General features: G+C 40.7%; 1 protein-coding gene across 3 annotated transcripts; it reads right to left on the reverse strand.

Moving 5' to 3' along the window:
* Nucleotides 1-5,865: 5,865 nt before the first annotated feature.
* On the reverse strand, nt 5,866-48,118 carry POLD3 (DNA polymerase delta 3, accessory subunit). Of its 3 annotated transcripts, none has more exons than XM_008526141.2 (12): nt 47,871-48,118; nt 46,521-46,576; nt 38,378-38,480; nt 33,902-33,941; nt 31,997-32,129; nt 28,045-28,309; nt 26,266-26,338; nt 23,434-23,599; nt 20,883-20,989; nt 13,695-13,807; nt 12,415-12,493; nt 5,866-7,847 (listed from the first exon to the last, which is right to left on the reverse strand). In XM_008526141.2, the coding sequence occupies exons 1-12, from the start codon at nt 47,928-47,930 to the stop codon at nt 7,645-7,647; spliced, it is 1,398 nt and encodes a 465-aa protein (XP_008524363.1). In that variant the 5' UTR covers nt 47,931-48,118; the 3' UTR covers nt 5,866-7,644. The 3 variants fall into 3 exon arrangements, with proteins under 3 accessions (XP_008524363.1, XP_070480275.1, XP_070480276.1); XM_070624174.1 differs by lacking the exon at nt 47,871-48,118 and adding an exon at nt 47,555-47,688; XM_070624175.1 differs by lacking the exon at nt 47,871-48,118 and adding an exon at nt 47,321-47,505.
* Nucleotides 48,119-72,089: the final 23,971 nt, after the last annotated feature.

Below are 72,089 nucleotides of genomic sequence, written 5' to 3' on the forward strand. Positions count from 1 at the left end.
TGACCTGAATCACTGGCAAGATCATCCCCATCTGGGACTGACAATTTTAAAGGTATAATTCACGCTGCTCCTTTTGTTCTAACCTCCATGTTACACTCATCTGACAGGGAGTCAGCTTCCTATACAGGTTTGCTAATTGCAACCATTCAAGTATTCTAGTTCCTCCAATTTTTCATTATAAATTTGTTATTAAAAAAACACATCTCTTGAGGCCAGCCTGGTGGCTCAGCAGTTAAGTGCCCACATTCTGCTTCGGTGGCCCAGGGTTCGCTGGTTCGGATCCCAGGTACGGACATGGCACCGCTTGGCAAGCCATGCTGTGGTAGGCATCCCAGATATAAAGTAGAGGAAGATGGGCACAGATGTTAGCTCAGGGCCAGTTTTCCTCAGCAAAAAGAGGAGGATTGGCAGTAGTTAGCTCAGGGTTAATCCTCCTAAAAAAAATAAAAATAAAAATAACACACCTCACCTTTGTCACTTATTGGGCAAATCATTTAAACTCTCTTACCCTCCTTATCTTCATATATAAATGAAAAGTGTTGTAAGGATTACAGAAAATATATTTAGATACCAAGCATAAATTTTGGCATGTGACAAGCACTCATAAATATATTATTATTATAGCACATTATAATTATTTGTCTATGTCTCACCCTCCACTAGGTAGTAAATTCCTCAAGGGCAAGAAATTCATCTTTGTATCCCCAGCATCTAGCACAACAGTGCTGGGCACAAAGGAAACTTTTAACAAAAGTCTGAAATGCAAACATGCACGTGTTTTGCCAAGAAAGGCAGAGAATCTGTCATGTGCTTCTCTTATATCTTTCACAGCAGCCACTATGGTTGTTGAGCAAATCAGCAAGCATTCATTCAGGGTACACTTAGGAGTTGACAAACACATCCTTCTTCTTAGGGGTTGCTTCCAGTGGAAAAGTCACGTGATGTGAAGTCTGAAGACCCAGGTTCTAGCCTGGTTCACTCCCTTACTGTGAGATATTGGGCATACCAGCTAAATAACCTGGGCTTGTTTTCTGCAAAATAGGGGAGAGAAAAACCTTGTGGGTTATCACAAGGATGAAATAAGATAAAGTAAAGCACCGCATAAATAAAGGTAGAATATAACTAAGAGGGACAAGGGAAACACTCATAGCAGGCTTTACGGTTTGCAGGAAAATGGTTCTGCTTCCTGTACATCCCATTCCAGGATAGAATAAAAAAGCACAATATCATGATTATGCTATGTTTATGTAACCTTCACACATCTTTTAGGAAAAACTGGTTTTGATAATCAAAATGCAAAACACTGCCTTGGCTAACCCAGTGCAATCAGTGGGCAACCAGTGCTCTGGGGCCACTTTTCTACCTATGAACCTGCAGCGTGGCGCAAATAGGGCAAAAAATGCCAACTTTCCTCTTGATTTTCTCATGAAGGTTACGTCAAAAGCAAGGCCAAAAATTGGACAGTCTCTTTCAAGGAAAAACAGTGTTCTTGATAGAAACTGGGGCCAATTAAATGGACTGCTTAGGGAACTATGCTCTATTTAGAAGAGTTTCCTAGTGATCTAAAATTAATCAGAAAACTTAATTTTAGTCTAGCCTCTCTTTAAACTCTTCTTAACATTTATTAGTCTACTTATGTAACTTTCTAAGTTAGTAAGTATGGTATACTGAACATAAGTGAATCTTTGTTTATAGATTCAGACCACTTGGCTGGGATGCTGTAGAGAAGACTCAAGCAGCAGATGAGTGGTTGAGTTAGATAAACATTAAGATCGCCTTCAAACCTGACAAGCTAGGATCTGAAAAACTAGTTGTACTTTCACTTATAAAAACGAACATCAATCACCATTGCGCTGTATGGAAGTGTGAACTAATATGCAGCCAAGAGCAGTATAGCATCATGGTTAAGACTGCAGGCACTGGAGCCAAATTGTCAAAATTTATATCCTGGCTCTGTCACTTGCTAACTCCGTGACCTTGAACAAGTTACTTAACTTCTCTGCCTCAGTTTCCTCATGTGAAAAATGGGAATAAAAGTATCTATCTCATAGGGTTGCTATGAGGATTAAGAATTAATACACCTCACATACTCGGAACAGTGCCTGGCACATAGTAAGTGCTCAAAAAATGTGGGTTATTTTGCTTTGTGTTAGTTTAATATACGTCAGAATACTAAGGGCTGCCCATGTAGTATTTCATGAAAGCCTTAAAACAATCATTTAAGGTAGGTGGAAGCTCACTGTAAAGATGCAGAAACTGAAGTTCTCAGAAGATGAGTACCTTACCTAAGGTCAGTGCCCTAGGTAGGGTCTGACTCCGTCCCAAGCCTGGTTTGCTTCCATCACAGCACCCTACTTCCCCAGTACACCAAAACTGTTGAGTGTGTACAAAACTGAGCTGAATTTATGCTGATCCAATATATATCCTATAAGCTGCCTTTTGGAATAACTGTTGGTCCCTGCTTGCTATGTTGTCAATATTCTTAAGGTAGGACAGAAATAAATCCATTGAGGGTTCACTTTATCACGGTTTACTTACACCACGATTGTGTAAATGGTGAGTGACGTTCAAACAGCTAAATAAAACCTGCTAAAATGGTCAACCTTCCTCAGCCTGTTTCTTGTTTTAAATCCTTTTTTGTTCTTTGCACAGGACTATAACATTTTGTCCATTATGATTATCCCAGTTCTTTTCTGAATTAAGTCCCTTGTCTACCACTCATCTAAACATTGTCTCAACTGCTCTGCAATGCTATTCAGTGTGTACGTCCTGCCACTCTAAAGTGGTAACCTCTCAGCTCTTGCAATCTCTGAAGTATCTCATCCAGGACTAAACATAACTAGCATTCAACAACTGCTTGACGCTTTGGATTTGAATGATCCAAAGCAGATACTAAACGTGGTTTTTCCATTCTTCAAAAGCAGTCCAGTAAAAGACATGAAATAAGAAGTTTAAGAAAGCCTAAAAGACCAAAAGACAGCAGTTAAAGAAGGACTAGCCATGAAGAACTTTGAGTATTAAAAATAAGAGGGGGAGAAGCCAAGGAGAAGCCTCAAGAAACAAGGAATCTGGCAAAAGCAAATGAGAAAAAAGAGGGGAAGAGGCGTAGAGGAGCCAGACAACATTCAGGGTCTGAAATGAAAGGGGAATTCTAGAGTTAAGGTGGGTTTGGATCAGAAGCGTTACCAAGTTTCTCTAGCTAAAGAGCCTGGGTGGCAATCTGTGGGTGGCCCACACTTAAGAACACAAAAACTGGACACAGATACAAGTGGTGAGAAGTGTCATGCAGCAGGGAGTGGCAAGAGTCAATCCTACATGCAGTCATTTGGGTACAATGTGCCCTTCAGAAAGGGCATGGTGACAGCATGGACTAATTTACAGAGCCGCCAGGGCAATAACTCAGAAAGCAATACTGCCTTCTCACAACGAGGCAGCCCCAGAATGTTTCATGGTGGTAAAAAGCTGCATTACAGCATACTAAGATCCCGGAACCAATGAAAGGAGACAAGTTTACCAAAACGAGTCTTGACACAGAGTACGTTTTTGGCAAATACATTATTATGCACTCATTCTACTCAGGTCCTGGAGAAACTATTTCATTTCCTTATATGGCCCTTCTCTTCAGCTCTCTCCTGTGTAATAACTAACGTCTTCTTAGAGAAACAAAGATAGAAAAGGAATAGAACCGTTCCACTCATCCCCCCCACCCTTAGTCTTTTTCAGGGAGATGAGTAGAGGCTCATATCATTGAGGGTGTCGGAGAAGAACTACCAGCTTTTGAAATCACTTTTTAAAAACTGAAATAATTTCTGCTGGAGAAATCTAATGTTGATGGGGGAGTACAAGGGAAACGCTCCAATTGTCTATGCTGGCTGCCAGAATTAAGCAGCCTTATTTTAACCACGACATTTTTCTTTAATCCCATTAGAATTTTCACTTTAATACTACCAGAACTAAGACACAATATGCATGTACGGGTAGAAACACCAACTATTTGGTACATAAAATCAAGGAAAATGCCAGATGTCACTCTTAAATGAGACCCGACTTCCAATGTTACTCCTCTTCTTAAAATCCTTCACTTGGCCCTCACAGTCTTCAAATAAAATCCAAACTCCTTAGCAGGACCCCAACTTTATTTCTCAATATATTGCCCTCCCTATTCCAAAATTCTACAGTCCATTTCCTCCCCAAAACTATGCTCCTCTGCCTGGAAAGTCCTTCCCATTCCTCCTTGCTTGGTAAAAATCCTACTCATCCTTCAAAAAACTGCTTGGCTTCCCGTCTCCTCCAGGAAGACTTCCTTGACACCCACTCTCATATTGTAACGATGGGCCCTCCAGGACCAGTTCAACTGACCCCATCTTATCAACAGAATAATTAAGAGTGGTTTTTCAGGAACTAAGACATCTTGTCCAGTTCAGGCCAGGAGAACCCACCAACCCATCAAATGAGCCTATGAAAATGCTTGACAAGTGACCTTTTTGACATCAAGGAGCTAAAAACTCCACTCAGATCACAGTAATGCCGCCATTTTGTAAACATGCATCCTATGAAGAGGCAAGAAACTTGACTATGCTTGCGCAGATCATTAATTACCTCACTCTTCCTTACCTTCAATCATCAATCTCCACACTTCAGACTACCCTGCCCTTCATCCCACAAATTGTACCCCAAGCCCTGGACCGGGGAGGCAGATCTGAGCGCATGTATGCCCCTGTTTCCTTGCAGGTCAATCTCACAAAATAAAGCTACATTTCTTGTCCCAAAAGCTGATGCCATAATAACTGGCTTTTTTTACGTGCATCTGGTAGGAGAACCCCATTTGTGCGGTAACACTATGAGCTCTCAGAGGACCCTGTGCTTATTTGCCACTGTACTCACCGTATGACGCTATAATTTCATTTTACTGGCTTGTCTCTTCCACTAGATCCAGAGGACAAGTGCCAAATTCTAGGATTCTATTATATCTTTGAGTGCCCAGGTCAGAGGCCTGACACATAGTACATACACAATAAATGTTTTAGTGAATAGTAAATATAGCCATCTACAAATCTCCCTTTCTTTCAATAGGAAAATACTCTCTCTAAAGCCTTTCATAGAAGAGGACAACTATTTTCCCCCGTTGACCACATTTACAGTCAGAATGATGACTGTGAGAGAGGATAACATTTGGGTCACATCCTTGATAACATTTCAGGAAGTTGGTAGCTGACTGCATCATTAAGACATCAGGAAGGAAGCCACCATTTGGAGAGCACCTATGTGCTGTCAAAGTGTACCGAAATTATGCTATATCTATTACTTCAGTCTTGACAACCCACAGTAACTCGTTTTAGCTCTATTTTGAAAAAGAACTTGAGGTTTAGAAATTTGCCCAAGGTCACACAGCTAACAAGCGATGAAGCCAAACTAATATAATGTGCAAGATCAGGACTAGATTTCCTTCTAAATGAACTAAAAAATGAGGTTGGCTGAAACTAAGATTTCCCACAAGGCTGAAAAAATGATGAAGGCAGCAAATAACTTGTCCATCTCAGACTATGGGTATGCACTTTTAACAATATAAACTGAAAACCAGCCTTGTTCCTGTTGAGAGTTTAAATAATTGCCCACACTGCTGCCATCCTGTCAAATGACAGACTCATCAGACATTTAGTTTGAAGCACTGTATTAAAACAGCTTCTCAAATTTATTTAACTCATGTGGATAACATGGTAGAGTTTTGTATAAAAAGAAAAAAAAGCCACCACTTACTACTTCCTAAGCCTTGCAGACAGCTCAGAATTTAGGCAGCATATTGGGCATACTAACCACAGGATTTGCATTATCCTTTCAAAGATGGAACTCCACCGGCACCAGAGATTTCCAATTCAAAATTCAGTTTTATTAGAGATCCCAGCATAATAATTTTTTTAAAAAGACTGGATTGTTGCTTTTTTCTTTAATTTTGTAGTCCTAAAGGCAATGACAAAAATAACCATTTAAAAGGGATTCCTCTCCAGAAATTTTTTTGTAAAGGTTTAAGTCCACGCTTTCCATTCTTCTCTTCAGCCTTTTACATTTTAAAAAGAAAGGGGTTTGGAATATGTCAACCTTTACTCAGCTTGCTACAAAAAGCCTCTGCCTTCTCTGCCTAGACATTAACGCCAGGACTCATCTCCCAAACCTCTGGTCTTAATCAAGTCCGTGGGGTGCCTGGCTGGAGAGCCCTGGGTGACGCTTGCTAAAGAAGTTCCTCTTAATCCAAGGCCAGTCACAATCTTAACCTTAAACAGTAGACGGCTGACTGCATCACTTACGACATACACCAGGCTAAGGCGGAAGGAGCAAGTCAGACATCCCTCGTCTGTTAGTCATGAGTCACGCCAGCATCCGAGCCTGTGTTCCTCTCCCCAGAGCTCACTGTGCAAGATCACCACCACACCACCTCGATCCACTGAGTTCATTGTCCGGCCATAACGGAACTCACTTAAAAGTTATCACTGGAATAGATGATTTTCCATAAGTAACAAATGAAAATGTTTTATTTGCGTTTAGATTACCAACAACTCAGTCTCTGCATCTCTTCTTGGACAGTCTGTACTTCTAGGCAAATGAGAGAGTTAAAAATACAGAGGAGGAACATCTGTATGTAAAGGTGTGCTTTATCTCTTCCTATTACCTTCCTGGAAAATTGTTGTTTCTGAACGTTCCGGTTCCTTGAGAAGCAGAAATTTTACTTAACTGGGGTACACTGGATATAGGAAGGGATTTCTTTTTAGCCTTCATTTCACTGTATGAGTTTCACTCTCTAGATACTGAGAGTGGGAAAGGGAGACAAGGAAGGAGACAAAATCATGAAGAGCAGTATAAAGCATGCCCTGTGTCAGCAACACGACAAGTCCTCTAATATCATCAATGCTGACTCTAAATAATTTCTGGTGGAGTTGAATACATCATTACATTTCTATTTGTGCTCTGCCTGAGGCTTTTCCCTAACCACTAATTGTGAATGAAGGTCTAGTGAGAGAGCTTTTGTGAAAGGGGTAGAACACTGTAGCCTGGAGTCAGTGTACTTCATAATGGAGGAAAAGAGGATTACAGGGAGATTTTTGTTTCAGCCTTTAGTCCAACCAAGATTTAAAAGACTTACGGAAAATGGCTTCACACAGAAGTGTGGTAGCGGGGAAGGGATGATAGGGAGAGTGGCAAACACATCCAGTAAAATTCAGGGATAAAAGAATACCCACACAAGTCCACAGAATACAAAGGAACAAGGAGGAAGACTTCCTGAGCCATAACAGATCAGGGCATAGGGCCGGTAGGGTGCAGTGGATTAGCCACTAAACGGCTTCAGTGATAACTCTGAAACCTGTTCCAATTTATTTTTGGAGTAAATTCTTCTCCTGGACAGGTCAAAGATTGTGCTTAAAAAATGTCATTAGAAGTTAACAGCTTTTTAAATATTCTTTTGCCTCTTGCTTCCAGGTGATTTCCTTTTGGTTAAAACCAGAAGCAGTATAAACCTTACAGGATGGAAGAACGGTCTTTTGACACAGGCAAGGTGAGGCGCTGGATGAACTTACACAGTAAGTGAGAGTCCGTATGTCTTGGTCTTCTCCCTTGACCACTCTACGTCTCTGACCCAACAGAGACAGCAAGTCACTTCTTCTGGAAGAAGCCAGTAATGGATGCTTGTCTGTTGGCCTTGCCCAGAGCAGCAGTCCCTTTCTTAGCGCCCTTTCGTTCCTCCTTGGGTTCTTTTTTCACAGTTGTGGCTGGGGGTCTGTGTACAGAGGATGTCTTCATCTTAAGCTCCTCTTCACTATCTGTGCAGGATTCACTCTCATAGACTTTTTCAGTCACTGGTAGAATATGGGAAAATGGAATATGAGTGGATTGAGTCATTCAGAACACTACTCTATCAAGAAATTGACATGCCTTACTCACCCCTCAGACCCTCTGATCAAGGGAGGTGTGCTCACCTACCACCTAAGCTTTCTCCCACTGGGAGATCTGATCCACCTTCAGATAGGAAGTATGCATCTTGAGTTCACATAGCCTCTAGCTAGGGCTCTGAATCAACATTCACCCTTACTCCCTTACTGCTGTGTCCCAAGCCTTTAAATGGGCCCTCATCATTTGATTGCCCAAATCCTGTATTTAGGCACTGGTCTATGCTAGCTTACCCTGTGAGCTCTATATTGGTATCTCAAATACCTACTTCTACCTCCATGCTTTGACTGACTTCTTCAGTCTTACCTCCCTGACCCACAATGCCTGCTTATATACATGGCTGGTTTTTCTGGTCTTAATCTCCGCTTTACTTACCAGTCCCCAAGCTATCTAGCTATGCTCACAGCCATGGACCCTCCTGGCTAGCGCTATCCTCACATCACCCACTCTCTGCACATCCTAACTACAGAGAATTGGAGATCAGTTACTCAATTGTTCAGTTCCTAGCTCTGAGTGACACAAGATTTAGTAGTAGTCCACAACATGAAGATAACTGTCCCAAGCAAACTCAATCAGAAGACAAACCTGATAGTTTTAAGTAAGGATGATGATAAAATGAGAAACAGTTACCAATTCTCGTACTCCCTATAAGCCACAGGCATATTTTACCTTTTCTCCTACCAATAAAATTCACTGAACCCTCTCCAATGGCAACTTTGAAAATAATTACATCAGGGAGGAGTCATTACAAGGAAGCCCCGAAGGGCAGGGACAATGGCTTCCAACAATGATGTCACAGAACTGATAAGAACTCTTCAATATTACTGGAGTGCGTACACCAACCACAAGAAACAGCACAATGCCACCTTCCTGTGACTTTAGAGAGCTGCAGCAGCTGTGTAACCAATGTCAGTTAAATTCTTTCTCAGCATTCCTGGTTGCAGCAAATGACGGAGAAACAGGAAAGGAAAACACCTTTTCTTAGCTGAACAGAGTAACCTAATATGCATAATAAATGAAAGGTATTAAACTGAAAGGTATTTTTCCATTAAAGAACAATGACAGTTTTAAGCTCTTACTTATTGATCATTTCTTTCTAATAAAATATATTATCAAAGTGTTCTAGAGGCATAGGCTTTGGAATCAAATAGATCTGTGTTCTAATACCTAGTCTGCTGTTTCTATAATCTCAAACTTTAACATGCGTCAGAATCACCTGGAGGGCTTGTTAAAACACAGACTGCCGGACTCTATTTCCAGAGTTTCGGATTCAGTAGGTCTGGGGTGGACCCAAGAATCTGCTTTTCTAACATGTTCCCAGGTGATGAAGATGCTGCTGGTCTGGGGACCACACCTTGAGAATCTCTGTTCTTTCTTCTCCTATAAAATGGGGATAGCACTGCCACCCAGAATGTATGGATGCACCTAGCAATCTTTAGCAAGTACTTTTCAGTGCTATTTTTCACCCTTACAATGGGCCATGCTGGAGGTCAACTAGCTATTACCAGTGGAGCATTCCTTCACCTTGACCATCTAATCCAATTAAAATTGCATAATTAATAGGCCCCTCCCTAAGAGTTCCTAAGATTTGTCATTACTTTCAAGAGCCTAGAATTCACTTTGCTGACTCCTGCCAACTTAGAGGCTAAAAAAACACAAATAAGCTTCGAATATATATTAAGGGTTCTCGAAAGCCTTAAGGCTCCACAGACCAGAGGCACTGGAATCTCCCATGAGCCCATTAGAAATGCAGAATATCAGGTCCTACCTGAGGCCTACTGAAGTAGAATTTGAATTTTAGGGAGATCTTCAAGTAACGCACATAGTCAGTCAAGTCTGAGAAATGTTGCTGTAAGATACTTAGGGAATTTCCATGGCATACCTATTAGTTCAGCAATTAATAACCCAGAACACCATCCCCATCTCATATACAACTTCAAAAGCACTATGTAATTGGATTATTGGAACAAATTATGTGCTGTTATTTACTCAATATCTCAAATTAGGGAAGTCTGAACAGCCATCTGCAGATATAAAAAAGAAAACTACTTACTACTAGATGGTGGCATGACTTGCTCCTTCTGTAAGCTATAAGCTATATTAAGATATTAAGCTATATAAGCTATATTCTGTATTCAAATGACAACATGTCTATAATATTAAACTCCAGCATCAATTAGCTCATTATTTCATTACTTATTAATGAAACCACTGGTTATCTCACTGCCAATTTTGTGGAGTGCATTGCTTGGGGGAGTTAAAAACCAGTCAGGGAAGCACCAACAAAATTTCTTAAGCAGCACACTTGGTATACCTTAAGAGCTAAAAGGAACATTTCTACATTCAAAGCTGTAGCTACTTCAAAGTATAGGAAAAAGGAGATTTCAACTTAAAAACACAGGACCTTTATTTTAGCTAAACATGATGCCACTTTTCTGGGCTGCCATAAAAAAAGGCCCAGTTTAAGCAGGTAACATCAGAATTCTTTTCCATCCAACCATTTAACTCTTAGAAATGCACCTTGTCCAGAAGTCCAGCCCAAGCTTATCTCAGGGGTCCAATTCCCAGTCCCTGTAGCAAACTCATAGAAAGGCAAAGATCAACCTTTAAACCACAGACCAACTCTGACCCAGCACAGGACAGGGCAAGCCCCCTGCACCGGGACATCTGGAATGGTCTGAGCAGAGAGAGGAAAGCAGAACTCCTTTGTTGGTAACAGGAGCCAAGATTCATTAGGTTGAGCTTGGACTAAAAACCGTAAAAAAAGTGCTATGTGAGCACAGTTTTCACTGTTGCATCCAAGGCTCTTAATAGTCCTGTCTGGAGACAGGAGTGCAAAAAAGTCCACAGCCCATACCTGGCCAAAATTTGAGTACTGTTTTGAATAAAGAAATAGGTAATTAGCCACAAATTCCCAATAAACTCTCACAGAGATGTATCTGACATTTTTCTTTTGGGGTAGAGGAAGGAGGAAAAAACTGGCACTGATGCTTTTGTCCTTTTAAATTTAAAAGAAAAAAAATAATAAGAAATTCAACAGTAAAATACATATATTACCACCAATAGTCAAACCAAGAGGCTTGAAAATGCACTACTAAAAGACTGAAAGGAAAAAAAAGAGAGACAGAGATCACTTAAAGTCCAGAATTCATAGGCTCACAGGAAATTTGGCACTGTAAAGACAGAACTTCCACATGCAAAGAGTTTTAGTCCCCAATCCTATGCTACCATTCAAACGGCAGAAGCCTTCTCAGAGGAGTGGGAGGTGGGAAACAATGGAAAGTGGCTCACAATTCATGAGACGTCTTCACCTATTTTAACCACCACATTGCCTAGGAAAAGATGATTCTTCAGAGTCAATCAATCTTTTTAAGACAAAAAGTTGGACCAGAAAAGGAAAGTCAAAAAAGGGAGGGTCTGGCCCCGTGGCATAGTGGTTGGGTGTGGTGTGCTCCATTTCTGTGGCTCAGGTTCACGGGTGCAGACCCTGGGCGAGGACCTACACCACTTGCTGGGCCAGGCTGTGGCGGCGACCCACACAGAGGATGGAGGAGGACTGGCACAGATGTTAGATCAGAGCGAATCTTTCTCACCAAAAAAAAAAGGGTAAAAATGCTTCTCTAGGAAAGCCAAGCTGTGGCAGGTGCCACAGGAAAGGAAAAACGACAATTATAGGCTATCCAACTAACAAGAGGTTTAAGAACATAACCCACAACTCTTTCCAACCACAAAAAGACTGTAGCAGGGTCTGAGCAACCCATCAGGCCTCAAGTGCTGAATTCTAAAAGCCCCACAGAAGTCTGGGTCACTTATGGAAAGAGTAGAACAAGCCTGAATCCTAAGGCCCCTCTAGACCTCCACAGACCTAACATGGTTTACAAACAGGAAACATAAAGGAGGCGACGTGGAGGAGTCACACCCTCTGCAGAACAAGTGGGACAAAATACCAAGAAGACTCTTGACACTCTCTTCAGAGTCTAATATCTATAAGAGCTTCTTTTCCACTGTTCAAATGCATAAAACCACCATTCTAAAAAAACCCATAAATGTTTCTCAACGTCTATGAAAACATTTTAAGTTGGTACTGTAGTTTCTATCTTAAACATGTTTTTAGACATATTAATTACCTCACCTGAATCTTCACAGCAACCCCAAATATAGGCAAAAATAGATATTTACCTCCATTCCACAGATGAAGAAACTTCCCACCAGAGGTGACGTGACTTTTATCTAAGATTTCAAAGCTTATTTTTACAGCATATGGCCCAAGCAGGAACCCAGGTTTTCTAACTTTAGTTGTAGTGTTCTCTATACTCTGCTACTCAAAGTGTGGGCCACAGACAAGTGGCGCAGCATCAGCTGGGGGTGAATCACGTGCACATGAAAGCTGGAGGCACAGTGCTCTCTAAGGGATTATGGTGCCTCTTTTAGGTAATAACTCTGTCTCTGAATTTGGAGCCAAAAAATGTTCCTTACCTATGCTGCCATCCTCATCCACAAAGGTTTTAGATTTCAGCACGCGCTTTCGTTTTCTTTTGTTTTCTCCATTTGAGCTCTGAAAGATCATAGGAAGATCAGAGGATACAACATTAAGCTGACCAATGAAGCTACAAAGAAAAATTACAGAAGCTTTTTAATCTATAACAATCACCCTCCAACATTCCCTGATGACAAAATGTTGAACAAGGAACTCTACACACTTCCTTTTAGGGGGCCGGCAGTACCACACAGACAAGGTATGCTCATTCTATGTGCAGGCTCAATATTTCATTGTTTGTGAGAAGAAAAGTAGCATGTTGAGCAAAGACCTGTGTTCATTCAGTTAAAAAACTCTTGTTGGGTAGTGCAGGCACCATGGCTAAAAGACCGAGAGGAGAAGGACCTTAATGGAGGAGACAGACAAGTAGAACAGACCAATGCAATCCGCTGTGGTAAGGGCTTTGAAGGAGTGATGCAGCAGGCATTATGGGAGCACACAGGGAAGGCCCCTAAACCAACCCAGAGGTTTCCACAGCATGTGCCCTTGCTGTAGATCCTTGCTATTCCAGCCTTAACACTGCAACATTACAAGCATCTAATTTAGTCTCAAACAGGTTATCACTGACACCAAGTTTCTGTTATCTCCACTGGTCTTTCATCTCATTTTCTTTTCAGCTAATGGGGAAATCAGCGCAAAATTGAAAGGATAGTCTTGACACAATGAATTAAGGAAAACTAACAGTCATAAAGAAAAAAAACTTGTCAGCACCCATCTTCTCAACTCTTCATTATCTACACGAACAGATAAAGACAAGACGCAGCTGAGGATCATTCACAACTACATTTCCCCCTTGTTACCAGCTTTTCTCATCTAGCCCTTTTCCAGGAGAGCTTCTGAAGAACCACAAATATGCATAAGTTGTTAGTTCTGTTCTATCATTCACACACTTTGCTCTGATGCAGGCAATACCTCATTTTGCACAATTCCAAAAGGAGCTGAATATAGCACAGCAGCCCTGATGCTGGAGGTCATGAAAAACAAACCAGCTCCCAGGACTGACCTCTGCAACCTTCCTGAGATGCCATCCTATAGCTGAACTCTCACTTCAGGTGAGAAGAGAGCCCATCCTGTACTACCTAGCGGAGAGCAGAATGAGACACGAGCCATCTGCTGGCATTTGTGAAGCAGACAGGAGTGAACCGATTTAGCAGAGTAGTTCTAGGTCCTTGGACAATAAAAGACACTTGGAAAGTCAATCATCCCAGTAAAGTTGTACCTTGATGGAAGAAGGCTCTGGCTCAGTCTTCAGCACTGGTTCCGGAGATGGAGAAGGAGGAGGAGGTGGGGATGGTGACTCAGCTTCATAAGCGCCAGGAGAGTCTGGTACGACTGAAAATAATGAAACCAGCTTAGAGAAGAGAACTATGGCACTATCTGGTGCAATACCTTCTCCACTGGCTCTCTAAACTTCCATGTCCAGCAAAGGGGATTTTGCAAGCAGTAATTCATGACAACCAAGGACTCTGCAGTTATATATCTTTAAATACATATATCTTTAAAATACATGTTTTATTAATTTTATACAAAGAAAATCAGAGAATCAAAAATTATTAGAGCTGGAATGTACCTTAGAGATCACCTTAGCTAAACTTTTTATTTTACAGATAAGTCAGAGTATAAAGTTGTTTTACAAATATCCACTGATTATCTACCATGGGTCATATATTGCACTTACATTGTTTCACTTTATCCTCACTACAACCCTAAGAGTCAAATATTATTATTTGCACATTGGAGTTGAGTAAACAGAGGTTCAGAGAGGTTAATTAACTTGCCAAGGTCACAGAGCTTGCCACTGAGGAAGGTTTTAAATCCAAGGCGGTTTGATTCCACAGCCTTACTATTCCAACTATTCCATGCTGCCTTACCACTCAGGGCCAGAAATTTCCTCTTAAGATCAAGTAAGTGGATATAATCCTCAGATTATACCAAATGTTCCATGCCAGAGTCTTTGTGACTGATATGAGGATTATTTGCAATCACCTGAGATGTTTGTTAGACTGAAATTTTCCAGCTGATGTTAAAAGCATCAATTTCGTGGGAAAAATCATCTTTGAAATGATGATCACAATTATAGCTCTAACAATTAAGACCTGCTTACCATGTTGTATGGGAACTATTTCTAGTGATTGCCCTACTGATGAGGCTTGTTTTGCTACACTGAGATTAGCAGGAAAGAACACTTTTAGGAAAGAAATACTGCTATGGAAATGGTACCACTTGAGAAGAGAGCATCACAGAGGGATCCCATCATTTTTGAACAGTTCCAGAAACAGTGGTCTTAGTATAAGACCCATGAGAGGCGAAATGAAAATCCCCAGGTGACCTATTGCTTAATCAAAACAAAGAAACTGCTGGTCGGGGGCCCGGTAGCTGCTTAGCCTCACCTGCTCCCTGAATCTCCTGGCTGTATTCAAATTCTTAGCACAAGTCTTGGATCTGAAATTCTCCCAACTGATTAGGTCAGTGTTAAAAATTATGACAGTGGAGGGTTCAAGGCCAAATGACCTAAAGAGGTGAAGCAGAACAGGAGCCAGAATGAAAAAATAAATTATACACTTCAAGTATGAAATGGGCCCCAAAACTTTATAACCTCTGGGAAACAAGAGACAGAAACATAAAAGGAAAGTGGTCCAGTTATTAACCCAGTTCTTGGAGGCTAGAACACGATGGGAGCTCAGGCAAGCAAGAGTAAAGTCAAACCACAGAGCCAAGCACCCATTTTTCTGAAGGTATAGCCATTAAGAAAGCTGTGTCACAATGTGTTACAGTGGTAGTAGGAAAGTTTATATAGTGAGGAAGCCAAAGAAAAGAAATTTTGAGTACTCACAGTAATAAATTTAGGAGTTCTTATTCTATTTCCAGTTCTGTAACCACTTGACTTAACCAAGGAAAACACTTAATCCCAGTGGCACCCTCTAAGACCCCTCTCACTGCACTGTATGGAACTGTTTATCTAGATTCCCCTCCAGACTCTAAGCTCCAAGAGGCAGAGGCACCACAATTTCCCTGTCAGTGAACACGTACCAATAATTTTTTTAAATAAAGGAAGACAATCATTTTCTCAACTAAATTTGGGATGAGGGGCTTCTAGGTCAAGAAAGAGTCAACATATCCCTCCTTCTCCCTTCCACACCCCCAGAAAGAAACATAATGATAATAAAGGGATAAATGTTGTAACCCCCCTGCAACAGGGAAGAGAACAGAAGAGGAGCCAAGAGCTCTTAATGAATAAGAAACTTCAACAAATCCCTGGAAGATGGAAGGCAAATGGAAGAAAGTTGACCAGAGAAGCATCAGTCAATTAGCTGAGGCAGTTAGGAGAGGTTACTATATATCATAAAACTTCTGTTTTATCTGATTTTTGAAACTGCGTATTTGTATTTCTTTGTTTAGAATTTTTTTTTAATAAAATAGTTTAAGAAAGGAAGGACAGGGAAAACAAATAGAATTTTCTGGGCTTTCTAAACATTAATCATTCATTCTCATAACTACACAAAATCCCTATTACTATTATTTCTGTTTCATACAACTGAGGTTCAGAGATTTAAAAAAAAACAAACTTGCCCACATTCATATACTAGAATCCATGCCCGTCTGCCAACCATTTATCATCAAGCCAAGCATTCTCCCTCAATATATTTTTAGTGACATAAACATAAGGAATGTTTGATGCATTGGTGTATTTTAAATATACTTGTAATAAATTTGCAGCTCTTCAGAGGAAAGTTACTCAAGTAGTGAAAATATCACTTATCCCAGGAAAGCGATCTTTGTTGGAGCAGAATAAGAACTGTGGTAAAACTAATTTCAGGAATCCAGCAATGTAACCACTGTTTATCAGAGAGTTTTCTGGCAGAGATGGGTAATTAGAATTCCTGGAAATCATTCATAGCTTCCTAGGAATTTTTTTAAACTACCTATCTTAACCTGAAACAAGGGTCATGTGCTTAACATTCTTCATAAACGATTTACAAGGTCTGAAAATGTTAGCAAAGACAAACATATTGGTTAAAACTCTTTCTTTCTAATAGAACAAAGAATCCTAAAATTCATATGGGGCAACCAAAGACTCAGAATTGCTAAAGCAATCCTGAGAAAAAAGAACAAAGCTGGAGGAATCACAATCCCTGACTTCAAAACATACTACACAGCTACAGTAATCAAAACAGCATGGTGCTGGTACAAAAACAGGCACACAGATCAATGGAACAGAACTGAAAACCCAGAAATAAAACCACACATCTACGGACAGCTAATCTTTGACAAAGGAGCTGAGAACATACAATGGAGAAAAGAGTCTCCTTCAACAAACAGTTTTGGCAAAACTGGACAGCCATGTGCAAAAGAATGAAAATCGACCATTCTTTTACATCATTCACAAAAATAAACTCAAAATGGATCAAAGACTTAAAGGTAAGACCTGAAACCATAAGACTTCTAAAAGAAAATATAGGCAGTACACTCTTTGACATCAGTCTTAAGAGGATCTTTTTGGACACCATGTCTTCTCAGACAAGGGAAACATAGAAAGAATAAACAAATGGGACTTCATCAGACTAAAGAGCTTCTACAAGGTAAGGGAAAAGAGGATTGAAACAAAAACACAACCCACCAACTGGGAAAAATTGTTTGCAAATCATATATCCGACAAAGGGTTAATCTCCATAATGTATAAAGAACTCACACAACTCAACAACAAAAAATCAAACAACCCAATCAAAAAACGGGCGGGGGGGCTGGCCCCATGGCCGAGTAGTTAAGTTCGCGTGCTCCGCTGCAGGCGGCCCAGTGTTTCGTTGGTTCGAATCCTGGGCGCGGACATGGCACTGCTCATCAAACCACGCTGAGGCAGCGTCCCTAATGCCACAACTAGAAGGACCCACAACGAAGAATATACAACTATGTACTGGGGGGCTTTGGGGAGAAAAAGGAAAAAATAAAATTAAAAAAAAAAAAATGGGCAGGGGATATGAACAGACATTTCTCCAAAGAAGATATATAGATGGCCAATAGGTACATGAAAAGATGCTCATCATCACTGATCATCAAGGAAATGCAAATCAAAACTACACTAGGATATCTCCTTACACCTGTTAGAAGGGCTAAAATAACCAAAACAAAAAATAACAAATGTTGGAGATGTTGTGGAGAAAAGAGAACCCTCATACACTGCTGGTGGGAATGCAAACTGATGCAGCCACTATGGAAAGCAGTATGGGGATTTCTCAAAAAATTAAAAATAGAAATACCATATGACCCAGCCATCCCACTACTGGGTATCTATCCAAAGAACTTGAAATCAGCAATTCAAAGAGACCCATGCACCCCTATGTTCATTGCAGCATTATTCGCAATAGCCAAGACGTGGAAGCAACCTAAGTGCCCATTGACTGATGACTGGATAAAGAAGATATGGTGTGTGTGTATACACACACACACACAATGGAATACTATTCAGCCATAAAAAAGGATAAAATCATCCCATTCACAACATGGATGGACCTTGAGGGTATTATGTTAAGTGAAATAAGCCAGATAGAGAAAGACAATCTCTGTATGACTGCACTCATATGCGGAAGTTAAACACATGGACAAAGAGAACAGATTAGTGGTTACCAGGGGAAAGGGGAGGGGTGGGGGGGTGGGCACAAGGGTGGAGTGGTACACCTATAATATGAGTGACAAATAATAATGTACAACTGAAATTTCACCAGGTTTTAAATGATCATAACCTCAATAAAAAATAAAATAGAAAAAAAAACCCTATTTCTTTCTAGCAATGAAGATATTTCTCTTAATGTTCTTTCTTTCTGGGTCTGGCATTTTCCTACTTTACAAAGACAGTATGTACAACTGCTAAAGGTGAACACTTACTGAACACCTCAATAGGAAAAGTGAGGTGAATAACAAGAAAATCTACTACGTGTCAAGCACTGTCCTGGCACTTGAAGCATTATCTTATTTGACGTTCAGGAAAAGCCTACACAGTTTGTGGTAACATCCCCATCTTAGAGATGAGGAAACAAGGAACTGAAGAAGTAATCTGCCTAAAGTCACACAGTAAGTGACAGAGGTAAGACTTAAACCCAGGTCTGTCTGACTCCACAGTCCCTGCCGCTTCCTCCACTCCTGCTGCTCATCTGCTAACTTCTAGCTGAAGACAGCATATTGAACTAATAGCACATATTCAGTGTAACGGACATAAAATAATAGGTTAGAGACTGTGTGAAGGTTTAAAATAAAATCTCACTGGCTTTGAGACAAAGAAGAAATTTAGGAATAAAATGGCAAAGGTTTATAAATTTAGTCAGACGCCAAAAACTATCTTTGCCAGAGAAAAAATCTGAGAGCCTCTGCTCTATATCATCTGTTATTATAGGCTGTCCACCTCTATCACATTTCTTCTCACTCCTTTCCAAACTAAATAACCCCACTCATATTTCTAATCACCCACGGGTATTATTTTTGTGGGCTAAGGCTCACAACTACAGAGAATATTTCAGAAGTATGTAATGAGTACTCAATCAACCACAGTAATTCCTTGACTTAGAGCTGACTCCTTCACTTATACTAGAGTATCTAGTTTACCTTTTTAATGTACATTAGGCTGACGACTTCAAAGACTTTTCTAAAATCTTCCCCAACTTCTTTTCCTGGTTGGAAATAGGGAAGACTGTTCCAATTAGCACATAGTCCTGAGTTACTTCCTAATTATTTTCCTGTGTGTTTGCATGCAGTTGCCTCTACTTCCTCAACTCTTAACTGATCAGAATGTTCATTGATGGTTCTGGTTTCATCCACACACGTGGGAATCTTCCTTTCAGTGGTCCTGGTCAAAGCATTTTGATAAATGACATGGAATGAGTATACAGCAACTACCTCTCTGGGATGCTCCCAATGCCCTACCCCTACTCATTCCAGAGAGTCACTAAAAACTCTAAATCCACCGAAGAGTCAAAGATGTACCTCCATCAGAGACATATTCAACTTCCTTGTACAGTTTCTTTCAGTTCACTTCTTTTGCATTTCTGTCATCTCTACACATAATTTGTTTTTCACTCACTTGTATGGTTGAGCTAATACCCCTTTGGGGGGAGACTCTGCTACCATTTTCAGTTCTTCTTACGGCAGTTTCTGCTAAGAGTAGAGTCTAACAAGTTTAGTTTTGTCCTTCAGCAGCACAGCAGCTTCCTTCTTCTGCATTCATTCCTCTTCTTTAATTTCTTTCAGCATCAGTTTGCTTGCTTTTGTCTGTGTACCTTTAAGTGACGGGAAATCCCTTTGGCCCAGAGTTCTGCCTGCCATTAACTAAAATGTTTTATACTCATTATGCCATGAATTCATGGAGAATAGATTACAGCAGCTCCAGTCTTTCACCACTGATTCTCAAAGTAGGCTTTTCAGGGTAGAAGCTGTCTGGCATATCAGTTGAGCCTGGGTATCTTTCTCTTTAGCCTCCTCTTTCTACACTTTCGTTTACATGATTTGGGAAGAGATCTTGGCTCCTAGAATACTTGATATTCTTTTAAAAGGCACATTAATTTTCCAGGTGAGAATCTTGTCCTTATTCTGTTTGCTTATCTTACAACAGTACCCACAACCTAAAACTGGATGGGTCTATGGTGTCATTCCCTTTGAACAATGACAGACACTGTAGGTTCTGCATCTTAGCACGGTTTTACTTATGTGGTACAAAACACAACCAACACCCTTGATGCCTACAATGTCACCTGCTTTAAAGCATTCACATGAAGGTAGTCAAAGGAATACCTCCATTTTATTTTTAAGAAAGAAAAGGTCTTTAATAATACACACAATAATAATCCTTGTTCTCTTTCCCTCTGTGTTTGTTATTTTAGCAAATTACCAGAAGATCATGGTCAAAAGGTTAAAGTAGATTTTAAACAGAAATAGGTGCTATGTCTCTCAATGCTAGGATTACTACTGTCAGTGTGACCAACAATAAATTACTTTTTAGCTCCTTAAGCATAATAAGAATTGACCCCTGCTATGAACTGAACGTTTGTGTTGCCCCCAAATTCATATGTTGAAGCCCTAATCCCCTGTGTGATATTTGGAGGTGAGGCCTTTGGGAGGTAATTAAGTCAGGAGTGTAGAGCCCTCATGAGTGCCATTAGTTTAGTGCCCTTATAAGAGCCACGAGAGAGATGATTTCTCTCTCTGCCACCTGAGGATATAGCAAGAAGGTATCCTGCAAATCAGGAAGAAAGTTTTCAGCAGGAACTGAGTCAGCTGGTGGACTGATTTTGGACTTCTCAGCCTTCAGAACTGTGAGGAATAAATTCTGTTGTTTAAGCCACCCAGTCCATGGTATTTTTGTTATAGCAGCCTGAACCAACTGAGACAATCCCCCTAGCCAAAAATTAATAGCAATGCCCACCTTCATCCTCACTGCTATCAGACTCAGGAAGTTTGATTCTTCTCCTCTTTTTCTTCATGTTTTCAGTTTCTTTTGTCTCATCATCAGATAACTCCACTCGCTTCCCCCTGTTGCCATCCAGGAATAATTTAAGCACGTTACACAAAATAAAAATATAAGTATTCATATGCTACTATGGGTCTTGCTTCGTAACTCACAGTCTTAATTCCAGAGTATAGAAGAGTTAAAGTAGACCAATAAGGCTTCTTTCTAAGTATACTCTGCTAACTGACCACAACTAGGTCACTTCATGGGGTAACCAGAATAAAAAATTTCTCTAGCTCTCTAAAGACCACTGTAAGCTATTACCAGGTTATCAAGAATTTTTCTAAATTCCTCTTATATCCCTTATCTTACAATCATTCAGCAAACGTTAAATAAGAAGCTACTACCTACATACAAGGCTTTTTGCTAAACACTCAGATGCACAGATCAAGAAAATACTGTTTTCAAGAAGGTCTGGCAGGAAAAACAGATGTAAATACCACTAGGTATAATACAAAATGATAAATTTTACTGGACAAATAAATAAAATGTCATGGGACATGAGTCTTACTTGAAAACTTTAAAAGCTAAATAGGAGTTCACCAGAGAGAAAAGGGAGACACACATTTGAAAGAGAAAGAACAATAAGAGCAAAGGCACAGACTATGAGAGCTTCAGGTGATTCCAACGACATAATATAAAACCTCGCCTCCATCTTGACATTATTTAGCTCCTCTGTTTGGATAGTCCATCACACTACTCATCTGATCAACAAATAATTTATCAAGGGCCTACTGCGTGCTAAAGACACAAATATGTACGAGATGTAGTTTTTGCTTTCAAGTACTTTATTTCTATGTAACTAAATATCAACTTATTTTTTCTACCTTAAGCTAGAAAAAGAACAAATTAAAGCCAGAATAAATAGAAGGAAATAATAAAAATAGGAGCAGAAATCAATGAAATAGACAATTAACACAGCTAAAAGTTGTTATTTTTTGGGAATAATAAAATTAATAAGACTTTTATAAAACTCATTAAAAAAGAGAACAATATATATTACCAATATTAGAAATGAAAGAATGAAATGTTATCACTACATTTTATCAAAGAATAAGGCTATATTATGATCTTTATGCCAATAAACTCAACAACTTAGATGAAATAAATTCCTTTAAAAACACAAAGAAAACTGACCACCTCCCCCATAAGAAAATTTGAATAGCTCTATTTATAGAAACCAAATTCATAATAAAAAGTTTCCCACAAAGAAAACTACAGGCCCAGATTCACTGGTGAATTTTATCAAACTTTTAAGAAAGAAATAATATATATCTTATACAAACTCTTTAGGAAAACAGAAGAGGAAACTCCTTCCAACTAAGTTTATAAAATTAGCATCACTTTGATACTGAAATCTGAAAAAGACGTTACCAGACAGAAAATAACTGATCTGTTGCCCCCATAAGCATAAAGGCAAAAAATCCCTAACATAGTATCAACAAATTGAATCTAGCAATATATAAAAAGGATAATACATCATGACCAAGTGAGGTTTATCCCAAGAATGCAAGTTGGGTTTAACATTTGAAAACCAATCAGTGTAATTCACCACAGTAACAGAAACATCATATCATCTCAATAAACGCAGAAAAAGCACCTGTCAGAATTCAACACCCATTCATAAAACCTCTCAGCAAACTAGGAATAGAAAAGCACTTCCTCCATCTGGTAAAGGGCATCTATTAAAAACATACAGTCCACATCTTCCCTAGTGGTGAAATACTGAATGCATTCTTGGCAGTAACCATCAACAATGAGTGTTGCACCATGGTTGGGGACATTTTAATCCATCTATATCACATGTTCCTCAGAGGTGAGGCTCACTAAACACAGCCTTGACCTTCTGAAACTTCAGCAATTTGTTGATGTTTTCTACTGGAGTAGCCCCAACCTTGCCACAAAAGTCAAGTATTTCTGGGCCTATCAGTGCTGACAGTGTCCTTTAGAATTTCTTTCAACAGACTAATTCCTACCAGCTATGAGGTAGTGTCTCGAATTCCTGGATCCATTTTTAATAGCTTGTGTGCTTTTTATTTTCTTTTCTAATTACATTTTACCACTTGAAAAATAAACTCATTGATATAAAAAGAAAACAAAGAACTTTTTCTCTTAAATTTCACTGGAAACAGTAATCTTCATTTGGCAATTTGAAGTGAAACACAGACACACAATCAGGAACACTGATGCCATGTCCACAAATTTAAAACAAAGTAAAGGAGAAAAGACAATCAATTTGGATCAATGGGGCCCAAAAAACTGGCTGTGGGCTCTAAATCATATCACTTGACTGACTGCACAGTTTCACGTCACCAGATAAGCTGTGGAGCTCCTCTCTTCATACACCCTAAGGCAGTAAGCAGGATTTAGTGCCGAACTGAAAACTGCCTGCTGTCAATGAACCCAAACAGACGTTTTCACCCCCAGCAGAGACACTCTTCCCCCATGAGCGACAAAATTTTCCTACCTTTTTTTTTCCTTCTGTTGCATCTTAACAGGCTCTGCTTTCTTGGTGGATTTCTTGAGGCCTGCAGGGGCTGCCAGCTTTGGTTCAGTGACAGACACTGGAGGTTGCTCCACTATTTTTTCTTCTTTCACTGCTTGCTCTGAATCCAAATTGACTTTAAGTTTATCTACAAATAAAGTATAGCAGGCAATATATAACCCTATTGTGCAATATTAATCCATCATTCCTTTGACAGTCTACTAAGCGTGAGGCACTATGTCAGGAGCAGGGGATAAAGGGATAAAAAACTGGGAAAGAGGTGGCTTATTGCAACATTTTCAGGCAACTGTTATGGAAAATTTAATCATGTTTTCTTATTACCTGAATGATCAAGTCACTTGTATGTATCATCTGACTAAAAGCAACTCCTTTTTATACTCAAAAAAATATGAAATACCTTTTCAAGCAAAGAAAGACAACAAATGACGACTTTTTAATTTTGTCATCAATGTTCTAATTTTTTTTACATACAAAACATTAAGGTTTTTGTTATTGAGATATAATTCATATACCATAAAATTCACCCTTTTAAAGTGTACAATTCAGTGGTTTTTTAAATTGTGCAACCATCACCACTATCCAATTTTAGAACATTTTCATCACCTCAAAAAGAAACCCTGTATCCATTAGCAGTCACTCCTCACCCCCAACCCAGCCCTTTATAACCACTAATCTACTTTCTGTCTTTATAGATTTGCCTATTCTGGATATTTTGTATAAATGGAATCATACAATATGTAGCCTTTTGTGTCTGGCTTCCTTCATTTTGCATGTTTCAAGGTTCATCCATGTTGTAGCATGTCTCAGTACTTCATTCCTCTTTATAGCTGAATAATATTCCACTGTATGGATATATCACATTTTGTTTATCCATTCATCAGATGATGGACCTGTGGGTTGTTTCCACTTTTTGGCCATTACAAATAAGGTTGCTATGAACATCTGTGTACAAGTTTTTGTGTGGACATACAGTTTTAATTCACTTGAGTAGATATCTAGGAAGTGGAAGTGGGTAACTACGTCTAACTTTTTAGAAGTACTGCCACACTGTTTTTCAAAGCGAGCACATCATTTCACATTCCCCACAGCAACGTATGAGGACTCGATTTCTCCACACCTTTGCCAACAGTTGTTATTGTCCAGCATTAAGTTTTAAATGGTTCAAGTCCCCACAATCAACTATTCATCCACCTCAAGCTTCATTTTCATTGCAACGATCTTGTCATGTGTCAAATATAATAAAAACATTCATAATTTTATTCTAAACATTCAGCCTTGAAAAAAACATCTGTTAAATAAATGAGTTTCATAAGCCATTCTTTTTATTAGGTGAATATTTAATTCTTTTATTTTATGCAGGGTTTCTCCCTCCCTCTATTACATTCCATCATAACATCCTGTTATTCTCTGCCTAGCAATTACAATCATTAACTATTTTATTTTCTCTGTATTTGTCTGTCTCTTCCTCTAGAATATAAGGGCCATGAAGGCAGGGACCTTTTTGTCTACCTTTTCTCCATTGTATCACTATGCAGCACATAGTAGGTGCTCAATAAATATTTGCTAAATAAACACATGAATAAATAAGTGTATCTTTCTATAGTTTGACTGTATTTTACAATTAGCAAATATTCATGTCTTATGCATTTTAGAAATAATAATTTTAAAATTCACTCATGTTTAAGGTTATGAACACACAAAAAACAAACATGTGGGCCTCACCAAAATTGCTGAAAGAAACCACACAATTTGATTGGGTATAGCAGACTAGTACCAGCCATGTAGGCCATGACATCAGCATGATCTATTTTCACAGAAGTAGGGAGCCTTTGTGCACTGTGCCTGCAATAATACAATTGTGTTTCCCAATAACCGGAAAGTTAGCAAATTTTCCATATACTTTCAGAAACATAAAAATGTTCTCTGATAGCTTTTATGACAAAGAAACTGTTGCCCAAATCCCTCCCCCAACCACCAATCTGACCATCATAAAAAAACAGAATTCTGACTAATTTTGCTTACATAGGCATATAACAAAATGTTTCCCCACAAAATTTTTGTAAAACTGATGCTCCAAGAAAGTGTGCCATAATTATCCTGCGGCTCCTGCATTCTTCCTGGTATTCTGCCACATACCCTCAGGGGATGTGTACTTGATATGAGAAGTATGAAAATATGTGACTAATGGTTCCTTGTATACGAAAGAATTCTTATCTAAATAAAGGAGATTTGCTTTCCCAAGAAGTAAATATTTTTAAACAGCCATTACTACCTGGACCCTTCTAATTCACACTGAGGGCTATCTAGTTCATTCCTATGAGTAATCTGCAAAAATAACTACAGAAAGGCAAAGGATTTCTTTTGGAGCCCCTTGGGAGACAGGTAACGGTGGTCAAATCAGGCAAACTGACCCCAGCATCCAAGATATTAACCTCAACACTACACTGCCTAACCAGGCAGCCTCTCTTTGATTTCAATCACCCCTTTTCAAGAGCCCTATGAAACAAGTATTTAGTTCTCTTTTCAAGGCAGGAGGTAAAAATAGGAATAGTAAACTATCCTCCAAGAGATCTAAACTGAACCCAGCTCTCCCTTAAAACCCGAGTGTTCCAGTTGGGTTACTTTTATCAATATATTGGTCAGTAGACTGCAAATTTATGTTAGGATGCAGGAGTGCTACATGGTAGTGTACAGATGGGTAAAAACTGGACAAGGTAGCTTTCACCTCAGATATAATAAGTTATTAATGTTAACAGTCATGTATTAGTCAAAAGAAGGTAAAAAAATGCTTACTCATAGCAGCTTTTCCAAAAAAATTGCTCATTGCATTCCCTTTCCCTGGTGCCTTGTTGCCTGCCGAAGATGCCTAAAAGCACAAACAAGAAAATGCACATGATTTTTTTCTAATGTTCAGGCTGCTCTTCAAACAGCAGTCAAAAAATCTCTTCAATAGCAGAGCACACCGTTGTGATGGTACCATCTCTACATAATCATGCTGAAATGTGTAAGCATTAGATATAAGAACAAATCCAGACCACACAGATCTGGCGTTAATCTCCAAAGCTTAGTTTCTCATAGTTTTTATAAAATTATTATTCATTAATGTGTCTAAACTTTTCTTGAGTATATTTAAAAACTACTTAACTTGACAGAATTAAAACAGATCAGAGGCAGTATGGTACACAATGGGGAAAAACCTCCAAAACATTACATTTGTAATCATCAAAAGTGGATTTGAATGCTGGTTCCAGCACTTAATAGTAATATGACATAAAGGCGAATTACTTAAGTCTAGGCCTCAGTTTCACCAGATACAAAATGGAGATGATAGTATCTCCCTCACGGAATTGATAAGAGGATTTAAACAGAGATCAAACAATTGGTGGGGCCGGCCCCATGGCCACAGCGGTTAAGTTCATGCGCTCTGCTTCAGCGGCCTAGGGTTTCGCTGGTTTGGATCCTGGGCGTGGACATGGCACCACTCATCAGGCCATGCTGAGGCAGCATCCCACATAGCACAACCAGAAGGACCTACAGTTAGAATATACAACTATGTACTGGGTGCTTTGGGGAGAAGAAGAAGAATAAAAAAGATTGGCAATAGATGTTAGCTCAGGTACCAATCTTTAAAAAAAAAAAAAACTAGTGGCACACAGTAGGAGTTCTAGCAATGTTACTGTTTTCCCTCCACCTCTCCTCTCCTTTCCCAAAGTGGAGCTTTAAAATGACAACGATGGTAATATTTGTAATAACAATAATTATGCTTTTCTGGATTATTTTTTAATAGTATCTTAATGAGACTTTTGTTTCTTTTTTTTGGTGAGGAAGATTGGCCCTGAGCTAACATCTATTGCCAATCTTCCTCTTTTTTTTCCCCTCTCCCCAAAGCCCCAATACATAAGTTGTATATCCTAGTTGTAAGTCCTTCTAGTTCTTCCATGTGGGATGCCGCCACAGCATGGTTTGATGAGCAGTGTGTAGGTCCATGCCCAGGATCCAAACCAGTGAACCCCAGGCCACCGAAGCACAGCACTATGCCACCAGGCTGGCCCCCTTAATGAGACTTTTCTTAAGTCAATGCACTTAAGTTAGGTCAGATGACTGAACAACAAAAAAAAACTAAGGGAAGAGAATGAAGAAAAAAAACCAAGAAAATTCATAAAATAGAACAAGAATGTTAAATATACTAGGAAGGAATGCATGCATGGCAAAGTCCAGAATATAACATGTTCCCAAAATGACATATTTCTAATATACAATTCTTTGTACTTTACAATTTTCAAGGTGTTTTCCACATGCATTATTTCAACTGGCTCTCACAACAATCTCATTATGCACACAAGGCAGGCATTACCATTTTACAGGAGAATCTGAGGCTTGGTGAGAAGCATTATCAAAAGAAAAAGGACTATTTCAGGTGAGAATATCAAGAATTAAAGGATTCAAACTAAAGTAGAAAAATTAAAACTAAATAGCCAAACCTCATACATAATTAAACTACTACCACTGTGTCTACTAATGCTTTTCTAGTTACTCACTCTAAGCTGTGAAGGCATATCTTTGAAGACTTACATTTGTAACCTCTTTAGCCTCTGTTTTGGTTTCCTTGTTGGCATCTTGGATTTTTGAAGCAGCTTTAGAGGCAAACATTCCCATAATCCCTTTGGGCTGCTGGGAAGTCTGTTTGGAGGTAGGTGGGCCATGACCATTGGCGGTCAATTCGTTACTGGCTTGTGTCTCACTTGACATCTGAAGATTTGTCTGCTCGAACTTTTCAGAAGATGAGGATTCAGCAGGAGTTCTAGGGACTGCAGCTGCACACTGTATGGCACTAAACCTGGGGACAGAAATGTTACATTAATGTCAATATCAAACTTTATTTTCAAACTCTTGCTTCTTTCACACAATACCTTCTAACGCTAATACTATAAAATTAGAAAACTTTAGAACAAGAATGGATTTTAGAATTTATTTTGGGCAAAACTCTCATTTAGATAAAGAAACAAGTACTGGAGAGAAGTGAATGATTTCCTATGTTATACATCTAGTTAGTAATAGAACTAGAATTGGTCTCAGTTGTCTTCAACTATACCATATTGAGTATTTTTGCTTTTTTGAAAAAAGCATCCTAATGCAAAAGTAGGAGTATACCAAACAATAACAAAAGATTAGTAATTTCACCATCCTTAGGAAACCAAATGGTTATCTCTAGTTTTCAAAGACTTTCACCTTATAGGGCTAGATATTCAATAAATACTAACTGAATCAAAATTAAGAGCTTTAAGTATTAACAAATTTCCTGGCAACTGTCCCTTTCATGCCTTAAAACATGGAAGAAGCTGGGAAAGAGCCACTGGCTCTTACAATTTGTGGTCCTTTACATTTGTTAATAATTTCTAATAATTCTAACTAACGGCACCAGATAAGTATGCCAAAAGCCAAGTGAAGAAATTTGGAACAGTTTGCACGGCATATTAAAGGGAATTCTCATCTCTTCTTCTCTAATCCCTGTAGATCTGACGGTTTCACACAAATCCATAACATAATGTCCCACACTGTGAATGAGTAACTGATCCAGCCTTCTCAAATGGCTGCACTTAAAGCAAAGTTCCCTAACTTTTTCTAACAAAGAAGATTTTACTCCCCCCAAGTCTTTTGCTTATTGGGGTGTGTGAGAGTTCCTCATTTTTTGTATTTCAGGTACTCAGCACAAGACCTGGCACGTGGAAATATATGTTGAAAGAAAAGATTAAGTTACTGAAAGTGAGTCTTCTGGCTTCTCTCCCTTTTTCACTGTATCACCTCAACTTGGGATGAGAGAAGACAGCAGTTAAGAAACTACGTGGTGATAGCAATTATAGATCAACAGGGCAAAGCTTCAAGATTAACTGCTAGAATAACTGGCCTAAGAAAAAAATTCCTGATAAATCCTTTAATTTCAGAAGTAACTTTAGACTAAGTAGCCCCAAAGCTAGAGTCTACAGCTCCAAAAATCTTCCACTGATTTATTATGGTCCACATCAGAAAACCCTACATTAACACAAATATTTTGTGCATCAGAGTTAAGAACAGACGGAAACCATTTCCTTTCACCCACCACTCTTCCTCTCTGGCTTTGCAGTGCCTCCATGTACAAGGAAAAGAGCAATGTTTTATTTCACTGTCAGCATCTAAAGTTGGCCCCAAGACAAGTCTTTCTCGATCTGGTCTACATTCCACACCTTAGGGTCAGGACCAGGAACTGGCAATGAGGAAGAGACCAAGTCAGGCTGGGAACATGTCCGAAGAGAGAAGAATCTGCTCAGTCCTAAAGTTTCAGCTCTCTTCCTGTCACAGCACTTCTTAAAACACACGAAACAACGAGTCACATCTCAGCTGGCCTACAATTCTCAGGACCAAATACCAACTTCTTTCTTGGAGATAAATTCTTCACATTTCTACCGAGGATACTTTAAGTATTTAAGTCAAGTTTCATTAAAGTGCTTCCTGTTAGCACATTTCTACTTGCCATGTTTATTTTAGAGATCCCTGTGCAAACTTCATTTTGAATTTTTGAGTCACTTTTATTCGTTTGCTTACTTGCTAGATACAACAGAAGAACTGATTTTTAGAGCTTGACATGCCACAACTAGATTTTAATACAAATTGTTTTTGAAATCTAATAATATAATTACATAAACATATCAGGGTGTTAATGTTTTCTTGTAATCCTTCCCTAAAAGACATCAGACTTATAAATTACTACTCTCTGGCTATATTTATTTATTTATTAAATATCTGTATGCCTATTACACTCAAGGTTTTGTGCTAAAGAAAAAAATACCTAATGTCTATCATTAATTCATTCAATAATTATTTACTGAATGCTTACCATTTGCCAGGTCTCACTTTGGGTATACAGCGGTTAACAAAATAGACACAATCCCTGTTCTAATGGAACTTACAGGAACTTGTTTGGCAATTCTATACCTATTTCTCCTGATAGACCTGGCTTTATTAGTTATCCCATCTCACCCAGTATCTTCAACCATTTCCTCTTTTATGCCTCTTCCCTAACAATACAAGTTCAAGGCATTCTCAACTTTAAAAATGTATATATACTCCCTTAGTCTTAATTCTTCTTTAGCTGCCTCTTTTTCCTCCATCTTACAGTTAAATTTCCTGCAAAGAATTGCCCATATTTGCTGTCTCACTTCCTCATGTCCCCATCTACTCAGCTGACCAGAATCTGGTTACTCCACTGAAAATGCTCTTACCAAGGCTGTCACTAAATCCAACAGACACTTTTCAGTTCCTATTTTATTTAGCTTCTCAGTAAGGTTTGATATTCTCAACCAGTCCCTCCTTTTTGGAACTCTTTCCTTACCTTTTAGAATCCCATATACTCTCATGATTTTCCTCTTATCTCTGGCTGCTCCCTGTTAGGCCCCTCTTTTTCTGCTCCTCCCTTAAAAAATGGCTATCACTTAAACAGTGTTTACTATGTGCCAAGCACTGTCCTAAGTGCTTTACACATATTAATTCACTTAATTCTCTACAACCCTGTGAGGTTGGTACTATTGTTAGCTTCATTTTACTGATGAGGAAACTGAAGCACAGAGAGGTTAAGTCATTTGCCCAAGGTTACACAGGTAGTAATTGTGGCCTGGAGTTTACTTTTTGCCCTTCTTTCATTTTATACATTCTCTCTGCCTGACTGTATCAAATGCTGTGGTCCAATTAAATTACCTGTTTTTTCTGACTCCAAAGTCTCTCTTCTCATTCCAGATTTCTCTCCTTAGCTCAAGACTCACCTCTCTATTGCAAAGGACAGCTCCAGTTGAACTCCCCACAGACTTCTCAAACTCAACACGTCCAAACACAATTCATCATTTTTCCCTCTCTTCCAAAGCCTGCTCCAGCTCATATATTCCCTTTCTTAGAGATAGCACCAGCACTCATCGAGTTGCCCAAGTCAGAAACATGGCCATCATCCTCAACACCATGAACACACCTACACACACACCAGCAGCAGAGCCATGACTCAAGCCCATAACATCAATTTCCAAAATGCACATGCATTATAGTCCATCACCTCCCTGTGCTGTGAACAACACAAAAAATGAGCAAGGTCTGCTCCCAGCTGTGGAAGCTCAATTGCTTTTGGACACAAGGTAGAGGGATATCAAATTAGGACAGTTTTTTGGAGGACAACATTTAAACTGGTTCTTGAAGGATGGGTATGATTTAGATAAGCAGAGACTGGGGTAAGGGAGTAACAAGGGGCACAACAAACATTTCTGGTGGCAGTGACAGGATAAATACATGAGAAATAGATTTATGGGGAGTCCACTAGGGTTTTCAATATGGGTTGTGGCTGCTATTTTTTACCTTATGATGTACTAATAAAACCAGGCATGTGTCTTACTGCAAGATAAATGGGGTTTTACTAGACTTGGCATTCACTCTTAAGAGGCAGCCACTGTGTAAACATCTTACAAAATCAATTCGTAAAGAAGCCCACAAGGAACATTAAGGAGCTCACTTGCTGCAGTTCTGCAAGTTGCTTTTAAGGATGTCATAGTCGGTATTGAACAGAGGCCCACTGTCCTTTAGCATGGCTTTCTGGATGCTGTACACATGGATGCTGGCAGTCACAGCTAGCTTGGACTTCACTGCTACAAGTCAACAGGAAAAGCAGTCTGTTAATACACAAACTTCATAGCGTGCGGGGACTTTAACAAGAAACCCTTCTGCATTAAAGCCATTTGCAATCTGTGGTGGTCCAAAAAGTTCTAAAAGGCCAAATAGCTACATATACAGCCTAACATCAACTCTTCTGTCCATGACGGGGACATTATGACAAGGTAGGTGGTGGTGAGTCAGTTCTAAGTACAGCACCTGTGAGGGTATCACTCATCTAGTGGACACTCAGTAAATATTAATGAATGATTGATGATGACCATGATGTTCTTTTTTTCAGTTAGGAAAGAATCTTACACTCTAGCATATAATTAAGGAATAAGTAATTTCTATCTAAGAAGACTCACTTATGAAATTCAATTTTAGTTTACAAAAAGCAACTCTGTAACAAAAATACTACTAACCAGGTAAGTCTGCAGAGGAAAAACACAAAAGAACATCACAAGAACAAATTTTAGGTTCCATGAAGGAAGGGACTGTGCCTAACTTGTTCCAAGCCTCTAGTGCCTGGCTCAGATTAGATGCTCACTACATATCTATTGAATGAATAAATCTTGCTTTGTCTACCACAATGGAAATTCAAAAAGAAAACAATGGACTTCTCCACCACCCTGAATACCTCAAAGTTAATTTGTAAGAAACGATTCCCCTGGCAGGAGTCTTTATATACAAAGTATGACAGTACAGGTTTTTTTGTGGTTTTTTTTTGAGGAAGATCAGTCCTGAGCAAACTGCTGCCAATCCTCTTTTTGCTGAGGAAGCCTGGCCCTGAGCTAACATCCGTGCCCATCTTCCTCCACTTTATACATGGGACGCCTACTACAGCATGGCTTTTGCCAAGCGGTGCCATGTCCACACCCGGGATCCGAACCAGCGAACCCCGGGCTGCTGAGACGCGGAACGTGCGCACTTAAGCCCTGCGCCACCGGGCCGGCCCCCAGTACAGGTTTTTGTCTTGAGACATAGGTCCAAGATCACATGGACTCCCCACTGTTAGAAAATTTCTTTGAATTGGTTTTTAAAAAATGGAATAGTAGGGGCCAGCCCTGTGGCCAAGTGGTTAAACTTCTGTGCACCCTGCTTTGGCAGCCCCAAGTTTGGGGGTTCAGATCCTGGGTATGGACCTACTCTACTCCTTGGTGGTTCTGTGGAGGGATTCCACATACAAAGTAGAGGAAGACTGGCAAAGACATTAGCTCAGGGCTAGTCTTCCTCAAGCAAAAAAAAAAAAATAAGAGGATAGGCAACGGATGTTAGTTCAGGTGAATCTTCCTCACACACACACAAAAAAAAACCCAGAATAGTAGCATTAATAGTCTTGAAACAGGTGGACAAATTTAATTTACAAGTTATATTAAGTCTTTCTGACTTTAGAAAAGCATTCTTTAATCTTCTTCCTAAAAATATTGTTATGGAACACAACACAATATTTAGAGACTACTGTCTTTTTACAGCTGATGAGGTGTTCCATATGGTATTCATGAGAGGTTTTGTATGTCTGTCACAAGCTTCGAAATCCTGTGATAAAAGTGCTTTATTTATGTCAGCAGCTATTGGCCTTAAAAATGGGAAGTTAGGCAGATGTAGTATCATATTTTAACATGTTTGAGAAACTACTAATAAAAGGAATAAACGGCTCTTCAGTTAAACAGCTACATATATTACATGAGATGTCAGGGGCAGATTTTTTATTGTGCTTACATTAATGCCATAAGAGGAAAACTTGCTAAATCACTGAAACACTTACCTTCCAATTTATCTTCTCTCACTACTGCAACCTTGTGGCACTGTAAGGAAATAACACTTCATTAGTGTTGAACGTAGTACAACTTGCAATTTTAAAGTTTCCTTAACAATAATTCAATTGCCCTTAGTTGTGAAATTAGGAAGATTAGGTAACCCTGAAAATAATACGTTATATTTTAATAAAGTCAGACTCATTTTTAACTTGCTTACTTTAAAGGTTCTCAATCGGGGTAAGGAAAATGATAGAGCATAGATACCAATACAAAAAAACCCCTCAAATCAGTGTGAGGAAAAGAGGATTTTTTAGTAAGTGATGTGATGAGAATTACTGTACAATCATACGGAATCAGATAAAAATTGGATCTCCCATGCCATACAACAGAATAAATTTGAAATGGATCGGAGATCTAAACATAAAGAATGAAATCATACATGCACTGCAAGAAAATATGATTGAATCCTTCTATAAATGATATAAACTGAGAATGAGGAAAAGTTTCCTAACTATAATTCAAAATCCAGAAATAAATGAAATAATTCATAAAAACTAACAAAGAACTTTTAGTTGACAAAAAACCTTTAACCAAAGTACAAAGACAAGTGATAAAGTAGGAAAAATATCTGCAACTTATATCACAAAGGGTTAATATATAGTTTCTAAAACAGAGAAAACAAAGACTAAAAATCCTTTAGAAAAATGGCCAAGATATATGAACAGATGGTTCACAGAAAAAGAAATGCAAATGACCCTGAAACATACGGCAACACGTGCTATGTGGAGACAGGTACTCTCATACATTGTTGGTGGGAATGAAAAATGGAAAGGTATTTGGCAGTACCCAACAAAGTACATATGCATCCTACTTCTAGGAATGTAACTCTAAAATACACTGGCAAAAATACACAAAACACATATCCATTAAGTTATTCACTACAGCACTATTTGTAATAGCCAAAAATTGTAAATAACTCAAATGACTATGAATAAGGAACAGGTGAATAAACTAAGGTATATCTATCCATGTAGTATCATGTGGCTGTCACAAGGAATGAGGAATATTTCTATATCTGCTATGGAGTGATGCTATGCTAAAGATCTACTGTTATGTAAAAACAAAGCAAAGTGCAAAACAGGATGTAAAATATAAAAACTTTTACCTAAGAAAGGGCAGTAATATGAATATATATTTGCTTATATTAAAAATATACATAACAACAAAAACAATGAAAGAATGCAAAAGCAATAAAAATAGTTACCTCTAAGGGAAAGAAGGGAACCTAAAAACTGAAAGTGGGGGAAAAAATTTAAATTTAACTAGATACTGAGTTGGTGGCTTAACCACAGAGAGGAATTATTTCAAGTGATTCTAAAACACAGGCTAATTGTGCATCCCTAATAGGATATATCCTATAGACAAAAAGATCTGCACAGAAATTTTAAACTGTTTTCAGTAATCATATTGTTAGAAAAAATATTGGGGTTTTCATAATGCGCTTTCTCTTAAAAAAAAAAAGGCATTCCTAAAAACGTCATCTGTACATTTTTGTACAATGCAAATCTGTACAATAAAAATTACAGAGCTTATGAGAAAGACAACATTAGGAGCTAACCACTCAAATCTATGTAACTTTGTAACAAGAGCCCTAAAAACAATAATTGGTACCATCAGGAAAACATCTGGGCAGCGCAGACAGTTCTGTGTGGTTAAATGCTGCCTCAGGGGAGACTGAAAATGCACAAAAACGACACAGTGGAAATGCCAGTTTGCTGGTGCTAAAACACCACAGACCAGAGTAGAGCTCTGACTCAGTGGGTTCCTGTTAAGGTGGACACAGGAGTAAGTTCAGCATCCACAAACCCAGAGCCTGGCTGGGGATAAGCCCCCTGAGTTTTTTAGCAGTTAAAGAGAAAGGGGAAATATGATTAGTTGATGAGAGAAAGTTCTTCTTTATTGAAAAATTCCAGCCAATAAATCCAGAAGGAATGACAGAATTAGAACACCACCATTTTGTAGCACCTAGTGAATTAATGATCTAGGCAATGAGAAAAATCAATCTTAACTAAAATCACTAGATGAAAAGTTAATGAGAAATTTCATAAAGAATGGATCAGGCCGACAACCTCTAACATCACAAAAAGAGAATCAACCAAACATTCCTTTGAAATTTTCAACTAATTCTCTGAAGACTCTCAGGATGAGATTAGGCGGCTTTCACTTTCTATGCACTGCTGTTAAACATTTTTACAATAACAATGATCATCGGAAAAATAAAAATTACTTATAATTTAAAAAATCCATACAAGATCTATAATGTCTTTTTTCTTTCTAGAAACACTTAAAATCTAAAAAAGAAATTAGAAGGAACAAGAACCAAACCTGACATTACGCTTAATCATCTGCCTTTCCTTAGAAGGGCTCTCTTTGAGACAAAAGGCACGGGTAAGCATCTACACTGGTCAGTAATTCTACAGGCTTCCACAGAGCTGCCCTATGGGGCTGCCAGAAGGGAGAGTACAGAGCTCCAAACTTCTCACAACCACTTCAACCACAGTAACCTTATTCAATAGATTTTATATATTAGGATTCTGATTAAGATGTCATTTGAAAAAGCATTCTGCTGTTTTAAAAAAGGTGGGCGGAATTTAAATGCCCTCAAATTTAGAAACAGCCACAGCATAGAAATTTTTAAGTGATTATGGACTACACATCATTTTGAGCAAGCCACAGCATAGAAATTTTTAAGTGATTATGGACTACACATCATTTTGAAAAAGAGTTTCAAAAGAATGCCCTGAGGAACACAATTTGAATGCCTTTCAGGAGTTCATCCAAGAATCCCCTACACCCTGAAGACCAACCCCAAAGACCACGGAAGGATCTGAAATTAAGAACTTATGTCATACGGGTCAGAATAAAAATCTACAACTTTATCTTAAAACATAAATCCTTAACCTTGCACCCTGTTCCAGAAGATGTGTTAACACTCAAAATTTTATGAATATGTCAATATTTTTCCTCCAGATTCTCAAAGGAATCGGTGACCAAAAAAAGAATAAAAAACACTGCTTCAGAGGAACACAATGAATCCCAGGTAAAGAAGTGACTATGATTAGACTGAAGGTATTGGTGAAACTAAAGAAAAAGACTGAAGAGGGCTGGTTAACTGGAAACAACGGAAAGAAGACATTCAGATGCAAACTTCAGCAGTATCCATTCAAGAGCCTGTATGGAGATGATTCTGATGGCAGGTTTATGTCCAAGAGCAAATGAATCCCGGCTGCTTAATTTTGTGTTTCAGATGTATAATGGCATCTGATTCTACCTACACATGCAAATATCTTGATTATTATCTGGCTGGCCAAATAGCTTACCAACAAAGAAAGAATATGTTGGTCAGAAAATATAAGGATCTGATCCCCCTAGCAGTTTTATTTCTCCTTGTAAATTATTAATTTGCCATTCCAGTTGTAAATCTCTCATACTTGGGACTCTACTGCTACAAGACAAATCCAGTGAGTATTCTGATAAATCAGGCTTCTGAACTTCTGAGTCTGAGGGAAAGTCAAAAGGGAAGAGGAAAACTTATATATTAGTGCATCTCTGAGAAGAAGCCCTGATCCCTGGGCTAAGTTCTACAGGGCTGGTTGTGGAGGTAGCGGGAGGTAAAAGGTTTGGGGATGTGAGAACAGAGGAGGTGCGCCTTACTTTTAGGAAGAAGCCAGAGAGGAGGAATTATCAAAGTTCCCAAGGATGAGTCTGGTGCAGCAGAAGGAATGAGTTATCTGTGTAGAGCTTCTGGTGCCCACCAAGGCATGGGAGTAGTAAAATGATCCCTGTGCTCCTGGGAAGGAGATGGAACCAGCTAAGAGAAAGTCAGCAGACCTGAGAAAGCTTTGCAGTTAGGATGATGACAATGCAGCAGTGACGTGTGTTGATGAACGACCAGATACCAGATGGGACCACAACAAAACACTGGAGGATAACGATGTTCCCAGATCACGTCTCTGCACTGCATTAGCTCAGCCCCCTGGCGAAACCCCCATCCTTCAGCCACTTAGACATAAGCCTACCAAAATGAGAGCTCAAATTAAAATCAAGTTCAGTTAAAAAAAATAAAATTGTACTTTCTGAACACATGAGTTTGCGGCTTGACATTTAGACAGGCTGGAAATTAACCACCATTGTCCCCAATATACCTGCAAGAGGAAGAAGGAATAACAGAAGCAGTCTCCCAATGTTTCACTGCCTAGGAAAATTACATAATAATGATATAGTGTCTGCATCACAGCCAAGATAGTACCCAAACTTCTCAGTGATAGGTTTACTTTAAAAATTCAAAATCATCATCATCTTCAAGTAACTTTTTGGAACTTCCATAATACTAAATTTTGTTGTTTTTTTCCCAATGTTATGTTATATCACGCTGTTTACAGCTCAAACACATTTAAGCTCTTTATAAGGTTCTGAGAACTTACAGAATGTCCATTCTGAATGAGACTGCCGGACACTAAATAGGTGACATGAAGTTGGGCTCCAGAATTTTCCTTTCGCTTCCTTTCAACATAATCATACAGCATCCTGTTCCAAACAAAAGGACATGTCAGTCATTACTAACAGTTTACCTCATCAACTCTTAATTCATGACTTAAAGTTAGATATATTGGGGGCTGGCCCTGTGGCCAAGTGGTTACGTTCTTGCACTCCGTTTCGGCGGCCCAGGGTTTCCTCAGTTCGGATCCTGGGTGAGGACACGGCACCGCTCAACAGGCCACGCTGAGGCGGCATCCCACATGCCACAACTAGAAGGACCCACAACTAAAAATACACAACTATGTACCAGGGGGCTTTGGGGAGAAAAAAAAGAAAAATAAACTCTCTAAAAAAAAAAAAAGTTAGATATATTAAATATAACAGTCCAAATTTTCTACAGTATATTTTTGCTCAGTCTATGGACAGAGTTTAAAAAAAGACAGATTTTAGATGGGACAGGGGAGTTGGGGTCAACTTGTATTGAACTGGCAAAGAGACCAAGCAACTGAAATAAAAGAAATCTAATAATAGGTCAAGAGGGACTGAACCTGCATTAAAACAATGGCAATGACATATAATGGATGGAACAATGAATTAAGAATAAGTTCAGTCACTCTCTACCTACGTGATCCTGGATAAGTTAATTTTTCTAGGCCTCTTAATATCCTGAGATACAAAATGGAAGGCCTGTACTAGATCAGTGATTCTCTTAATCTGGGATTCGTGTGGCCATCTATAACCCTCCAGCCCCAAAACTGTAAGCAAAATGTGTTTTTTGGGGCAGAGACAGTTCAGGATTTTCAGTAGATTCTCAAAAGGATTATTCCAAAAACATTAAGAACTACTATGTAGATGATCACAAATGTCCAGCTCTGAAATTCCAATTTTACAATTATTCAGATTCAATGCTGTTCCAGAAATGTAGAATGTAACACTTATTCACAATGTCCAGTATTCAGAGCATTCATTAACCTGAGATTCCCAAACACTCAATGTAAAAATAATGCTGCTTTTAGTAACAACTCTAAACATCTTTTTATCCTCAAGATCCAGCAAGTATCAGAAGTTGGCTTCCCTCAATAACTGACAGTTTAACAAAACAACAACAAAAGAGATATACCATTTATGTCTTTTATTTCAAAAAATATTTACTGAGTCTCTATGACATGTCATATTTCTGCCAAGAACAGTTAGAAACTCAAAAATTCACAGAAACTCAGCCTACACTGTTGAGCACTCTCTTTTTGAAGCGTGCCCTCTCTTAGCTTCCATGATCCCATCCCCATTGGGCCTCCTGCGACGACTCTAACTGCCTCTGCTCCCATTCCTGCACAGACTTGACTGCCTCCTCCTTTTCTGTACTGTTCGGATTCTCTCTTCAGCTACCTTTTCACTCTACATTTCAGAGTGGCCAACCGTCTGGTTTGCCTGCATCTGAGGGGTTTCCTGAGACATGGACTTTAAGTGATAAAACCGACAGTCCTGGACACAGCAAGATGGCTGGTCACCTTACCACATATTCTCCTTGGTCTATTTCATTCATCCTCATGGCTTCATTTATTCCTGACAACATCATCTGCTCAAACCACCCAAGCCAGAAATCTGGGAGTCATTATCCTTCACATCTCCTTATCCAGTGAGTTGCCAAGTCTCATCAGTTTTCCCTCCCAAGTAATTCTTGACTCCTTGCCCTCCAAATCTCTTGACCGGACTGTTTCAATTTCAAGTGTCAATTCCCTCCCTCCCCTCCCCCTTCCCATTCATTATCCACAAGGCTTCCTTGATGAAGTTTTAAAAATGCAAATCAAGTCATTCTGTCAACAAAACTTTGCTGAGTGGCTACTTTCCACTGGGCTTTGGGGATAGAGCAGTAAACAAAGTAGTCAGACTTCCTCCCCTTTTAGAGCTTACATTGTAGAAGAGAGAGACAAAAAATAAACAAACAAGTAAATATATGTTAGATGGTAGTAAATCTACAGGAAAAAAATAAAAGTAAGAAGAATAGAGAGCACCTGAGAAGTTTTGCTATTTTATATAAGGTGATTAGGGAAGGCCTCATGAGCACAGGCCTGCAGGAAGCGACAGAGCCACCAATGTGGGTATCTTGGGGAAAAATATTCTAAGCAGAGAAAACAGCAAATGCAAAGGTTCTGAAACAAGAATGTAAGCAAGATCCAAGGAAAAGAAAAGAGGCAAGCGTGTTGAATAAGGAGGAGTGGTAGGAGAGAGAGAGCCCAGTGCCAGACATATAGGGCTTAGTGGCCTATGTAGAACTTTAGGCAAGGAAATCATTAAAGGTTTAGAGCAGAATAATATGATCGCACCTTTTAGAAAGATTCTTGACTGCTGTGTGGAGAATGTACTGTCGAGGGGCAAGCGACGAAGCAGGGAGACAAGTCAGGAGGCTACTGCAGTAATCCAGGCTGGCTCACATTAGGATGGCAGCAATGGAGGTAGTAATTAGGGGATGAATTCTGGGTATATTATAAAGGAAGAAACAACAGGATTTGCCAGTGGATTGATCGTGGCGTACGAGCGAAAGAGGAGTCAAGGATGACTAGACTAAACAACTTAAAGAATGAAGGTGTCATTCAGGGAGATGGGGAAAAGCAAGAGGAGCAGGTGTTGCGGGGAGAGATTAGGAGTTAGGTTTGGGGGCATGTTAAATCTGAGATGCCTATTAGTCATTAAGTGATGCTAAAAGGTAGCCCGATATTCTTGTCTGAAGTATTACTCCTTCTTCAAGTTTTCAATAGCTCCCCAGCCCCTAAGGATCAACTGCAAGTCCCTAGCAATGACATCTAAGACTCTTCTTGTTCTGGCCCCTGTATCTCTCACCATCCTCCCACGCTCACACAATTTCCAGCCTTATGAAACATTCTGCAGTTCCCCTCGCTCCTTTGTATGCCCTTCCTTCTGCCTGGAATGTTCTTCTGAGATGTCATCCACCTAATTCCTCATCAAGTTAGCAGCTCAGTTATCACCTCCTATGTGAAGCCTTCCCTACCACCATCAGGCCAGGAGGGTACTCCTGGCCTTCTAAGTTATCCCTTATCTGTTATTACAACACTTACCACGCTGCGTTCTATCTACTTAGTTTATATATCTGCCATCCCCACTAGACTATAAGCTCCTTGAGGACAAAAATTTGCCATATTCAGCATTTTTGTTGATTCCTGCATCTCGTTCTCTTTAGTGTTTTCTTCCATGTAGCAACTACATTAGGAAAGATGAGGTAACACAGATTCACAAACATCTTGGTTTATTTATGCTATTTAGGACCATGCTGGCAGAAGAAATGATTGGCAGGTATCATGCCCAAGATGATCTCAAGCTTCCTGGCTAAATGCATTGTCTTTTATCCACAACTCGTCATCTCGCCTATATCATCACAGTGATTGTCCTCTGTGCACTTGTCTCCCCAAATCAATCCAGTTCTCTTTTATAGTAAGAAGAAGGTCCAAACTGCACAAACCCTTTTTGTAAAAAATAATTTCTGCCTATCTGTTGAGTCTCTAAGACATGTTTATCTAATTTGATTTCACTAAACATTTTATTTTTACCAACAAAACACACAAAATCTTCTTAAATATGAGTGACGACATATGACTTCTTACCAGATGCACTTCCTACACACATAATTACCTATTCTTATTTTAACTCATTATTTTTCCCTCCTAATCAGGTTTACTCATAATTTTCCCCAGGATGAAAACAGAGTATAGTTTACACTGCCTTCCCTAACCTAGTTTAATTCTTTCACAGCATTTTTACAACCTAAAATTACTTGTTTAAGTCAATGTTGGGAAAGACTTGGTCAGATTTGTTGTTTTACGACAAAGCCTAAAATAACGCTAAAAATACAGTAAGAACTGAACAAAAACTTCTTTAATGAATCCAAGCAAATCAGTAACAACCATGCCCAGTCACAGTGATACTTTAAATGCTTCTACTACAGGTAAAAGAAAAAAGGTGACAGAACCCTCTAAGTCTCAATTTTTTCAGGTGTTAAAAGAAGTTGATAACATCCATCACACTGGATTGTTATAAAGACTATGTGAGAGAAATGTTTGTGAAAGTATCTACCATAAGGCTTAGTACTCATTCAACAAATGTTTATTGGCACCTATTATGAATCAGGCACGGAAGACAATTGTGGCATGCCGCATTTCACGAAGAGGGCTGCAACACCTCCCATCCCGAATGCCCTTCTACATCTTCCCACAGAGACGGGGAAGCCCTCCCCTTCCCTTAAATCTGGGAGGGCTAGTGATTCATCGTAACCAAAAGAATGAAGCAGGCTTGACTTCTGAGGCTAGTCAGAAAAAGCAATCAGCTTCTGCCTTATGCTGGAGCACTGCTTTTGGAGTCCTGAGCTGCTGTGTAAGAAATCCGACTAACTGGAGAAGCTATGTTCTTAGGAAGCCCAGACCACATAAACAGACCATATGCAATAACTGGTCAACAACCCCAGCTGAAATCCCAGCTGGTGGCCAGCATCAACTGCCAGACATGTGCATAAAGATGCCTACAGAAGATTGGGCTCCAGCCATTGAGGCTTTCCAGCTGAGGCACCAGACATTATGGAGATAAACCATTCTCACTGTGCCTTGCCTAAATTCCAAACCAAAAGAATCCATGAGCATAATAAAATGGTTGTTTCAAGCTGTTAAATTTGGGGGTAATTTGTTACATAGCGATAGCTACTGGAAGAGTGATGAACTTGATAAACATGTTCCCTGCCCTCATGGAGCTTATATTCTACTGGGTGGGACACACAATAAGCAAGAAAATGTCAGGTAGTAGTAAGAATTATAAATGTTGGAACAACTGGATATCTACATGCAAAAGAATGAAGTTGTACTCTTTCCTTACACCAGATACAAAACGATTCCTGGAGGAAAAAGTGACTATTTACACATCTTAGTGCTTCATTTAAAATTGGCTTGAGCCAAGACCTGATTTGAAAACTACAGTGTACTCTTTATCATGAGGACTGAAGCATTTTTATTACGTTTGCAAGCATACGATACATAGAAACTTCAAATATAGTAATAATTACTGATGTAAGAGCTACAACCACAAAACTATTAGAAGAAACACAGAATTAAATCTTCATGACCTTGAGTTAGGCAAAGCCTTCATAGATACCATATAGGAAGCACAAGCAACAAAAGAAAAAAGAAAAGAAATTGGACTTCATCAACAATAAGAACTTTTGTGCTTCAAAGGGTGAAGTGAAAGATAAAGTGCAAAGACAACCTAGAGAATGCAAGAAAATTTTTGCAATTATATATCTGATCAGGTCTTGTACCCAAAAGTACAAGAACTTTTAACATCTCAACAATAAAAAGACAATGCAATGAAAAAATGAGCACAGGAAGTGAACAGAATCTTCTCCAAAGAAGATATACAAATGGCTAATAAGCACATGAAAAGATAATCAACATAATTAGTCATTACAGAAATGCAACTCAAAACCATAATGATATCATTCACACCCAATAGAATGGTTAAAATAAAAGACAGATAATAAAGAGATGACAAAAATGTAGAGAAATTAGAAACCTCATACCTTGTTGGTGGGATTGTAAAATAGTGTCACCACTTTGAAAAACAGCTCCTCAGTTCCTCAAAATGTTATATATGACACAGAAATTCCCATCCTAGGTATATACCCAAGAGAACTGAAAACACAAATCCACACAAAAACTTGTACACAAATGTTCTTAGTAGCATTATTCATAATATTCGAAATGTGGAAACAATCCAAATGTCCATCAACTGATGAATGGATAAACAACATGTGGTTTATCCATAGTTATGGGTTGTCTTGTGTTCCCCCAAAAAGACAGGTTGAAGTCCTAACCACCCGTACCTCAGTGTAACCTTAGTTGGAGTTGGATTACTGCAGATGTAATTAGTTAAGATGAAGTCATACTGGAGTAGGGTGGTTCCTAATCCGACTGGTATCTTTATAAAACGGCTATGTGAAGATCCAGACACACAGGGAGAATACAATGTGACAACAAAGGCAGATATTGGGGTTATGCAGCTAAAGGCAAGGAACGCCAAAGTCTGTCAGCAAACCAACAGAAGCTAAGAAGCAGCAAGGAAAGATTCTGCTCTACAAGTTTCAGAGGGAGTGTGGCGCTACCAACACCTTAATTTCAGACTTCTAGCCTCCAGGATTGAGAGACAATAAATTTCTATTGTTTTAAGCCACCGAGTTTGTAGTATTCTGTTATGGCAGCCCTAGGAAACTAACAGACCATGTGACGAAATACTATTCAGCCTTAAAAAGGAGTGAAGTATTGCTACATGCTATAACATCGACAAAGCTTACAATATGCTAAGTGAAAGAAATCAGACACACCCAAGATTACATATTGTATGATTCCCTTTACACAAAATGTCCAGGATAGGCAAATCGACAGATGGTATATTAGTGATTGCCTGATGCGGGGGGCTGGGGGGGGGCAGGGGGGAAGAGAACAGGAGTAGGCAGAAAATAGTGAGGAACTTAATGGATACAGGGCTTCTCTTTGGGGTGATGAAAATGTTCTAAAATTATTTGTAGTGACGGCTGCACAACTGTGAATATATTAAATGCCACTGAATTGTACATTTTAAATGCGTGAATTGTACGGTAGGTGAATTATATCTCAAAGCCGTTTAAAAAAAAAAAAGAATTATGAAAGAAATTAACAGGAAGATATGATAGAGAGCTAGGGAGGGGTGGGGATACCTGAAATAGGGCATTAGGGAAGGGCTGTTACAAGAAGCAACGTGTGAAATTTGAGCCAAAACCTGAAAGATGACAACTGGGAAAGAGCACTTGAGCCAGAGGAAACGGTGCAAATGTCCTAGGGTGTGACTGGGCTTGGCCTATATGAGCAACAGAAAGACAAACACGGCGAGAGTATAAGTGAGGTAGAGAGCAGCATGGGATGAAGTTGGTAGACAGGCAGGGGCTAGACAGTGTATTAATTCTATAAAAATCATAGGTAATAAGGGCAGCTACAGTAAAAAAAAAAAAACCAACAGGCTTATATAATAGTTACGTCACTTCATATTTAAACATCGATAACCACAAGAAGTAACTACTCTTACAGGTGTCCATTCTCAAAGTTACCTGAACCTGTTGGGTTTGGGCCAGGACTGGTCTTAGCAAGACCAATCTCAGACAGTCAAAATCAGCCCAAACCCATCCCTGGGCCAAGAGTTTCAGCTCTTGAAGGCATAAACATCGCAGTCAAAATCAGACTCCTAGGTCTGTCCAACAGCAACCAAAATAAAGCCAAATAAATCCATTCTAAAGATCAGGGATTTTCCAAGATTTATGGAACATTCCTATGACTCAAAGAAAGTTCCAAGGAACAGGGAAAAATCAGACCACCTTTTAAAACAATTAAATGAGTATTTAACTCAATATGCGTGCCCTCAGTCTGCTCACCAATTCCTCCCTTTGGGACACAGACAATATCTGCATATTTGCAGGTCAAGAAATTTTGAAGTTAATTCAAAAGTTTGTTTTTCCCTTTCAGCCTCAAGTTGGCCTGCAAGTTTCAGCAAGGAAAGGTGAGACGGCAAAATTCAAGAAAGGTAATGCTTTGTGCCATCAACACTCCCTTTTCAGTTTCACTGAAATAGTTCTCCCCTGTCTCATCTGTTATACAGCTGTCTAAAACACCTGTTGACCTCATTATGGAAGTATGTCAACAACACCCAGAGACAGGCCTAAGGAGTATGTATGAAAATGTAATGAAGACATAAGATAACACATAAACATCTCAGATATAAACAGAACTGGCTAGCCTATTTACAAAATTTTAAATAACAAAGTGATGTTAACCAGAGAGCAAGACTACAAATAAATCCAGTAAGTGTATCACCACACATTTGAACAGAAGTCCACTTATCTCCTAAATAATAAACAAAAGTAGTAAAAGGTAGTACAAATAGTATGCTTTCCCATTTCCCCAAGAAAAAAAAAAAGTTCTAACCTAGAGGTTATCTGTAAAGCTGAAAAACAAAGTAAAACAAAAAACTCCAATGTGATTAAAATTAGTAAAAAATTGGACTTACTGTTTGGCCTGGTTAACATGAACCCCTAGCGTATAGCTCAGCCATTTATATGTCACCTGCAAGAAGAAGAAATTTTTTAAACGTTTAATTAGATGACTCCAGAGTGCAGGACAGTCCCAAGGGGTTCTAAAGATTCCTACTCTTAGATGATTACATCTTATAAATTACAATAGATGCCACCCCAGTTTTGCCAAGAACCATCCATCTGGGCAGGCAGGACTGAGAGATTTATCTTACAAATACTAAGTTTGTTTCACAGACCAATTAATGCAAAAGAGTCAAAAAAGAAAGGCTGAATATACACAGAAAGAAAAAGGCTCTCATTTTCTTCACATTCCTTGTTTTATTAAGGCTCTTTTATCACATCCTATCCTTTTTTGGGGCCACCACCAAAAATTATCCTCAAATTCACCCAGAAGCTAGATTTCTTTGAAGTGTGTGACTCAGAAACTTCTAAAGCAAGTTGCAGCCATACAAACAAACATCAAAGGGCACTGGTGGTGCAGCGGCCTGGGAATGAATGAAGTGGATGAATACTTTATCAGAGGTTAGAGGGGAACTGTTGCCATCAAGCCTTGATCTTCCTTCCAGCCTTCCTTGAACTCTCCTGTCACTTGTCGCTTCCTTGTACGCCTGTCACTCTCCTCTCAAAATCTTCCAATTCTAAATGTTGAGTTTCCAATAATTAGAAGACTTGGATAGGTCAGGTAAAGGCAATGTGACGCAGAAGACGGCATTAGCAAGAGATGGACCCAGGTTGGAAAACTGCCTATCCCCTACTAATTCGTATAAATCCTTACTTTATTTGTCCAAAGAAATTATTTGACCTCTTTCTTTTCTAGCTCTGGGTAGGTCACTGTAAAGATTAAATGCAATAATGTGGATCCAAAGCTCACAGTAGGCACTCAGTCACCACGGTTTGCAAAAGGCATTCACACCCATCGTCTCACTTGATCTTTACTCCACCCTGAGAGGCAGGTCAAGCCTGTATCAACACCAAATTTCCAGGAAGAGGAAATAACTTGTCACTTAACCCAGTTAAGACGTAATTTCCTCAACTGTAAACTTGGGACTTAAAACACCAACCACCTTATCAGATAGGTGTAGAGACGCCCTACAAATACTATCAACCGATGCCCCTCCCTCCGCGCGTGACCTCCACGACCCCTGGTGCGTGCGCCGTGCCCAGCCGACCTCTCCCGCGAGTCCTCGCTCGCCCCGAGGTGCGGAGACCTGTCTCCCCTCGCCGGTCCCCACGAGGCAACACGCCGAGGGGTCAAGGCCCCCGCCGCCCTCGCCGGGCCCAGGACCCCAGTTGCACGCCCGCCTTCCCCAGTCCTAGCTCCTCACGATCTTGTTCTGGTCCGTGACGAACTCGTCTATATTTTCCAGATAAAGCTGGTCCGCCATGGTGCTGCGGCGCCGGTCCCCGCCGCCTCGGAGCTCTCCTTGCCGCCACAACCGCAGCTCCCGCCGGCGGGAAACGTCTTTTCTCCCACCCAGGTCCCGGGTCGTTTCCCACGGCAACGGAGGCGACGCGCTACGGCGGCCGTCCGGGGGTCAAACTAGTCTCCCAGATGGCGCAGGCTGAAGTGGGCGGAGCTTATGGGAGCGGGCGGAAGTGAGGAGGGCGGGGAGTGGGCGTGGTCAGGAGGGGCTGTTTGTGGAGCCCAGGTTTCGAATCTCCTGTCTGCCAGTTAATGACTGATCCACGGCAAAATAGCTCACCTCAAGGAGCCACAGTCTTTTCACATGAAAGTTGATGAAATAATCCTTGCCCTTTCATACCTTTATTCAACAAATATTTACCAAGTACCTATTTAATCGAGGCACTTCTTTGGCACTGGGGACCTAGCAGTGAACAATAAAGACAGAAATAAAGGAGTAATTTTAGTAGAGTGATGCCAGCCGGGATAAAGTACTGCTTGTTATAATCCCTCAGAATTGAGACATTAGCAAAGGTTCTTCCAGAGGGGATGGGAGACAGAGAGCGTTTCAGATACCGGCAGGAGCATTGCTGGTAAGAGAAAAGGGTTCATTATGCTGGAATGTTGAGAGAGGAGGCCAAAGAGGAGAGAAGAGACTTGGGAGGAGCCAAATCATGCTGGGCCGACAAGGTTGTGTGAAGGGGCACATGACCTTTATTCTCAGGAAAAGTTTGCAGGTTGGGGAATTTCAACTAAAATTTCTCGTAACATCTGCTAAAAAATATCCTTTATCATTGCCTTCAGCATAAGCCAGTGTAGTTCAATGCAGCAGCATTGTGGATAATCAAGCTGTTATCTGGAGTCAGAACCTGGATTTGAAATCCTGGTTTTGATATTTGTTGTGTGACCTTAAGTGAGTTATTTAACCACTGCAAGGCCATCTATAAGGTGGAAATAATAATAGTACCCACTTCAAAAGTTTGTTGCAACATGCATTCATTCCAGACACAGTTAGCAAAAGCCTACTAACGACCAGGCACTATTCTGGGTACTGGCGATACAGCTGTGATCAATAGTACATGGAACCTGTTCACATGTAGCTTACATTCTTGTGAAGATATTTAAGTAAGGATGGTAAATAGGATTAAAATAGGATAGTAGTAGTGGAAATTGAGAGAACCGAGTGTCTTTGGTTTTCTTTTTAGAGTCAGCAAAAGCTGCTGATGAATTAGATGAGTGGAATGTGGGAAAGACAGGAATCAAAGAAAATGCCTAGATATGGAACCTAAATTGTTAGGTAAATGGTAAAGCATTTGACTACTGAGATGTGGAAGACTGAGAGAAAGAGCAGATGAGGAAATGAAAGAATTCTATTTGGCCAGAGTTATAAATGAGATCCTATACATAAAACCCTCACACTGTGCTGTCTGCACACAATAAAATCAGTGACAGTTGGCTGTTACATTACTATATGCCAGGCACACTGTACTAGGTGCTTTGAGAGTGAGATTTCATTGAATCCTTATAGCAACCCTGCAAATGTGTTGTGTTTGTCCATATTTTATAGACTAAATTGCCTAGGCTTCAGAGAGGAGACATGGATTTTCCAGGTCACGGGTTCAGTGGTAGCATTGGGATTGGAACTCAAGTTTCTTGTCATTGCTCCACAGGAGTGGGAAATAAGTCAAGATAATTGACCCAAGAAGAGTCTTAATACTAACCCCATGCCAAAGGGAGAGATGAAATACTGTATAGAGCACCTGGCCCTACACGGCATGTCCTAGATATGCCAATATTAAAAGAGTTGCATGACTTTTAGAAGCCAGATTAGCAGTTACCCTTGGGAGGGTAGAAACTGGAAGGCTTCGGAGAAAACGGTAATGTTCTGGTTCTGGATCTGGGTGCGGGTCTCATGGGTGTGTTGAGTTTGTGAAAATGATTTGATCTGTACCCTTCTGATATGTATAGTTTTCCCTGTGTGTGTTCACACCAATAAAGAGTTTAAGAAAAGTGATTATTTGAGAAATCGTAACTACTGTGCCAAGTCTTCTCACACTAGGAAAATAGAAAATAGGTACAGGTGTTGGAAAGAATGGGTTTAATCTTAACCTTGGATAAGAGAAAAGAGGTTCTGGGAAGAAGGGGTAATGGGTAAAAATGGAACCCAGGCAAGACATTAAGTAATGGGATTATCAAATTAAGATAACCGACAAAGGCGTCTCCAAGTCCAAGGTGGAGCAATGGTACTAGAAAGGATGACCAGCTGTGCCCAGGCGTGGGTAGGCTGGGAGCTGGGCTTGTACCTTAAGGGCAGGGTTGCCAGAGTGGGAGGGGAAGGGATAGCTTTTCCATTTGTATCTGAGGCCTACCCAGCTTCAACATTCCCACCTCAGGGGAGGGTAGCTGAATGGAAAGCATGTGGGTTTTGCAAATATATTTTTCTTTTAAAAAGCAAGGAAGCAAACCAACAAAAATCTGTGCTTGAATCACAGCTTTACCACTTCCTAGCTGTGTGGACTTAGGCAAATCACTTAACTTCTCTAGTCCACAGTTTCATCTTTAAAGAAGGGACAATAATATGCAGTGGTGTGCTGATAAAGGTTTAACAACCAATTTGTGAAATAAAAAAGCCCTGATATGCAGCGGTTGCCAAGTTCTGTGGTGTAAATATCCCCGTCATAGCAGACTTCAAGCTACCAATATGGATGTCACTGAAGGCAGAGTTAGGAAAAGATACACACTATCGCACCATTTCTGCCATAAAGTACAGTAAAGAAATAACCTCAAGAGCATAAATACTAGTAAAATGCAGTAAAATAATTAGGAAGTGAGGAGATTTGTATCTTTATTGTCTTTGTTTTTAATATAATTTATTTAGTTATAAATTTATATAATTTAACTTTTAGTAATTGCTCTGTTTAACAACTGACTTGCAAACTTTCTGAATCTTCAACTTTTGGCTCTTCTAAGCAAGTAAAGACCAGCTCTAGCACACCACTATAAATCATTTACCTTGCATGATTAAGGGTATGAAAGGGTAACATGTTCTGTGGCTGGCAGATAGCTAAGCTTTCTATAAGTAGTAATTACTATTGTATAACAAACACTTATATACCACTAACTATATGCCAGGCTCTGTTTCAAGTGCTTTACAAATATTAACCCATCTAATGTCTGTAAGAACCCTAGAAAGGGGGCTGGCCTGGTGGTGTAGTGGTTAGGTTCACGTGCTCAGCTTCAGTGTCCTGGGGTTCATGGGTTCAGATGCTGGTGCAGACCTACACACAGCTCATCAAGTCACACTGTGGCGGCATCCCACATATAAAATTGAGGAAGATTGGCCCTCGAGCTAACTCGATGCCAATCTTCCTCACCAAAAAAAAAAAAGAGAGAGAGAGAACCCTAGAAAGGAAGGCATGTTATTATCCCCTTTTTCCACATAAGTAAACATTGGCACAGAGAGGTTAGGTAAGTTGCCCAAGCTCACAGAGTAAGTGGCAGAGCTAGAATTAAAACCCAGGCAATCTGGTTTTTTTTTTCAAGGAAGATTAGCCCTGGACTAACATCTGCCACCAATCCTCCTCTTTCTGCTGAAGACTGGCCCTGAGCTAACATCCATGCCCATCTTCCTCTACCTTATATGTGGGACGCCTATCACAACGTGGCTTGCCAAGCGGTGCCACGTACGCACCCGGGATCCAAACTGGCGAACCCCAGGCCTCCGAGGCGGAATGTGTGCACTTAACCGCTGCGCCACTGGGCTGGTCCCCAGCATCCATGATCTTAAACACTGTATTTTGCTGTCTCATTATGAGTTTATACCGGCATATAGGAAAACCAATAATAAATACAGTGAACTCAAACACATTTTATTGCAGAACGTTAGAATCTCTGTGCACGTCAGTCAAGTGAGAATTGCTGAGAATTGCGGAAGCCAGGTAATAAATGGTATATTGAGTATCTACAGGATGTGGGAACATAAAATCCAGGCAAAGAGGAATTAATCTTGGAAGTTTTCAGGGCAGTTGTTGGAGGCGCAGGGGAAGAAGGTTAGTTTGATTAGGTTTAGGCAGGGAATCACAGCTAGCAAATGCCAGTAAACAAGCCTAGGACTGTGTCCAGAAAATTAGTGTTTTTTCTAGATAATGCCTGAAAGCTTAGTTCTAGGGTCAAAACTAAATCAGAAAAGAGGATTCCTCTGCACTTTCACTTCCATAATCCTAGGTGTGAAAGTCTTCCAGCTCGTGTGCATTGCTGAGATGATAATAACTATCATCCATGGGCACTTACCATGTTGTGAGCACATCGCATAGAACGACTCATTTCATCCTCACATAACCCTGTTACATTCTGTTATCCTGGGGCCAGCCCGGTGGCGCAGAGGTTAAGATTGCACATTCTACTTTGGTGGCCCAGGGTTCGCCGGTTCAGATCCCAGGTGTGGACCTATCACCGCTTGTCAAGCCATGCTGTGGTAGGCGTCCCACATATAAAAAAGTAGAGGAAGATGGGCACAGATGTTAGCTCAGGGCCAGTCTTCCTCAGCAAAAAGAGGAGGATGGGCGGCAGGTGTTAGTTCAGGGCTAATCTTCCTCAAAAAAAAAAAAAGTGAAATGTAAAAGGCAAATCTCCAACAAGGAATAGTACCTTGATTCCAACCTACACCTGAAATGCTGCTTCTTTAAAACAAGCAAAAAAAGACAACTTGCTCCCTGTTCCTTAAGGATGAGGCTTGACATCGATGTTAAGAACAAGAGCATTCTCCAGAAACCAGACCAATCAACCAAGTATTTGCTAACCAAGGGAGACCAGGCAAAGCTCTTGGGGATGGTGGTGTCAGGTGATACCAGCAGTGGGAGCCAGAGGATCAAGACTCACCAGAACTCCCCATCTCAAAAGAGAACCTAAGGTTGGTGTCAGAAAAAGAAGGCTGAGTTTCCTCTCCTCCTCATCTCCACTTCATCCCAAAATGACTGACATCAGAGAGGCTAATGATTCTGAGGGGCATGGGGTGGGAAATCTAGACAGGGCTCCATATTTGGGGAGGGGAGGGGTGGTCAACCCGTATGCAGGTGGGATCCCCAGACTCGGAGGAGGGGAGGGGAGCCTGGAGGAGCCGTCAGGAGCCCACCAGCTAGCTGGGCTTCAGGGCTGACACAGATCTCAGGGGGACAGCATTCCAGGCAGAGTAACAGGTCAGAAGCAAGGAGTAAAAGATTAAGAATTAGGACTTGGGGCCCACATAACTGTGCAAAGATTGTTCCGGAGTCCCAGGGGCCCAAGACTTATTAACAGCAAGGTATTTAGCATTAGCTCATTCATACGTTAATTTGTCATATATTACTAAAGGCCTCCTGTCCACCAGGAGTGTGACTGATGAGAACACAGCATGGTCTTCACCCCTGGGAGTTTAGTCTATGGGGAGTAAACAGCAATACAATACGAGGGAAGCAGAGGGACCGTGGGAACCCGGCGGAGGCAACTAACCCAGCCTGAGGATCAGAGGAAATGTGGGGAAAATGGACTTGGGTATCTAAGACTAGATACCATGTAATCTCTCCTTTCACTTTAGGCAAAATATATAAGAAATGAACTCAGAGTGCTGTCATCGTTATAGCTTTTACAGCACACCACAAGCCTGTCTTTCCTCTTTTTTAAAAAAGCTGTTTCATGAGAACATGTGCACCTTGTGTAGACTGTCTTGTGGAATGTACACCCACCAAGGCCAGGACACATCAACCTCGCTGACAGCTAGGGAGGCAGGAGCCCAGGGGAGGGTGAGGTAAGCCTCCAGGTGCTGTTCTGAAACTCTTTATCACTTCTACAAAAGTCAGGGTCAAACCCCTCTGTCATCACAACAAAGTGGGTGAGCCAAGAGGGCACTCAGACACTGATTCCCTTGTTTCACACCCACGGCCTCCCCACTGCACCCCGAGGCCACACTCACACCCCAGCTGGTTTATTCCTTAGCTCAGTCACCAGAGGTCCACATTGCTCCCTTTGCTGCCTGGAGGTTCAGAAAAAGAGCAGAACAGGATACCATCACCTCCTCCTCCACCCCCACCCTTGTCTTGCAGTTGCTTTGTATGTTGCTTTCCTTTCCCAGTCCCTTGGGGGCTGGAAGGGTGCTTTGGAGGGGTGATAATAAAGGTGAAGATAATTAGAAATTGGTTATGAGAAATTTTGTCTCAAACATGTTGTTTCTGAATTATCAAAATTGGGGGAGGGAGGTGGAATTCAGGGCTGGAAAGAAGCATATGATCCTTCTCTCAGAGACCGTTGCTCTCCAGCTCCCAAACACTGCTGGTTGGTTGGGCAGACTTCCCAAGGATCTCCCACGTGGCCTCAGCTTTAGTATGGAGTAAAGGAGGGGCAAAGGCCATTCCAGACACAGGCTTGATGGAGTGGGATGCTCTCTTTGCCTCACTGTCTCTCTCCCAGCATCACTGCTTCTCTCCCTATGACTCTTCTGTTTTCTTCTTTGGCTTAACCACTGTTTCTACTTCCTCATAATTTTAGTTTAAGCACAGCTGTTGGTTGCTGTGGCTCATCTCTACCACCACTTCCAGCTTTTGACTCGTCATTGCAGATTTTCTCAACAATTCCCCATTTTGTAATTCCTAAATGGTTGAATCTGATTTGCTCAGCTTATCTCAGGTTTTCGGGTTTTTTAAAATCTCAAATTATCAATATCTTTCAGGATACTGAGCAGCCAGTGGACAGGTTCCTCTTGGACAGGTGCTCATTCATTCATTGTTGAATTGTCCACTGAGTTCCTTCAGTGAACTCACTATATATGTGAGATACAGTAGAATACAAGAGACATATGGCCCTGGTTGGAAACAGAGAAGTTAACACTTACAAGATCATGGTATAAGAGAGGAAATGGACAATGTGCACCCACTGGAGATGTCCAGTATGCTGTGGGATATGTCTGTGCTCAGATGCACAGTTAGATTAGGTATCCACAACATACAGATGGGAACTGAGGCCATGGGAGGGGATTAGATCACCCAGGGACAGTGCTGAAGGCAGAACCCCAGGAAACATCAGCAATTAAGGGACAAGCAAAGGAGGAAAGTCCTAAAAAGGGAACTGAGAGGGAGAAGGAGCACTGGGAGGGCAGTATGGAAACAAAAAGAGAAGTGAGTTGGAAGGAGGGAGTTATTGACAGCGTCAAATGCTTCCCCAAAGTGGTGTTGAGTAGGGATTGAGAGGAATGCATTTAGAAATCAGGAGGCCCCTGGTGACATTGGCCAGAGGAGTGAGAGGCACAAAAGCGAGATTGCAGTGAAGGAAGGAGTAAGGAGTAAGAAGAGGAACTGAAGATAGAGGGTAGAGACAACTCTGGCCATTAACTAAGTGGAAATGGAGAGGTGGGTGGGGGTGAGGGTGGTCATGAACTTCACAACACGTCTGCCTAAGCAACAGGTTTGGGAGGTGGCAGTGGCCAGTTGTCTTAGAAAAAAGTAAGACAGGCATTCTGGGGTCCTTTGCATATAGAATGTCCTCAGTCAGAGATGCATCAGAAACTGCAGGCTTGAATCTGCAGGAGGAGGGCATGCAGTGGATCCTCAGTTCCCACGGAATGGGAATTCTTCAAAGGTCTTTTCATCCCTGGATTCCCAGCACCCAGCATGGTCGTAGCTGGCATAGAGTAGGCCCTTAGCAAATATTTGTTGACTGATAACAGAATGGCTGAATGAATAGACGGATGAAATTGAATTAAATGTTGTTCTGCTCTATAATTCCTTTTGTGGATCTACAGAATATTGTTTGTGGAAGGTGTTATCTACCTTTCCTTCCACTGCTGAAATGTTTCATAGTCTGTTATCAGAGTGAGCATTACTGATAAGCTAACTGGGGAAATCCAGCTTCCTTCAAAGGTCCAATGATCAGAAATGCATGGAGAGGGGTGGCCTTTTATGGGCAAAAGTTAGGACCAAGTCCAGGTCCTAAACAGGTCTGATAGCTGCAAAGAGCACTGCTTGCTGGATACTCCAAAGGTGGGCTTCATATGTTCCTATATATAGTCTTTACACACTGTTTTATCTAGTAAACACTCCATACATTTTGGGTTGACTAATTTGAAGTATCTTACCTTTCAATATTTTTTTCCAAGACTCTAGAATTCCAAGACAAAATCAGATGGTAGACTTCTCCCAAACAAATTCTTCCCATTTCTTCTTTCTGTGTCCCATGAGGAGATGCCTCCATCACATCTCTGATCTCCTTGTACTTGCCATATTTCAGACCTTCCTTATCATCCGTCTTTTTTTTTTTTTTAACTTATTTTTCTGCTTATAAAGGAAATTCATGCTCATCCTCATCTTCTCTGGCTCCATCTCTGTTCCAACATGCCCCCCACCCCCAGTCCATCTTTAACACCAGTTCCAGGATGATATTCCTAAAACAGAGATCTTTTGATGTTACTCCCCACTTAAACTTAAAAATTCAATTTTAGAACACTTTCATCACCCCCCAAAAGTCCCCTTGTGCCCTCATTGTCCATTTATACAATCAGTCCCTGATCCAACTCTGGACCCTAGACAACCATTGATCGGCTTTCTGTCTCTATAATTTTGTCTTTCCTAGAAATTTCATACAAATGGAACTCTACAACATATAGTTTTTTGTGTATGGCTTCTGCTATGGGCTGAATTGTGTCCCCACCCCCCTAGATCATATGTTGAAGTCTTAACGCCCAGTAACTCAGAATGTAGTTGCATTTGGAGATAGAGTCTTTAAAGAAGTAATTAGGTAAAATGAGGTCATTAGGGTGGGCCCTAATCTAATATGACTGATGTCCGTATAAGAAGAGGATATTAAGACATGTACGCATGCAGAGGGAAGATCATGTTTTCATTTCTCTTGGGTAGAACCCAGTGCTTTCAAGATCAAGTTTAAGCTTCTCATCTCTTCAACCTCACCTCTCACCCTAGTTGCTTCTTACCTATGCTCCAGCACCATAGATTGCTGATAAATCCTTGTACACACTATGTTATTTCTCATTTACACATCTTTGCATATGCTGTGCCCTCTTCCAGAAGTACCCTCCCAAGTTTCTTCTGCATTTAAGAAGGCAGGTGCCTTCTCTGACTCTCAGGGTAATTTAGGGCTCCTTCTCTTTGCTCTCATAACCTTTTGAGCTTCTCTCTTTCAGACAAGATTAAAATGTTGATTTGACTGTTTCTTTTACTAAGCAACAAATTCCTTAAGGAAAGGGATGGTGTGTTACTTATTTCTGTATTGCCAGTGTCCAGGACCTACGACACAATTGGTGCTCAATAACTGTTTGCTTAAAGAGTGAATAAATGAATGAATGATTCAGTCATTTGATATCTATACCGAATGTTTACCATATGTTTGGTATAATGCTAGCCACTACAGGGCCACAAAAGAAATAAAAGATATGTTTTAAGGTCTCAAGGAATTTTTAGTTAAGTTGGAGAAACAAGAACTACTCCAGAAAACTGACTAGAGAACAAAGTAATAAAGAAGTAAGTTGCTGAAGAACACTGGACACATAGACTTCTGTTCAGATTCTGGCTGTACGCCTTGGGCAAGCCACCTAACCTCTCCAGACTTTAGTTTCCACATCTGTAATATGGAGATAATAATCAGACATATTGAGTTTGAGGTATTAGTGGAATATAGTGCTAATAATTAAACACCACCTCTCATCTGGACAGTGCTTTATAGAAGCTTACAAAGATGATTCACACCCTTTGATCAACTCTGTGAGATAGAGATTATAGTTTAGCAGCTATGGCAGATTGTAAATATGGCCAGGAATTATCCTCTTCCCTCTATCTATATCTTTTGAAAGTGCCCTTCCGCACTGACTCTGGTTTGGCTTTGATCCATTTTTACTAGAAACATGCCTGAGTGTGGGGGCTTGCCTTCTCTCGTTGCACTTGGAATCCTGAAACAGCCATGTGAATAAGCCTATGCTGCACTGCTGGAGGACAAGAGGCCACATGAAGGAGAACCAAGGGGCTCCAGCTAATAGTCAGCCAGTGACTGCCCATCACAAAACACGTGAGTGAGGCCATGCTAAATCATCCAGCCACCGCCCAACTTGCCAGCTGACCATAGACCCAGGAGGGAGCCGAGCATCTTTCAGCTAAGCTGGCCAAGGCCAGCTGACCTATAGAATTGTGAGCTAAATAAAATGATCATTGTTCTAAACCACTATGTTTCATGGTGAGTCATTTTATGGCAAAAGCTAACTGACACAGAGAGTCAGAGCAATAAAACTTTGGAGCTAAGCAGCCTGAGTTTGACTTCCAACTCTGCCACTTACTAGCTATGTGGCCTTGGGCAACCTACTCCATCTTTCTGAGCTTCAGTGTCCTCATCCGACCATGGGGGTAATGGCAGTGCCCCTCCCCTGGGGTTGCAAAGATTAAACAGGATGATAGATGTCAGACATTAGCCCGATGCCACTTGGCTCAGCATAACTGACTCATAGAGGGAGCCATTGTTCAGGTGAGTAAACTAGACAGGAGAAAATTAAACTCTTAGGTGTTTAGTGGCTTTCCCCAAGATCACACAGCCAGAAAATGACTGAACTTGGGACTCAAACTGAGACTTCTTGACCCCTACTCAGTCTAGGATTCCTGACAGACTAGTAGGGCAGATTGGCTGGGGGTGCAGAGGGGCATTCAAGTGTCCACCTGGTGACAGATTGCCTTGTGTCCAGTCTCAGTATGAAGATAAAAATAGGCTGGAGTTAATGAATGATCAAAATGAAGTTTTATAAAGATTAATCTGGTAGCACAAAGAACAAGCCATTGGCAGGCATTGGCAGTCCCATCCCTTCATTCTCTGCATCCCATGTCTCCCCAAGTCTGTTTTCTTTCTGTACTGCTTCTCAAAACCACTCTTTTCTCTCCATTTTCTTACCTTAGCCCTTGTCCCTTTCCTGGAGCTCGGCAATGGCCTACCACTTCCTTCGGTGTCTCTACTCCAATCCCTTCTCCTCTCCCCTCATCCTTCTCCAGCCACACTTAGGGCTCTGTGCCAGCACATCCCTGACACTCACCTCAGGACAGATGCTGCTCATGGGTTTTGCCCAGGAGCTCTCTAGATGGCTTCCAGGAATTGAGAAGACAGACTTGCATGTGCCTCAGACACCCCATCCATAAAATGAGGGCCCATGATAAGGCCTTCCAGATCTGATGCTTTCTGAGGGTGGCGCCTGATCCCTAATAAAGGTCTGGCAGGTACACACCGTCAATGAGCAGCAGATGGCAGTCACCTCTCCTTTTGTCATCTCCCATTAGGAGCTGTGGGTGCTCCTTCTCTCACATGAAGAGTAACAATGAAGCCAAAGCAATCTTAAGAAAGAAGAACAAAGCTGGAGATGTCATGCTCCCTGATTTCAAAGTGTACTACAAAGCCATAGTAATCAAACTATATAGTACTGGTACAAAAACAGACACAAATCAATGGAATAGGATAGAGAGCTGATAAACCATGGCTTATACGGTCAATTAATCTATGACAAAGGAGGCGAGACTATACAATGGGGAAAAGACAGTCTCTTCAATAAACGGTGCTGGGAAAACTGGACGGCTACATGCCAAAGAATGAAACCGGACCACTTTCTTACACCAAATACAAAAATAAACTGAAAATGGATTAAGGACTTAAATGTAAGACTCGAGACCATAAAACCTTTAGAAGAAAACAAAGGCTGTCAACTCCTTGACATCGGTCTTGGGGATACTTTTTTTGGATCTGTCTCCTCAGGCAAAGGCGACAAAAGCAAAAGTAAACAACTGAGACTATATCAAACTAAAAGCTTTTGCACAGCATCGGAAACCATCAGCAAAACAAAAAGGCAACCTAACGAGTGAGAGGAGATATTTGCAAATGATATATCTGATAAGAGGTTAGTATCCAAAATATATAAAGAACTCATACAACTCAATATCAAAAAAAACAATCTGATTAAAAAACAGCAGATGACCTGAATAGAAAGTTCTCGAAAGAAGATATACAGATGGCCAACAGACACATGAAAAGATGCTCAACGTCACTAATCATCAGGGAAATGCAAAACAAAACCACAATGAGACATTACCTCACGCCTGTCAGAATGGCTATTATCAAAAAGACAAAAAACAGCAAATGTTGGTGAGGATGTGGAAAAAGGGAACTCTCACACACTGTTGGTAGAAATGTAAATTGGCGCAGCCACTACAGAAAACAATATGGAAGTTCCTCAAAAAATTAAAAATAGAACTACCATACAATCCAGCAATGCCACTTCTGGGTATCTATCCTAAGAAAATGAAAACACTACTTTGAAAAGATATGTGCGCTCCTATGTTCATTGCAGTATTATTTACAATAGCCAAGATATGGAAGGAACCTAAGTGTCCATCGATAGATAAACCGATAAAGAAGATGTTTTATACACACACACACACACACACACACACAGACAAAAGAATATTACTCGGTCATAAAAAAATTGAAATCTTGCCATTTGCAACAACATGGATGGACCCAGAGGGTTTTATGCTAAGTGAAATAAGTAACACAGAGAAAGACAGACACCATATGATTTCACTTATATGGGGAATCTAAAAAATAAAACAAATGAACAAACAAAACAAAACAGAAATGAACTCATAGACGCAGGAAACAAACTGGTAGTCACCAGAGGGGAGAGGAATTGGGGGGTGGGTAAAACAGGTAAAGGGGATCAAGAGGTACAGACTTCCAGTTATAAAATAAATAAGTCACAGGGATGTAATGTACAGCATGGGGAATACAGTCAATAATATTGTAATAACTTTGCATGGTGACAGATGGTTGCTAGACTTGTGGTGATCATTTTGTAACATATATAAATGCTGAATCACTATGGTATACGCCTGAAACTAATATAAACTAATATAATACTTCAACCTAAAAAGAAGAATAGCAATGAAGATAGGACCTCAACAACCAATTAGAAAACACTCTGTGGCCCAAACTTTAACTGAATTAATTGCCTGAATTTAAAGAATAGGGAATTTCACATTAAGTCTGGATTTCAGGCTTTATTTATTAATCCAAACGTCTGGCTGCCATCTGTTGTCAGGGCATGTGCTCTACTGTGGGCTTCAGCCCTTATCCCTCCCTCTGGCCCCCACAGCATGTAGGCCAGGTGTCTTTTACCATGATCAAAGTGCTTGTACTGTTATTTTTCTTAAACCTTTTCTTTATGAGTGAAATATTTCTTGGCCACACTTTCAACCAAAGGAAGAAAATACAAGCTAGATTGAGAGGACCACGAGTTTCAAAAAAAGGAGAAAGAATCCATTTCTTTGTGAAAATGAAGTGAGTACAGCATGTCTGCGTTGAAAGAATACAACCTAAGATGCCATTATGAAAATAAAGCACAATAAGAAATAAGAAGAACATAGAAAAGATGTGAGATGAAAAAGCAACAAAATGGAAGAAAGCACTAAAATTTCAACAAAATTTATTCTTTTGAATACAAATAAATGTGTTCTATAATTAAGAGGGAATAAGTTGTAAGTGAATAAAATATAATGGAATAAGTGGAACGGTAACATCCTCAGGAGACTGTAGGCATCTGAGATTGCACCATCTAATCTAGCACTCCCCCTGTAATCCTCTGCTTTTATTGATGAGATAGCTGAGGCCCAGTGACATTGGGTAACTTGTCCAAGGTCACAAAGCTAGGAAGTAGCAAAGCTAGGAATAGAAATCATGTCTTTGGACTCTATATCCGTTGCTTTTCCCATATATCCTTTGGCCACAGAGCTTGACAAACATTTCTCGAGTTGACAAAAGGAAGCATAGTGTAGAGGAAAGAACATTAAGTTGGGATGAAGAGTCCTAGATTCTAGTTCTAGCTGTACCACCGACTGGCTGTGTGATCTTGGGCAAGTCACTTTCCCTCTCTGGAACTCATTTTCCAGATCAAAGTATGAGAAAGGCTAAACTCAAGACTTTGAAGATTAATTGGGAAGTGTGTCACATTAGCCAATTATAGCCTTATGTCCTGTGGCTAAGAACTTGGCCCCAAGATAAAGGAGTAAAGACCCCATGATTAATTTGAATAAGAAATAAATTCATTAAGATGATCTTCTGTATCTCATGGAGTCACCAGAAAGCCTGGAGAATTAGGTTCTAAAAATAGGCAGACAATGAAAGCATATGTACATGAATGTCAACAGTGGCATTATTCATAACAGCCAGAACATGGAAAAAACTCACATGTCCATCAACAGACAAATGGATAAACAAAATCTGGTATACAGTGGAATATTATTCAGCCATAAAAAGGAATAAAGTTCTGATATATGCTGCAACATAAATGAACCTTGAAAACAATATGCTAAATGAAACAAACCAGTCACAAATGACAACATACTAAATGATCCCATTCATATGAAAGTCTAGAATAGGGAAATCTATAGACAGAATGTAGATTAGTGGTCACTCAGGGTTGGGAAGGGATGGGGGATAGGGGAGTGATAGTTAAAGGTTAGGGTCTCTTTTTGAGGTGATAAAAAATTCTAAAATTGACTATGGTGATGATTGCACATATCTATGAATACACTGAAAAGTAAATCATATACCTTAAAATGGGTGAATTGTATGGTGTGTGAATTATATCTCAATAAAGCTGTTAAAAAAATTGGCAGAAACAAAGGGAGCCAAAGCAGGTACAACCTCAACCCAAATCATGCTGTAGAACCAATTCAATAAGGATACCACTGTCACCTCTGCCCCTGCCCTGAACACTGGACCCAGCGGCTACCACTTGCTCTGCTAGCATTGCTGCCCTGAAACCTATGTTACCGCCACTGCCGCCACCACTGCCGAAGTGAACTCTCCACTGTCCCTGCTTCTTTGCAACACAAGTGTCTCATTCTAAGTTCTGGGAGAACGTACTTGATTGATCAAGCCTACATCACACGTGCGTGCCCTGGCTGTAAGGGGGGGGGGGGGGCGAAAGCAAATATCTGGGCTTTTCCATTCTATGATGGGAGACAAGATCCGCCTCCCTCCAAGACTCGTGTGGTGGAGAACTCTCCAACTATAAGGAAGGAGTTTAGGTGTGAGGCAAATGAGCAAACCAACCAACCAAGCAACAAATAAAAATAAAAGACCTGGCCTCTATACATATATATAACCTCAGTTAAAATGCAAATATTTCAGATTAATGTGTCCTTCAAACACTTCTTCATTTATGTATGCCTGCAATCACTGTGAGCATTTATTAAGCACCTAACAACTCTTTGCCAGCCCTATGCTAAGCCCCACAGAATCAGAAACAAATAAAACACTGACTTTGCCCTGAAGGAGCTCATGGTGAGCAGGAGAAAAAACGGAGTGTTATGGGTCCCAGGCTAAAAGCATAAGAAGTGAAATAGGGGCACAAAGGAGGGACTGGTCAATTTTCCTTAGGGAGAAGATTAGAAAGTCTTTATAGAAGAGACGACTTTGAGGAGAATCTTAAAAGGTGGGGTGGTGCCTTGCTAGGCAGAAGGGAGGAGCTAGGGGCATGGAGCAACCAAGAGCATCGGGGGAAACGATGGGCAGCACAGGTGTGGAAGCTTGGGGTGTGGACGGGGCACAGTGAGAGACTGGAGAGGTCACTGGAGGCCAGATCATGAAGGCCATGGAGCTCAGACCAGTTTGGACTTCCCTCTTTTCAATAGAGAGGTATTGAAGGATATTTTGGTTTTGAAACATCATTTTGATGCTGCGTAGAGGATGAACTGGAGGAAAGACTGGGCTAAAAGATCAGTTAGTGGGCTGCTGCCATAGTCCAGACGTCAGATAGCAGAAGAGGCCCTGAACTAGGATGGTAGCAGTGGATGGAGGCAAGGAGAGGGACAGAGTTGGATATGAGAGAGGAGGAGTAAGGAAAAATGTAGCACACCTTATCTTGTCAGAGCTGCTTAAGGGAAAGAAGGACCCTGATAACAGGGTATCAACCCGTCTACCCATCTGTCCCATCTACTCTCTCACCCACTCCTGTCCCAACATACTGATATGTAAGAGCTGGGGATAAAGAAATGGTTTCCCTGTTGGCGGGGCTCTGTCTAGAGGAGGAGATGGGCATCTAGATAGACAATTACAAAGAGTGTGATGGCTGCTAGGAGACCTGGGTAGGAGATGCTGTGGAACCACTGTGACGAGGGAGTTCAAGGAGAACTTCACAGAGAAGAATTGAGCCCTGTTTTAAAAGATTGAGAGGAGTTGGCTAAAAGAAAAAGCTGGGAAAGAAGCATTGCAAGCAGAGAGAAGAGCATGTTATGGGGCCATGAAAAGGTGCCTTGCAGTCCTCTGACTATAGGAGCGTAATAGACCAACAGCCCCAGACACTGCTCTGTCAAGTCCACGGCCCAGTTTGTGCTGAGACCTCACCTCCTGTGAGCTGCTCCCAGCCAAGGACTGAGTGCAGCAGGGAGACTAAGGCAGGTGTATTCCTGAGAGGCAAGGGTCTCCTCTGACAGCCAACTTTGGCTCCACAACAACCCAACCTTCCTTAGACTGTACGTTCATCTAGACACTTCCACCCAACCTCCCTTCCTCTTCTGCTTCCTTAGGGTCAGACTTGCTTGGAGGATTTATGTTCCACCCAACCTCTCTCTTCCCATTTTTTTTCACACGTTGTTCCACTAGTAAAATCTTTGCATGTTTAATCCTATCTTGGCTCTGCTTCGTGGAAGACCCCAAGTAACACACCTGTGTAAAAGCATAAATTCTTCAAGGACTTCGAACTTCCTGCTAGATATTCCACAAGACCTGGGATACCTTTAGTAAGGTATAATGAGACAAAATAACATTTGAAGTTCGGAGGTGGATAACCTAGAGGTATGGAGAGAGTAGAGAAGAGATGGGCTAGTGAATAGTTGTCACTGTTTTGGCTGCCGAGTTTTAGGACCTTTCCGTGTTTGGAGAGTTCCCCATCTTATGAGACAGACAGAGCTGGTCTCCTGTTATAGAAGCTGAAAACGCCAGACTCACTTTCCCAGCATCCCCTACAATGAAGGTATGGCACATGACCTAAGTTCTGTCAATCAGATATACCTGCCTTAGACAGACTTTGAATCGGAAGCTAGTAGGACAAAGAAATGGGGCCGTGCAGAATCAGTGTGAGCCGCGGCCGGCAGCAGAGGCAGCAGCTGTAGTGGTAGAGCCCAGCGTCTGGCACTGGTCGCCTTGGTGGTGTATGGGCAGTACCCATTCCCCAGAGTCGGGCTGCCATAACAAAATAACTTAGACTGGGTGGCTTAAACCACCAACACTGATTTCTCACAGTTCTCGAGGCTGCGAGGTCCAAGATCAAGGTGCCAGCAGATTTTGTCTGGCAAGAACCTTCTTCCTGGTTTGCAGATTGCCACTTTCTTGAGGTATCCTCACGTAGGGGAGAGAGAGAGGGCCGCACGCGGTTCTCCTTATAAGGGCACTAATCACTTATGCCCTCATCTAAGCCTAATGACCTCCCACAGGCCCCACCTCCAAATACCATCACAAGGGGAATTAGGACTTCAACATATGAATTTGGGGGGGAACACAAACGTTCAGTCCACAGCAATCTATTAGTGGCGTAACCTTAAACAAGTCACTCATCTTTCTGAGCTCCAGTTTTCTTACCTGTAAAATGGGGATATTGAGTTTTACCTCCCTTAAAGGGCTGTTGTAAACGTTAAATGAGATAATAGGTATGAAAATGTTTTGTAACTATTAAATGAGCTCTACAAATGTTTGTAATTTGTCTTAACAGTGTCTAACACAATGCATGGCAAACAGTACTCTTTAAATGTACGAGGAAACTGAGGATTAGAGAGATCATGCAACATGCCCCAAATCACATTTAGTAAGTGACAGAGTCAAAATCTGAACGCAGATCTGTCTAGGAGGAAACATGGGAGGAGAAGTGTCTTTAGAATGAAAGCTGGACAATATCAAAACCCTGCTCTTTTAGGCACATGACGCCATCTCAAGCCCCTTTGGTCTCAGGGGCTGGTGCTGGGAGATTTGCCCAGAGAAGGTCAAGAGCTGGGCCCAGCTGCAGGTCACCTGCTCTCTAGGGCAGTCCCTGGCAGATGGTGGTACTTTGTTTTGTTATTTCCTTCATAGAAATTCTCCTGTTTCTATATGGTAATTAAACCTTCATGCCTCATCCTGTTTATATTCTGCTTTTGTGTTTTGTTTTGCTTATGAATGAAAGAACAATTCAACCTTCCTAATCCAAACTGCTTGACCCCTTAAAGCAGGTGTCTTGGGGCCTTGAGCAAAACTATAAATACCTTGAGCATTACTATAAATACCTATCTGGAGGCGAGGGGATTCTGTGCCCAGCCAGCATCAGAAACAAAGCATTTCTCAGATGCTGACTGGTAAGTTTTGCTTGGGGTGCAGAGGAAGGGCGTCCAGGAGAGAAAGAAAGCCTGGGCAACCTCAGAATCGACCTTCCTATCTGCTCAGATATGCCTCTTGTAGCCTCATCTTCCTTCAATTCTCCCTCATGCTGGATTATTGAATCAAGAATCTGGAGGCTGGCGTGCGGCCTTTAGCTCTGCCACCAGTAAAGTGTGTGACCTAGACAAGTCTCTTCCCTCTCTGAGCCTCCCTTTTCTCATCTGCCAAAGGAAGGAATCAGATGGTCAGATGTGGTGCCTCCCTAGGGCTCCTTGTGGTATTGACGCTCTCCAACACTGTGACAATACACATAATTGCTGAGCCTGCAGACGGGCTCTGGGCTAGAAGGTGTGTGTGAATGGATGTGAATATGTGCAAGTGTGTGTGCATGAGTGTGTGTGACTATGTGTATGTGCACGTAGGCCAGTCTCCAAAAATGGTATACACAGGGGTTGGTCCGATGGCATAGTGGTTAAGTTCACATGCTCTGTTTCAGCAGCCCAGGGTTTGTGGGATCAGATCCTGGGCGCAGACCTACACACCATTCATCAAGCTGTGCTGTGGCAGTGTCCCACATACAAAATAGAAGAACACTGGCACAGATGTCAGCTCAGCAACAATCTTTCTCAAGCAAAAAGAGGAAGATTGGCAACAGATGTTAGCTTAGGGCTGATCTTCGTCACCAAAAAAAAAAAAGATATATACAGGGCTTGCTTGAAATTCCAGCTCCAGTGAAAAACCTTCACCCCCAGTGCCACCTAACTTTCCTGAATTGCTTTTCCAGACTCAGCTCTCCCATAAAGTGGGAAGGAAAAGCATTTCTCTTGGTGAGAAAGCACTGTGGACAGGGATGAGCACTAACTCTGGAGTTAGACTTGGGCTTGAATCCTGGCTCCACCCTGTCCTTGATATATGACCTTGAGCAAGTTATTTACCTAAGCCTAATTTCATCAATGGTAACAAGGAGCTAACAGTCCCAGTTCAGCACAGTTAGAGGCCAGAACGAGACGAAAGTGTCAAGTACTGGCTTAGAACCTAAGAGACACTCTAAATTGGGACCAGTTATGTAACTTGTGGGGCTCAGTTCAAAACAAAATGTGGGCAGGGCCGGCCCAGTGGCTCAGCGGTTAACTTCACACGTTCTGCTTTGGCGGACTGGGGTTTTCCAGTTCGGACCCCAGGTACAGACCCATGCACTCTTATCAAGCCATGCTGTGGCAGGCATCCCACATATAAAGTAGAGGAAGATGGGCACGGATGTTAGCTCAGGGCTGATCTTCCTCAGCAAAAAAAGAGGAGGATTGGCAGTGGATGTTAGCTCAGGGCTAATCTTCCTCAAAAAAAAAAAAAAAAATGTGGATTTCTTGTTCAGAAATTCTTAAGAATTTCAAGATGGCAACAGTGGAGAATTAAACCAAACACAAGGCCTTTCTAAGCACAGGGCACTGGGCATCTACACAGGTCATATCTTCTCGATATTAATTTTCTTCCAGGCAGGTTAACTAAGCTGTTGGGAGAAGAGGAATGGATGAAAAGAGGTATCATGGGTAAGGGTCCCCAAATAACCCAGGAAGCAAAAATCGAGGCTTGGAAATCTCTTCCATCCCCACCCCCTCTCTGAAACAACCCTGCCATGGGAAGGCAGGGACGAAGGTCAGAGCAGGTGAGTCACTTACTTCCTTAACCGCTGAGAATATTTTTCCCACTCCATGAGTTCAGCCTCCCTCCCTCCCAGACAGGAGCTTAGCTTAGGACAAGACATCATGCATCCTTTCCCAGAGAGTTAATCTTCATTTCTTTTACCTCTTTTACGTCACCTAAGTCCTTCTGGATCCCCTGGAAAGGAACTCAGGGCCTGGGGCCCAATGGCAAGGAAGGAATTGCTGAGGGAGGTCACTGTCCATTGGGCAGGAGGGATCCTCCAGACCAGAGTACTGCTGAACACTGGGAAGCTGGGAAGTCAGCCAGCGTTTCATCTTTTGTTTTTTCCTCCTGGAGCTTCCTGTCCCAGAGGTGGATGGAGAGGGGTCATGGGGGACTTCCTGACCTCTACAAATAAACCTTTCTGTTGTCGTTGGCTGGGCAGTACTTCCAGGCCAGACAGACCAGTTTGATGGGCAGTAACGGAGAGAGACAGCAATGCTGCCTGCAGAGGAAGCTCACCCCTAGTTCCCTCAAATGTCCCAGCAAGAGGAGGACACACACTGCCGGGGTGGAAAAGGCGGCCAAGTGAGAGGCCAGCACTGACAGCCCATTGTTGAGGGCAGGGGCGAATGGGAACGGGGTGAGGAAGAAGCATCAGGGAACGTGAGGTGTGGAAGGGCCCTCAGAGGTCACATAGTTTGTCCTCTGCTGATTCCCAGTGCCCAGACAGTTCCTGGCACATAATAAGGGCTCAATAAATATTTACTGAATGAATGAGTGAATCTAGTCCAGCATCTTCCTTTAACTGAGCCAGGGAAGCAAGGCCCAGAATGGAAAAGAAAACTTCCCAAGGACACACAGTGAGTATCAGAACCCAGAGCAGAGCTCAGAGTTCACGAATCCCATACCTACGTTCTCTCGCGAGGTGACAATCAGTGCACAGGGGAGGGGAGGGACTTTGTTCCCCTTAAGCCAAAGGAGACAGGAGACTTCAAGAAAACTGCTCAGTGAGCTTACCATGTCACCCTGAAGTTTGGGGATCATAAATCACAGAGTTTGACACGTGCTTGAGAAACTAAAACATGAAAGACTAACGGACCTTATAGGACAAGGAGAGAGATGGTTGTGCTGAGGATGAGCTGTGACCACGGGGCAAAGACAGGTGTGTGCCAGGGACCAATGCGGACCTAGAAGGGAGCTGACCTGGACCTTCTTAAAAGTGACCTGCCCTCAAAAGGATCACACAGAAGACACTGTGACCCCAACAAAGAGGATGCACTGCTAGAAGCTCGGCAGCTAACCCGGAGGAGAGGCTTTGCCTTGTCAAGGGAAGTGCAACGGCTCATGGGAGCATCCCCCAAGGACCTGCTAACACCTTCCAAAGAGAAAGAATTGGTTTTGGACATCTGACCCACACCAAACAGCAGCATCATATTGTAACTGATGCCCTGTGTCCTCATCTTCTCTCTTCCTCGGAGGCAGATGGATGTGCCTTAACACTAAAAAAGTTTATGTTTTATGCTCCTTGCTTGCATAGGCCACTTTAGGCCCATAAATTTCATATTTTTAATTTTAATTTTTTTTCTTAAAGAGTGTATTAGTTTTCTGTTGATGTGTAACAAGTTACCACAAACTTAGCAACTTAAAGCAACATAAACTTATTATCTCAGTTTCTGTATGCTGGAAGTTTGGGCATGGCACTACTCAATTCTCTGTTCAGGGTCTCACCAAGCTAAACAAGGCATTGGGTCAGGTCTAGGGCTCAGGGTCTTCTTTCAAGCTCACTGGTTATTGTCAGAATACAGTTCCTTATGGTTGTAGGATTGAGGTCTCTGTTTTCCTGCTAGCTATCAGCTGGGGACTACTCTCAATTCCCATAGGCCATTCCCAATATTTGCCATGTGGCCCCGTGTTATGGACTAAATATTTGTGTCCTCTCTTCCCTAAATTCATATGCTGAATTCCTAACCCCTAATGTGAATGGTATTTGGAAATGGAGTCTTTGGAAGTTAAAATTAAGGTTAAGTGAGGTCATAAGGGTGGGACCCTGATCCAATAGGATTAATGCCCTTGTAAGAAAAGACATCAGGGGGCTGGCCCCGTGGCCGAGTGGTTAAGTTCGCGCACTTCGCTGCAGGCGGCCCAGTGTTTCATCAGCTTGAATCCTGGGCGCGGACATGGCACCGCTCATCGAGCCACGCGAGGCGGCGTCCCACGTGCCACAACTAGAAGGACCCACAATGAAGAATATACAACTATGTACCAGGGGGCTTTAGGAAGAAAAAGAAAAAAATAAAATCTTAAAAAAAAAAATTTAAAAAAAAGAAAAGACATCAGAGCTCACTCTGTGTGCCCTGTAAGCACACAGAGAGAAAGCAACAGTCTACAAGCCACGAAGAGAGCTTCACCATGCTGGCCCTCTGAACTCGAACTTTCAGCCTCCAGGTCTATGACAAAATAAATTTCTGTTAAGCCACTCAGTCTGTGGTATTTTGTTATGGCAGCCTGAGCTGACTAATACACTCCCCCCCAAAACAGTTCACAACACAGATGCTTGCTTTTTCCAGACAAGACAGAGTGCATCTCTCTGACTTCAGCTTCTTTTGAAGACTTAAAAGGAACTGGAGAAGTTTCATTACCTGAGGACCAAAAAAACCCTATGGAATCTGCCCAAGATTTCATCTAACGGCAAGGAAAGACCTATTCAGTAAGTTGAATTTTAGAGAACCTGGTGGGAAAAAATATTCTACTTGCAACAGCATGAGTCCAACTTGTTCAACAAACTAGTTAAACTTACATTATAACAGAGGAAGCAAAAACACAATAAAACAAATACAGAGCACAATAACAAAAACACATAATAGCTCAGGAAGTGGCCTGAGTGCAGAAATTCCCAGGCTGGAAGTTGGGATTGGGTTGTAGGCCTGATTCTTTCACTGACCACTTAAGTTGCAGTGTGGAACATATACCAAATAAATAACTCGCAGAAACAATGGGCAAATATGAAAATAATATGAACAGGCAACTCAAAGAAGAGGAAATGCAAATGGACAGTAAACATATGAAAATATGCTCAAACCCACTATTTGTCAGGGAAATATAAATTTTAAAACATAGGATACAGTTTTTCAACAATATGTATGACAAAAAAATAAAAGATCGAGAACATCAGCCCTTGTTAAAGAGTAAGGAAATGGACATCACTACACATTGCTGTGGGAGGTGTAACATTATATCATAATCTCTCTGGAAAATATTCTGGAAGACTCTATTAAAATTTAAAATATATGTACCCTTTGGTCGAGTAATCTCTCTTTTAAGACTCTATACTATTGGAGCAAGAGTATCAGTACCTAAAAATAGATGTACAAGGATATTTATGGGAACATTGCTCATAGTGGCAAAAAAACCCTGGAAATCACCTGAATGTCCAACATCAGAGAAATGATTGAATACAGTTTTGTTCACTTACATTATATCATGGAATATGATTGAGCAATTTAAAAAATGAATTAAATCTATATGTACCAACCAGGAGGAATGAGTATGAAATATAAAGTGAAAAAGCAAACTGCACAGTAATGTGTATTTCATGTCTCTATTTTTGCTAAGGAAAAAAAAGGGAAGAACAAAACCCCTTTTTTAATGCTCATATATTTGTATTAGCAAAAAAAAGGGTGTGGAAAGTTACGCAACACAGTGTTAACACTGGATAATTGGTTTGGGATGGAGGATGGTGGTAAGGGAGCGGTGAAGGTATCAGAGGAAAGAAAGGGTAGATTATTAACGTGTGCTTTATACGTTCATTTTTCCATTGTTTGACTTATTATAAAGTGTATGTATTACTGTTCTAATTTTTTTAGAAAAATGTATGTTTAAAAATTAAAAGGAAAGCGAAAAAGCATAAGTTTGACAGTCAGAAAAACCAAAGTTTGAATCCCAATTCTATCATTTACTAGCTGAGTAACCATGAACAACTTATTTAAACTTCTCTGAGCCTCTGTTTTCTCATCTGTTAAAATGGGGGCAATACCTAACCCCTAGAGTTGTCATGAGGATAAACAAGATAATGTATTTCAGTGCTGAGCAC

Source organism: Equus przewalskii, chromosome 6 (assembly GCF_037783145.1).
Source record: "Equus przewalskii isolate Varuska chromosome 6, EquPr2, whole genome shotgun sequence".
Classification (NCBI taxonomy): domain Eukaryota; kingdom Metazoa; phylum Chordata; class Mammalia; order Perissodactyla; family Equidae; genus Equus; species Equus przewalskii.

What these genes read in the sequence shown, in the direction of transcription:
- POLD3 (XM_008526141.2), bottom strand. Translation starts at nt 47,930, where the DNA reads ATGGCGGACCAGCTTTATCTGGAAAATATAGACGAGTTCGTCACGGAC. An exon ending in TCATTCAGAATGGACATTCT is followed by an intron (nt 33,942 to 38,377) that starts GTAAGTTCTCAG and finishes ATTTCCTTACAG; the next exon opens with TGCCACAAGGTTGCAGTAGT. An exon ending in TTTTGGAAAAGCTGCTATGA is followed by an intron (nt 23,600 to 26,265) that starts GTAAGCATTTTT and finishes CTTTATTTGTAG; the next exon opens with ATAAACTTAAAGTCAATTTG.